General features: G+C 38.6%; 7 protein-coding genes and 1 non-coding gene across 36 annotated transcripts; 4 read left to right on the forward strand and 4 right to left on the reverse strand.

Moving 5' to 3' along the window:
- The first annotated feature begins 30,248 nt into the window (after positions 1-30,248).
- Positions 30,249-30,896, forward strand: LOC103434698 (taxoid 2-alpha-hydroxylase-like). Its single transcript, XM_070819691.1, has 2 exons — positions 30,249-30,743; positions 30,852-30,896. Exons 1-2 carry the CDS (start codon positions 30,249-30,251, stop codon positions 30,894-30,896), a joined length of 540 nt encoding a protein of 179 aa, XP_070675792.1.
- An 834-nt stretch (positions 30,897-31,730) lies between these two features.
- Positions 31,731-39,116, reverse strand: LOC139194500 (uncharacterized). Of its 29 annotated transcripts, none has more exons than XR_011579417.1 (8): positions 38,784-39,114; positions 38,588-38,626; positions 37,742-37,830; positions 37,471-37,539; positions 36,891-36,965; positions 36,440-36,608; positions 35,221-35,304; positions 31,731-32,130 (listed from the first exon to the last, which is right to left on the reverse strand). XR_011579417.1 is itself a non-coding variant. In XM_070819228.1 (7 exons), exons 3-7 carry the CDS (start codon positions 37,745-37,747, stop codon positions 32,057-32,059), a joined length of 279 nt encoding a protein of 92 aa, XP_070675329.1. In that variant the 5' UTR covers positions 37,748-37,830; positions 38,588-38,626; positions 38,784-39,103; the 3' UTR covers positions 31,731-32,056. The 29 variants fall into 29 exon arrangements, 8 of the variants coding, with proteins under 8 accessions (XP_070675329.1, XP_070675328.1, XP_070675326.1 ...); XR_011579407.1 differs by having other exon boundaries at positions 35,221-35,245; positions 36,440-36,559; positions 38,784-39,103; XR_011579408.1 differs by having other exon boundaries at positions 35,184-35,245; positions 36,440-36,559; positions 38,784-39,103.
- An 862-nt stretch (positions 39,117-39,978) lies between these two features.
- LOC103408830 (cytochrome P450 716B1-like) lies at positions 39,979-42,415 on the forward strand. The gene is made up of 4 exons (XM_008347646.4): positions 39,979-40,706; positions 41,041-41,482; positions 41,598-41,782; positions 41,892-42,415. Exons 1-4 carry the CDS (start codon positions 40,212-40,214, stop codon positions 42,195-42,197), a joined length of 1,428 nt encoding a protein of 475 aa, XP_008345868.3. The 5' UTR covers positions 39,979-40,211; the 3' UTR covers positions 42,198-42,415.
- A 4,701-nt stretch (positions 42,416-47,116) lies between these two features.
- On the reverse strand, positions 47,117-51,701 carry LOC103434697 (uncharacterized). Its single transcript, XM_008373044.4, has 7 exons — positions 50,692-51,701; positions 49,724-49,864; positions 49,260-49,625; positions 48,881-49,126; positions 48,283-48,375; positions 47,942-48,142; positions 47,117-47,632 (listed from the first exon to the last, which is right to left on the reverse strand). The coding sequence occupies exons 1-7, from the start codon at positions 50,995-50,997 to the stop codon at positions 47,417-47,419; spliced, it is 1,569 nt and encodes a 522-aa protein (XP_008371266.3). The 5' UTR covers positions 50,998-51,701; the 3' UTR covers positions 47,117-47,416.
- A 9,074-nt stretch (positions 51,702-60,775) lies between these two features.
- Positions 60,776-62,267, forward strand: LOC103434694 (fatty acid desaturase 4, chloroplastic-like). The gene has a single exon (XM_008373042.4). It carries the CDS (start codon positions 60,915-60,917, stop codon positions 61,878-61,880), a length of 966 nt encoding a protein of 321 aa, XP_008371264.1. The 5' UTR covers positions 60,776-60,914; the 3' UTR covers positions 61,881-62,267.
- On the reverse strand, positions 62,234-64,552 carry LOC103434696 (vacuolar protein sorting-associated protein 22 homolog 1-like). Its single transcript, XM_008373043.4, has 7 exons — positions 64,330-64,552; positions 64,134-64,244; positions 63,788-63,923; positions 63,514-63,668; positions 62,798-62,905; positions 62,613-62,702; positions 62,234-62,497 (listed from the first exon to the last, which is right to left on the reverse strand). Exons 1-7 carry the CDS (start codon positions 64,378-64,380, stop codon positions 62,396-62,398), a joined length of 753 nt encoding a protein of 250 aa, XP_008371265.3. The 5' UTR covers positions 64,381-64,552; the 3' UTR covers positions 62,234-62,395.
- TRNAM-CAU (transfer RNA methionine (anticodon CAU)) lies at positions 64,515-64,586 on the forward strand. The gene has a single exon. It is a non-coding gene; the product is annotated as a tRNA-Met (tRNA).
- A 1,511-nt stretch (positions 64,587-66,097) lies between these two features.
- LOC103434693 (probable folate-biopterin transporter 4) lies at positions 66,098-69,990 on the reverse strand. The gene is made up of 7 exons (XM_008373041.4): positions 69,747-69,990; positions 69,208-69,335; positions 68,392-68,613; positions 67,601-68,056; positions 66,885-67,082; positions 66,662-66,799; positions 66,098-66,580 (listed from the first exon to the last, which is right to left on the reverse strand). The coding sequence occupies exons 1-7, from the start codon at positions 69,825-69,827 to the stop codon at positions 66,319-66,321; spliced, it is 1,485 nt and encodes a 494-aa protein (XP_008371263.1). The 5' UTR covers positions 69,828-69,990; the 3' UTR covers positions 66,098-66,318.
- Positions 69,991-70,072: the final 82 nt, after the last annotated feature.

Below are 70,072 nucleotides of genomic sequence, written 5' to 3' on the forward strand. Positions count from 1 at the left end.
AACTAACTAAGAAAAGACAAGTGAATTTTATGTAAAATATATATAAATATGAGCTTATCAATCTCTCGAACCTCAGAATCAGAAATCACTCTACTTGGGAGACTTTCACGAATCAGACCGTCATCTGCAACAGTTCCGTCATCTCCGTCGTCTCTATCTTCTCCGTCTGCAACTGCTCCGTCGTCTCCTTTGTCTCTGTCTGCAACTCCTGGTGAGTGAGTGGTGAGCTTTCGTTTTCAGTTTCACTTTGTTTATAGTTAACTGTGAAACCGAAACCCATCTCTGAAACTGAAACTAAAAGTCTAAAACCCATCTCTGATTCCCCAAGGACATTACAAAACCCATCTCTGAAACAGTGAAACCGAAAGTCTAAAACTGAAAGCCAGGGCCAGCCTATGCCCAGTGCAGGCAGAGCGACCGTCCAGGGCCCAAAAAATTAGGGGCACCAAAATTATTAGGACGGTATATTTATATATATTTTTATAAGAGTATAAATTTATAAATTTTGGTTCAAAGACATAGAAATTTAACCAAAAGTGGTGGTTTGTCATTTGAAAATAATGAGGAGGTCTTGAGTTCAAAACACCATGTGTGCTTATTTACTTTTCCATTTTTTACAAATTTCTTTTTATAAGAGTATAAATTTATAAAATTTGGTTAAAGGATCAAGAAGTTTAATTAGAAACAATGATTTTTGTTGTTTAAAATTAACAAGAGGTCCTAAGTTCGAAATGCTATGTGCATGTTTATTTTTTTCAATTTTTTCAATTTTTTGTTTGGTTGTTAATTTATTTTTAGTTACTATCTAGTAGCTATGTGGGTTGTTATTTTTAAATATTTGTTTTAATTCAAGTCTAATCTTCAACAAAGAATAATATGTAAACCAAATTTGCAAATTATATGACGTGTCATCAAAATGTTTAATTTAGTGCCCATTCATTAATAATACATATCAATTAAAGACTCTAAAACATCATTATTTTTTAGTCCCATATTGACAAGGTTGGTAAATAAGAAAAAAACATCTCACGATTTATTCAAAAACACATTCAAAGTTCAAATGGAAAACAAAACTCATCATCTATCTACTTGTAAGCCCGAAGTTTTTTTGTTTCCCTCTCTCAATATTAAATAAATTAATCTTTCTGTGTTTTTAAATTATTGAGTTTGAAATATTTTTCTAAGTATAAATTTTTCGATGTCTTATGTGTGAAAATAAATAATTTTCTTCCATGAAGTTAGGGCACTTTTTTTTACGTCGCCCCGAGCCTTAAAAATCTCTGGACCGGCCCTGCTGAAAGCTTAATATGATATAAAGCCTTTTGCAGTTTTGCTTTTCGAAAGTTGAAAAACTAATATAATATGTATACCACTACCCATACCCACAATAATATATTATAATACTCATACCACTATCCATCCCATAGTCCATTCGAATCTGATGAATCCTTCGAATCTGATGAAGCCTGTTGCTTTTCTCTTTTTAACTTTTTGTATTATTATAATATTATTGTATTTTACATATTATAATATATTATTGTGTAGTGGTATCAATGTTTAGTTTATAATAATTTTATGTATATGCTTTCATGGTGTGTTTTTTATCTCTTAACATAAATGTCTCATGTATATTTGAATGCTTATTTTATAATGTTTTAGATATATTTATTTATTTATTTATTTATATTTTTTAATTGCCGTATCCCTGACGTATCGTGTCCTCGATTGTAGAAATTTGACGTATTTCCGTATCGTATCCTCGTATCCGTGTCCATGTCCATGCATACGAACCTATTATGGCGCTAAGAGGACGGTCGCCCCTCTTCTAGCCGAAAAAGAAGCCCAGGAGTCTGATTTTCTGTGCTGCCACACCTCTGGTTCTATCGGAAATGAGGTCTGGTTTGCTGAAGGAAGAGGAGCCTCCTTGTCCCAATGAAGAAGATGATGCAGAGAGGCTCATTTTCTCTCTCCCTCGTGACAAAGTAACATTTTTGTCTTCTTTAGTTGTCATCCTATGAGCTTCTGCCACCTTCAATACTATTCACTAAAGGGCTCCTTATGAATTGGGAGGTGATATATATATATATATATATATATATATATATGCCGACAAAAAAATCGGGAGGTGTGGTGCCAGAAATATTACATCAGTTACCACTAGCATGTCTACATCACTCAGCCTATACGATGATACGACACGATACGACACGGGAATACGTCAAATTTCTAAAATCGAGGACACGATACGTCATGGATGCGGCAATTAAAATATATAAATATATAAATATATAAATAAATATATCTAAAACATTATAAAATAAGCATTCAAATTTATTGCTCAATATATCTAAAACATTATAAAATAAGCATTCAAATATACATGAGACATTTATGTTAAGAGATAAAAAACACATCATGAAAGCATATACATAAAATTATTATAAACTAGACATTTATACCACTACACAATAATATATTATAATATGTAAAATACAATAATATTATAATAATACAAAAAGTTAAAAAGAGAAAAGCAACAGGCTTCATCAGATTCGAAGGATTCATCAGATTCGAATGGACTATGGGATGGGAGTATTATAATATATTATTGTGGGTATGGATAGTGGTATACATATTATATTAGTTTTTCAACTTTCGAAAAGCAAAACTGCAAAAGGCTTTATATTAGATTAAGCTTTCAGTTTCAGACTTTCGGTTTCACTGTTTCAGAGATGGGTTTTGTGATGTCCTCGGGGAATCAGAGATGGGTTTTAGACTTTTAGTTTCAGTTTCAGAGATGGGTTTCGGTTTCACAATTTAACTATAAACAAAGTGAAACTGAAAAATGAAAGTTCACCACTCACTCACCAGGAGTTGCAGACAGAGACGAAGGAGACGACGAAGTAGTTGCAGACGGAGAAGATAGAGACGACGGAGATGACGGAACTGTTGCAGATGACGCTCTGATTCGTGAAAGTCTCCCAAGTAGAGTGATTTCTGATTCTGAGGTTCGAGAGATAAATCCAAATTTTTTTTTTCTAATTATCCTCTGATTTTAGAGTGATAGTTACCTAACTTCGATCAATCACAATTCTGCGAATTTATTGTGATTATTTTTTAATTTTCTTCTGATTATCTTCCTATTTTAGTATCAAACGTATCCGAAATGTAGGATACTTGTATCTGGACAATACGATACGTGTATCTTATCAGTCCGATACGTATCGGGCGCGTATCCACACGTATCCTTCGCGTATCCGTATCCTTGTCCGATACAGGATACGGAGGTTTTCTACCGTGTCCATGCATCGTACCCTTGATAACAGGACGCTTTCAATATTAAAACTCTAACAAGAAGAAAAAGATCAGGATTTAATTCAAAAATAAAATTCTTCAACCTTATCGGTTATGTACTTACGTAAAGAATTCGGGTCATAAATTTCTATGGGTCAAATAATTTTCTACTGTTTGAACAAGTCTCTGTAGCTGGAGCCTGGCGCATACGAAAAATCTCATCACTGATCGTCCATATTGACCTTCAGAAGTTATGGCTTCAACAGTTCGCAGACATGATATAAAAATCCAGATAAATGAACGCAGATAATATTTTTCTCTTGTTGGAAAACGCAGATAAACGTGCTTTCTTTTAAACTGCAGACCATGACCTGGTCTTTAAACTAGGACTTCAAAATTCAATTTGTTTACGAATTTTAACCCTTTACTATTCTCATGAGCAAGTACGTGGACACCATATCCCTTCCTCCCTTCCTCTATATAAACCCCATGCAATATTCCAGGAAGAGACAACTTAATTATCTCGATCGATATCAAAATTCCCAAGTTATGGCAATGAAATATTCAAGATCTTTGCTCTTTGGTGTGCTGCTACTCATTGGCTTTGCATTGACAAATAGCAAAGCTGCTAATACGGATCCACCTGTTCATTGCGAATCTCTCAATCGCAACAGTTTTGAACTAGGGTTCATATTTGGCACAGGTTCTGCATCTTACCAGGTCAATATATATATGTATTATATATATATCTTCTGGGATTATTTACCATTTTATTGGTATATTTTATACATGCAGTTAGCATTCATGCATGAATTATAATGTTGACATCTTCCTTGCGTGTGTGGTAGTACACATACGAATATGCATGTATGTATATTTCAGTATGAAGGTGCAGTAAAAGAAGATGGAAGAGGACCAAGCATATGGGATACCTACACCCACAAACATCCAGGTCTGTGATTTAATCAATTGGTGGCCATACTCACTAGGGAATCAACCATCTCGGTTAATCCTATATTCTAAAAACTGTCATTTTACATTAAACTAAACTCGTCCTTCGCCTCGTGCTTGTCAATTGACTTTCTCAGTTACCGTCCGATGCAGATTGTTTTGTAGCCTTAATAGTTGGAATCTCCTAAGTTTCATCTGACGTAGCCCTTTGCCCTCATGTGCTAACTTCCAATCACATCCGGACCTTGTCAATAACAACAACAAAGCCTTATTCCACTAAATAGAATCGGTTATATGAATTCTAGAACGCAACTGCACTTGTTTTTGCACCAAGTCTTCTTTTAGTTCCAAGTACTACTTCATCTCGTTTCTTGGCTCTGGACTTTATACCTTAAAAAAGTGAAATCATTAAGGGCGTCAATGTGATGGTGGCCAAGTTACCCAATGGTCAAGTCAATCTAATATGTCTCGTACATTTGTTGTTCAGTATGATGGCAAAGGTTGGGTCTTCATGCATTTGGGGTTTATAATTCATCAAACCAATCTCTTGACAAGCCGGACGGACATTGCCATGGACTGATGTTTTTGCCGTCTTGCATTTGTTATAGATCATCAAATCAATGTCTAGAGAACTTAGGCAAACTTACTGTTCAAAAAATTCAAATCCTTCGAAATTAAAATGTGCTCCAGTGTATGACATGCACCAGATGAATGAAAGGATGGATCTACGACCAAAGGTGGATCCATAGAGGGACCACGATGGTCCCAGAACTCTTCGGAGGTTGAAGGTCCTCAGAGGACCCTCCAAATGTTTCGACAAGGGAACCGACCCACGCCTAGGGTTATATACGGACTACGTCCAGGCAATTTGTTTATTTTGTTAAACGATATATAGTTGTCTAATCAGACTTCTAGTGCATGATGCGTCCATGGAGGAGACGTGAAGATACATAAGCTTTCCCACCAGGAAGAAGACCTATGCTAAAACTCTTTTTCTTTTCTTGATTCTACGTCATCTCTTGCCCAGGGTTTGCTGTCCCTGAATTTCATGTCTCTTATGTGCCACTTTTATCATATTTTGACATGTGTTTTTCAACTTAACTCTAAATTAACACTATTAAATTTTTCATAAAATTAATTATATTACCCAAAATTAAATGTTTAAAAAACCAACAGTGAAATAATTTAGACTCTCGAGCACACACGACACACAACCCCATCACCGCTGTCGCTCCGCCTTACCCTCGGCAAAAGACATGCCAAAATTACAAATAAACGTACCAATTAATTATTTTTGTAAATTCAAACGTGTCCGCAGATAATATATACGTAATGTATTGTACCTAATAATAATTCGTCAACAACTATACTTAAAAAAAATAGCAAAAAAAATATAATTTCACAAAAAATTGAAAAAATTACACGTAGCTTTTATGTTGATCACCATCTATTTGAAAAAGAAAAAACCATTTGGAAAAAGAAATAATATTAAATGTTTGCATAACAAAAATAAAAATAAAAAACTGTGATCGAAAAAATATAGTTTAATTACTAATATCTCCATGAAATAAGGAAAAGTGCATCTGCAGATAAAAGGATAACAACAACAACAACAACAAAGCCTTTTCCCACTAAGTGGGGTCGGCTATATGAATCCTAAAACGCCATTGCGCTCGGTTTTGTGTCATGTCCTCCGTTAGATCCAAGTACTCTAAGTGTTTTCTTAGGGTCTCTTCCAAAGTTTTCCTAGATCTTCCTCTACCCCTTCGGCCCTGAACCTCTGTCCCGTAGTCACATCTTCGAACCGGAGCGTCAGTAGGCCTTCTTTGCACATGTCCAAACCACCGTAACCAATTTCCCCTCATCTTTCCTTCAATTTCGGCTACTCCTACTTTACCTCGAATATCCTCATTCCCAATCTTATCCTTTCTCGTGTGCCCACACATCCCACAAAGCATCCTCATCTCCGCTACACCCATTTTGTGTACGTGTTGATGCTTCACCGCCCAACATTCTGTGTCATACAACATCGCTGGCCTTATTGTCGTCCTATAAAATTTTCCCTTGAGCTTCATCCATCCAGCTTGTATTTTATGGTTGAGATCTCCATCTAATTCTCCGTTCTCTTGCAAGATAGATCCTAGGTAGCGAAAACGGTCGCTTTTTGTGATCTTCGCTAGATTGCTCCGATCATTAGTGTGGATAAGTATATAAATGGATAGAGATAGGAAAGCAAACACAAGATGTACATGGTTCACCCAGATTGGCTACGTCCACGGAATAGAGGAGTTCTCATTAATTGTGAAGGGTTTACACAAGTACATAGGTTCAAGCTCTCCTGTAGTGAGTACAAGTGAATGATTTAGTACAAATGACATTAGGAAATATTGTGGGAGAATGATCTCGTAATCACGAAACTTCTAAGTACTGGAGTGTGGTATCGTCTTGATTTGCCTTATCTGTCTCATGGATAGATGTGGCATCTTCTCTGGAAGTACTCTTCCTCCATCCAGGGGTGGTATCTTTAACTGGTGGAGATGCACAAGGTAATGTATCAATTTCACTTGAAGCTTACTTGTAGTTTCAGGCTTGGTCAAGCGCGATACAAACCATGTAGTAGGAGTCCCCCAAGTCGCCGAGCTAGGGGATCTGCTGAAAGAGGTGACAGACAAGGTAAGCAATCAGAGCTCCAAGCAATCAGTCCCAGATCAGAACTTTGATTTCGAGTTCCGGCTGATTGTTCACATTCTCCCTATCTTGCAGGCAGCATGAAGGATAAATAGAAGAAAAATGAGAAGAAATGATATGGGATACTTTTGCTTTTGAAGAAGTAACTTTCCACAGGCTTATTCTTGAACTGGGCTGGAGGGTTTTCTGGTTTCCTCCAGAGTATAAGGCCGACTGAAGAATTTGAGGGTCAAAACAAGTCCATCAAATCTAGAGTACGTTCGACCTTGCTGATATGGGATACTTTTGCTTTTGACAGAGTAGTGGATGTATCGGCACTTGTGCTGTTACGCTTGTCTCCACATGCTTCCTTGTATCCTTCTCACTTGCCCTATCTGTTCCTCAGGCAGATGCAGTATCTTCCCTGGAAGCATAAGATGTTGAAGATGAGTACTCGAGAGCAATGCCAGGTAAGTAATCAGGTAAGGGGTTCCAGGCAGTCAGTTCCTGACTGGAAGCTTGATTCCAAGTGCTGACTGATTGCTCTCTTTCTCCTTGTCTTGCAGGTAAGAACAATGCCAAAGGAAAAGACAGGGAAAAAGCATGATATGGGATACTCTTGCTTTTAACCCTGATGATATGAGATATTCTTGCTCTAGTATAGCTTGTTTGCAGAGGTATTATCGGGGGGAAAGAAAGCTGAATATTTCGAAAGGCTTCCTTGGGAGTGCCCTCTCAGATATGAGGAAGGGTTGAGCATTTTTGCAGGTCTGCTTGTCGGTTGGGGATGGAAGTCGACATATATATGAGTCTCCCTAACAACAAGTAGTAATGTTATTCCTTTACCCTGCTTGGTCATAGCACGGTAGTGGGAGCTGCCAGCTTCACATGTTTTAACTCTGTCAGAGCACTTTGAAAAAGTGGTCTGTGGTATCTGGAAAGCTGATGTTGCGTGTGAAGATTACAGACAAGCTTTATCCAAGGAGATCTGGCTCTTGAAGTTGGGAAAGTGGTGCCTTTTCGGTTTTCGAACAAGCAATCCTGTCGGGGATCTGGCTCTCGAGATTCGGAGAACGATGCCTCTTCGATTTTTTAGAAAGCAATCCTGCTGGGGATTTGGCTCTCGAGATGCAGAGAGCGGTGTCTCTTCGATTTTTGAGAAAGTAATCATGTTGGGAGTCTGACTCTCGAGATTCGGAGGGCGGTGCCTCTTCGATTTTGGAGCAAGCAATCTTGTTGGGAGTGTTTTCTCGAATGTGAGTAAAGGTTGGGCATGTTTGCTAGTCTACCTTGCCATGAAGCACAGAGGTTGACACACAAGAACTTTCCAATTATTCAGCAGTGGTACTGTTCCTTTACCCTTGTAGGTAATAATATGGTAGCTAGACCTTCAAAATTTATGTGTCTAAACTTTGTTAGTGCTGTTTCTTTGCTATTCTTTTACCCTTCTTGGTTAGAGCGATGTAGTGGGAGTTGCAAGCTTCACGTGTCTCAACTTTGTCGGAGAACTTTGGCAAAGTTATCTGTGGTACCCATGAGCTAATGTTGCGTGTGGGAAGTGGGTGATTGAACAGTAAGATTCATGTGTTTTCTATTTCACCAGAAATCTTCGACAGAATGCCCATAATTTCCGTAAAGCTGAGTGTGCGTGTGACAAGTGCTGACAAGGCTGGAAAAGTAGGTGCCTTTTCGATTTCTGAGATCGGCCCTCGTGGTCTCTGAGCAGCCCAGCTTTTGAGAAAGCAAGCGCCTCTTCGATTTCTAAGATCGGCCTTCGTGGTCTTTGAGCAGCCCAGCTTTTGAGAAAGCAAACGCCTCTTCGATTTCTGAGATCGACCCTCGTGGTCTCTGAGCAGCCCAGCTTTTGAGAAAGCAAACGCCTCTTCGATTTCTGAAGCTCCGTCGAGTGCATATTTTTATAGAGGCTGGCATTAAGTTCCAAAGAACACTTGAAATCTCTACCAGTAGAAGCTCCATTCTTGCACTTCTAAGATATTGATTTGTCCGACCTCTTCTCTCTTCAACACCTTTGAAAAATGTCTGGCCCCTCCGACCGTCGTTTTGACTTAAACCTTGTTGAAGAGGTAGCCACGCCTTCTCCAGACAACATATGGCGCCCATCTTTCGTCTCCCCTACTGGTCCTTTTACCGTTGGGGATTCCGTGATGAAGAATGATATGACCGCTGCGGTGGTGGCTAGGAACCTTCTCACTCTCAAAGATAACAGACTACTTTCCAAACGGTTTGATGAGTTGGCTGTTAAGGATTTTCTGGCTCTCAGTGTTCAGTGTGCAGGTTCTGTGTCTAATATGGCCCAACGCCTATTTGCTCGAACCCGCCAAGTTGAATCATTGGCGACTGAAGTGATGAGTCTCAAACAGGAGATTAGAGGGCTCAAGCATGAGAATAAATAGTTGCATCGGCTCGCACATGACTATGCTACAAACATGAAATTGAAGCTTGACCAGATGAAGCAATCTGATGGTCAGGTTTTACTTGATCATCAGAGATTTATGGGTTTGTTCCAAAGGCATTTATTGCCTTCGTCTTCTGGGGCTGTACCGCGTAATGAAGTTCCAAATGATCAACCTCTAATACCTCCTCCTTCTAGGGTTCTGTCCAGTACTGAGGCTCCGAATGATCCCCCTCCTCCGGTGCCTTCTCTTTTTTGGGCTCTACCGACTGCTGAGACTTCTCCTAAGCAACCTTTGTTAAGGCTCCCTCATGTTTATTTATTTTGACTCATGTATATGTACATATTTGTAACTTATCGGGGATATCAATAAATAAGCTTTCCTTCATTTCAACGTATTGTGTTAAATACACCAAAGCCTTATTCACTAAGTTCTTTGAATTTTCTTTTGTTGAAGCTTGTATGTTGAAGCTTTGTGAGTGGAGTATGTAGGTTGAGGTAGTGTTCCCTTAATTTCCCGAGTGAGGAATACTTCTCGGTTTGAGACTTGGAAAATCCAAGTCACTGAGTGGGATCGGCTATATGAATCTTAGAACGCCATTGTGCTCGGTCCTGTGTCATGTCCTCCGTTAGATCCAAGTACTCTAAGTCTTTTCTTAGAGTCTCTTCCAAAGTTTTCCTAGGTCTTCCTCTACCCATTCGGCCTTGAACCTCTGTCCCATAGTCGCATCTTCTAATTGGAGCGTCAGTAGGCCTTTTTTGCACATGTCCAAACCACCGTAACCGATTTTCTCTCATCTTTCCTTCAATTTCGGCTACTCCTACTTTACCCCGGATATCTTCATTCCTAATCTTATCCTTTCTCGTGTGCCCACACATCCAACGAAGCATCCTCATCTCTGCTACACCCATTTTGTGTACGTGTTGATGCTTCACCGCCCAACATTCTGTGCCATACAGCATCACCGGCCTTATTGCCGTCCTATAAAATTTTCCCTTGAGCTTCAGTGGCATACGGCAGTCACACAACACGCCAGATGCACTCTTCCACTTCATCCATCCAGCTTGTATTCTATGGTTGAGATCTCCATCTAATTCTCCGTTCTTTTGCAAGATAGATCCTAGGTAACGAAAACGGTCGCTCTTTGGTATTTCTTGATCTCCGATCCTCACCCCTAACTCGTTTTGGCCTCCATTTGCACTGAACTTGCACTCCATATATTCTGTCTTTGATCAGCTTAGGCGAAGACCTTTAGATTCCAACACTTCTCTCCAAAGGTTAAGCTTTGCATTTACCCCTTCCTGAGTTTCATCTATCAACACTATATCGTCTGCGAAAAGCATACACCAAGGAATATCATCTTGAATATGTCCTGTTAACTCATCCATTACCAACACAAAAAGGTAAGGACTTAAGGATGAGCCTTGATGTAATCCTATAGTTATGGGAAAGCTTTCGGTTTGTCCTTCATGAGTTCTTACGGCAGTCTTTGCTCCTTCATACATATCCTTTATAGCTTGGATATATGCTACTCGTACTCCTTTCTTCTCTAAAATCCTCCAAAGAATGTCTCTTGGGACCCTATCATACGCTTTTTCCAAATCTATAAAGACCATGTGTAAATCCTTTTTCCCATCTCTATATCTTTCCATCAATCTTCGTAAGAGATAGATTGCCTCCATGGTTGAGCGCCCTGGCATGAACCCGAATTGGTTGTCCGAAACTCGTGTCTCTTGCCTCAATCTATGCTCAATGACTCTCTCCCAGAGCTTCATTATATGACTCATTAGCTTAATACCCCTATAGTTCATGCAATTTTGTACGTCACCCTTATTCTTGTAGATAGGCACCAAAGTGCTCCTTCGCCACTCATTTGGCATCTTCTTCGTTTTCAAAATCCTATTGAAAAGGTCAGTGAGCCATGTTATACCTGTCTCTCCCAAAACTTTCCACACTTCGATTGGTATATCGTCTGGGCCTACTGCTTTTCTATGCTTCATCTTCTTCAAAGCTACAACCACTTCTTCCTTCCGGATTCGACGATAAGAAAAGTAGTTTCTACACTCTTCTGAGTTACTCAACTCCCCTAAAGAAGCACTAATTTCATGTCCTTCATTGAAAAGATTATGAAAATAACCTCTCCATCTGTCTTTAACTGCGTTCTCTGTAGCAAGAACATTTCCATCATCATCCTTAATGCACCTCACTTGGTTTAGGTCCCTTGTCTTCTTTTCCCTTGCTCTAGCTAGTTTATAGATATCCAACTCTCCTTCTTTGGTATCTAGTCGCTTATGCATATCGTCATAAGCCGCTAACTTAGCTTCTCTCACAGCTTTGGAGAGGCTATGACTGAAAAGGAGATCTTGCACAATATCATGTTTGTGATGGTCGCAGGTCATGAAACTCTTATATGTTGTGCTTACTTTTCTATTGCGACTTCTCGCTACTCAGTGGCGAAGCCAAGATTTGCTAAGGGAAGGGGCAAAATTCAAAATGGTGCAAGGTTCAATCGAAGCGGTTACTTTCACATTTGAGAGTGCAAAGTTTTGAGTCTATTCATAGCATGAAATACTCTCTCCACCAAAGCGGTTGTAAGCAATAATGTCAAAGTCAATGTAAAAAGCTTAAATTGGCTAGGATTAGATCCTAAAAAATGTTAAGCGCTAGTCAAACAGCGGACTAGAACCGAGCAGCTAGGTGCCTAGGCAAGAGCCTAGATGGATTTAAATTAGGGAGTCTTAACAAAACACTTCTGGTATTGTTTACTTTTAACGTTAAAGATATTTTTACTATAAAAAGGTCACTCCTGGTACTATTCACTTACAACACATTTTTGTCCTTTTGATTAAAACTCAAAAGTTTTCAAATTATTTTCATTAGTTTTCCTATTATTTGAAACATGAAACAAGTCCTCAAAGTCACATTGGAAATTCATTGAAGCACTTGTGTCTTTAAAGTCTAATTAGGGACCAATCAGAAGATCAAACCAAAAGAAAGAGAGACTAAGCCAAACCATTTAACCAAAAACAAAGGAACCAAGTCAAACGGAAAAAGATAGAAAGAAAAAAATGGGAAATAAAAAATGGAGAAAAGCAACAAAGGAAGTATCAGTGGCGAAGCCACAGCAGGGCAAGGAGGGGCGGACGCCCCTCCGGTTGTCGGAAATTCACATGTAGAGCAAGGAATCCACCGATTTGGTCATCGAAAAGCCACATAAAGAGCTATGGTATCGGTGGGCTCCCTGTTGCAGAGGAGGGCAACTCCTGCGCGAGGAAGAAGAACATAAAAGAAAAGTTGTTTTTGTGAACACGAAATTTTCCTGATACGAAAGAGACAAGAACAACGTGCATAAAATAATATTTTGTGATTTTTTATTTATGGGGTTACGATCTCCAATTTGATCATTTGATTCGATCTCCGTAAGGTGTTGATTTATGGATGTTGTTGATCCAAGAGCCGTTGAGGCTTGATTTTGGATGAACGGTTGGGAGCTTCTTCAATGGCCGTCGGAGCTTGATCTTGAAGAAATGTTGTGTAGATTTGTTGATATTGTTGATCCAAAGGGCCGTCGGGACTTGATCTTAGGATAAACAGTTGTGTGGATTTGTTGATGTTGTTGATCCAAAGGGCCGTTCGGGCTTGATCTTATGATGAACAGTTGTGTGGATTTGTTGATGTTGTTGATCCAAAGGGCCGTTGGGGCTTGATCTTAGGATGAACGGATGTGTTGATTTGTTGATGTTGTTGATCCAAAAGGCCGTTGGGGCTTGATCTTAGGATGAACGGATGATGAACGATGAACACTTTCTTCAAAGGCCGTCGAGACTTGATCTTCAATTGGTGGAAGTTCTTCAAGGGTCGTTGGGGCTTGATCTTGAAGGAGGATTTGATGAAGAACAAAGAGGGCTTTCTTGATCCTTCGGGATTTGCTTGAGAGCTTTAAAGTTTCAAAGCTTCAAAGATTTGGGGGATTGTTGATTTATGGATATTTTGTTGATCCAAGGGCCGTCAAGGCTTGATCTTGGATGAACAGTTGAAAGTTTCTTCAAGGGCATTTGGGCTTGATCTTGAACGTTGACGGATGAACAGATCTTCAAGGGCTTTTGGGCTTGATCTTGAAGAACGGTTGGATGTGTGGATTTGTTGATCTTGAAGGTTGAGGGAAGTTCCTTCAAGGGCTTTGGGCTTGATCTTGAAGGTTTGAGGATGAACAGATCTTCAAGGGCCATTGGGGCTTGATCTTGAAGGAGGATTTGACGAAGAACGAAGAGGGTTTTCTTGATCCTTCAAGATTTGCTTGAGAGCTTTAGAGTTTCAAAGCTTCAAGGATTTTGGATGTGTGGGGAGTATTCTCTTCCATTTTGGGAGTAGAGAAATGTATTTGTGAATTGGTTGATGATACCTTGATGTAGAAGCCTATTTATAGGCTTTGAGAATGAATCACCACCACAAAATATTTTTTTCTTTTCCAAGCACCATTGCCTAATTTCCCACTTAATACAATTTTAAACTTGAAGTGGTAATTTTATGGTCTAATTTTCCACTTAATACAATTTTAAACTTGAAGTGGTAATTTTATGGCCTAATTTTACCACTTAATATCATTTTAAACTTGATATGTGCATGCTTTGTCATTGCCCAAAATGAGAAGAAAACCTTGTTTTGATCTTCAATGGATTGAAATGTGCTTGCCTTGTCATTGCCCAAAATGAGAAGAAAAACTTGTGTAATCCTCCAAGGGTATTTCTTCTTATTTTGTTGAGTCACACACCATGTGTACAATTTGTATGACACGTGGCATATGCCATGTATGCCCTGACACGTCAAAATTTTAATGCGTTGGTGAACATTTATTTCACCGCAATTTCGATGTCTACAAATGCCCCCACTTCAAGGTGCGTCGTATACATGTGCTTGTCACGTGTAGGAGATGCGTTTTGAAGTCCCCTACTGTAGATGTCGATCCAAGGGCCATCGAGGCTTGATCTTGAATTGGGCTGGAGATTTCTTCAAGGGTCGTTGAGGCTTGATCTTGAATTGGGCTTGAGATTTCTTCAAGAGCCGTCGAGGCTTGATCTTGAAGGTTGAAATTGGACCAGAAGGAGCTTCATGTGGTAAATGATCTTTGGCTTTGGTAGTGGATGAATTGGCACGAATTTGTTTTTGCGCTTGTTGACTTTCCACAGCTTATTCTTGAACTAGATTTGATTCAAGGGTGGTGGACACTTGATCTTGAATCGGACTTGTGATTTCTTCCAAGGTCGTCGAGGCTTATTTTTGAATTTGGCTGGAAGCTTCTTCAAGGGTCGTTGAGGCTTGATTCTTGAAGGTTGACTCGAACACATGGCAAGCAGGCACGAGGGGAAGGTGATGACTTGTTGCTTTGTTCAATCTTTCTAATTCACACCTGAGCAGTTTGGTCAACGGTATGATCTTCAAGATTGATGGGCTCTTCTTCCAGTTGGTGACTTGATCTTTAAGGATTTGATTCAAGGATGGTAAATCGGCACGTGAGCCCACAACGCCTAGTGAGTCGACCCAAGAATTTGAGGGTCAAAACGAGTCATCCACCCATAGTGATTGCAACCCTGATGATATGAGCTACTTTTGATTTTGAAGAAGTAGCGGATGAATCGGCACGTGCTTTGTTGTGCTTGTCTCCACATGCTTCAATGTATCATTTTCCCTTGCCTTATCTATTCTTCTGGCAGAATGTGGCATCTTCTTGAGATCCTCAGTTCAGACTCCTTCTGCTGAGTTGACTGTGCAGGCTGCATTCTTCTCTGCTTATTTCTTCAGGCAGATGTGGCAGCTTCTTGAGTTCCTCAACTCGGACTCCTTCTGCTGAGTTGACTGTGCAGACCACATTCTTCTCTGCTTGTTCCTTCTCCACGTTGTCTCCACATGTTGCAATGTATCATTTTCACTTGCCTTATCTGTTCTCCAGGCAGATGTGGTAGCTTTTTTGGAAGTACAACAGTAGTAAAAGACGAGTATTCGAGAATAATACCATGTAAGCAACCAGGCAAACGTTCCAGGTAGTCGATTCCTTACCCGAGTTTGAGTGGAAGTTCCGACATATTGCTTTCTTTATCCTTGTCTTTGCATGTAAGAACAAAGACAAAGGAAAGGACAGGGAGAAAGCATAATATGAGATACTCTTGCTTTCTGCCCTGGTGATATGAGATACTTTTGCTTTTGTGTCATTTGTTTGCAAAGGTACCCCAAGGAATAAGGAACACTGAGTGACTCGAGAGGTTCTGTTGGGAAGGCATTCTCGGAGATGAAGAAGGGTTCTGTATCTCTGCCTTGCTATGGAGGGTGAAGGTGGACAATTATAGGAAGTTGTTTAATATCTGTAGAGGTACTATTCTTTCACTCGTGTCGGCAACCAATGCGTGATTGATCAGTATGGCTTCACGTGCTTTCTTCTTTATCAGAAATCTTCGACAAATTGTCCGTAATTTCTGCCAAGCTGAGTGTGCATGTGACAGGTGTTGACGAGGCTGAAAAAGACTGGCGCCTCTTCGATATCTGGGATCGGCGCTTCGACAAATTGCCCGTGATTTTCGCAAAGCTGAGTTTGCGTGTGACGGGTGCTGACGCGTCTGGAAAAGCAAGATGCCTCTCTGATTTCTGAGCTTGCCTCTTTGATTTTTGAATTGGCCTTTTTGAATTCTGAGCTCGCCTCTTCGATCTCTGAAATCCCGTCGAGTGCTGATTTTTATAGAGGCACGTAGTTCGTTTCAAAGCACACTTGAATTTTCGCTTGTAGAAACTCCCTTCTTGCACTTCTAAGATCTTGATTTGTCCGATCTCTTCTTTCTTCAACACCTTTGAAAATGTATGGACCCTCCGACCGTCGTTTTGACTTGAACCTTGGTGAAGAGGCAGTCCCGCCTTCTCCAGACAACATATGGTGCCCATCCTTCATATCCCTTACTGGTCCTCTTACCGTTGGGGATTCGATGATGAAGAATGATATGATCGCTGCGGTGGTGGCCCGGAACCTTGTCACTCTCAAAGATAACAGACTACTTTCCAAACGGTTTGATGAGTTGGCTGTTAAGGATTCTCTGGCTCTCAGTGTTCAGTGTGCAGGTTCTGTGTCTAATATGGCCCAACGCCTATTTGCTCGAACCCGTCAAGTTGAATCATTGGCGGCTGAAGTGATGAGTCTCAAACAGGAGATTAGAGGGCTCAAGCATGAGAATAAACAGTTGCACAGGCTCGCACATAACTATGCCACAAACATGAAGAGGAAGATTGACCAGATGCAGAAATCTGATGGTTAGATTTTACTTGATCATCAAAGGTTCGTGGGTTTGTTCCAACAGCATTTGCCTTCTTCTTTTGGGGCTATACCGCGTAATGAAGCTCCAAATGATCAACCTTCGGTGCCTCCTCCTCCTGGGGTTTCGCCGAGTGATGAGGTGCTAAACAGTCAAACTTCAGCGCCTCTGGCTTCACACGAGCAACCTTCGTGAAGGCTCCCTCCTGTTTGTTCTTTTTTTTTTTTTTTTTTTTTTTTTACTGATGTAAAATGTACATTTCTATAAATTTTCAAAGAAATCAATAAATGAGCCTTATTTCATTCTTTGTGTGTGTGTGTGTGTGTATATATATATTTTTTTTTGTGCCAAAAGCATAAAGAATTTTTTTTTTTTTTTTTTTTTTGCAGATGGTGCCTGATGCAGTTTCAGCTCATTCAGGCAATGAGCTTTGGTGTCGCCTTTTATGCTCGTGCAGACCAGGAGCGTTGGTATCGCCTTTTATGCTCATGCGGATCAGTAGCGTTGATGTCGCCTTTTATGCTCATGCGGACCAGGAGCGTTGTGCCATGCAGTTTAGGCTCATGTAGGCGAGGAGCCTCATGTCCTACAGTTTAGGCTCATGCGGACAAGGAGCTTTGGTTCGTGCAGTTTAGGCTCGTGCGAACAAGAAGTATTTGTGGTTCGTCAAGCGATCCGGGAGAATTGTTCCTCACAATCTTCATAGCAAGGAGCCTGGACTAAGTAGTTGAATAAGTCTTCTGGGAAGATGTCACACATCGTGATGGGGATGGATGATCTTCGTGTCAAAGTTTCATTATCTCCAACACTTTCACATTGTTCTGGAGGTTGACAAGAGCTTCTTTGCCCCCTTTCCCATTGGTGAACTTGTGGAAGAGATGATTACTGCGTGGAGAGGCGTTCCTCGCAATCTTTATAGCAAGGAGCCTTGACCGAGTAGTTGAATAATTTTCTGAGGAAGAAAAGATCGCGCATAGTCGATCTTTATGTAGAAATTTCCTCATCTTCAACACTTTCACATTGCTTTGGAGGTTGGCGAAATGACATGAGTTTCTTGTGCAGTTTCTTCGGAATGACATGAGTCCATCATTCCACTTCACTCGGCTTGACTGGCATGGTTTTGGAGCATGTCCCCAGCGATTGAGGTGAAGATTTTGAGTTGATATAGCCAGAAGTGATGTCTTCTTCCGGGATTTTGTCTTCTTTGTCTTTTTGGGCCTCCTCTTCAGTACGGTCCACTTGGGTTTGTTACCGTGAAGATTGGCCGGTGTAGATGATGGTGCGCCTCCTTACCTTCAGTGGTCCTTTTGTGTTGACCTCCAAAGTTGCTTGGCGCTTCATCCTTGAAGGAATCAAGCTTTGAACATCGTCTTTTCCTGCTAGACTGTCGAGCTTTTCTTCCTTTGGCATTGTCTTCCCATTTCTAGAAGGCTTCTTGGTTTCTTCAAGTTTTTCCAAAGCCGATCGTCGCAAGCTGATCGTCGCAGAAGAAAGCTAGGCTTGCTGCTTTGTTTCTTAGGTTTTGACAACCTTTCAAAACAGAGCTTTGGGGTGTTGGCGTGTTAAGCCGTTTGAAGACGGAAGTTCGGTCTTGCCCACCAATGCGATCAAGTGCCGACCTTCTGGATTTTGAACGATTCAGCCTATCAAAGACTGACACTCGAAGGGGAGGTTGAGGCTCCTCTTGATCTTGTTCAATCCTCAAACTGATGTGTTGAGCGCTAGCATTTTTGGCTTTGCTTGAAATCTTCACGAGTGCATTTGGTGTGAAGCCAAGTCTAGCTCTGTTGTTGTCAACTCCGTAATCATGCTCCTCCAACTTCTTCTGAGTCTCAGAGATGTCATGATCTTTGTCGTTGATGGTGTCTAAAACCTTCTTCCTAAGATTTGAAGAGGAAACAAAGTCGTGCCCAGCTTTTGACATGAGTTCGTAGGCCTTTGTGTTGAGACCTTCTTCGGTCCTCTTAGTTGGAAGGGAGCTTAGTTTCGCTTTGACGCCATGCTGCGCCTCCAGATGGTTAATGAGTCTGGCAGTTTGCAAGGTTTTTTCCTTCACAGTCTTTATCAGCCTTGCAATTGTTTCCTTCATCTGAACCAACTGTTCTTCAATTGAGGTAGCGCAGATGGTCATGACTTGTTCTTTGTTTGAAGCCATGGAGTGTTCTTGAATTTCTTGAACGGAGAAAGAGATGAAAGGTAGAGATGGTCCCACTGGGCGTGCCAAATTTGTGAACACGAAATTTTCCTGAAACGAAAAAGACAAGAACAACGTGCACAAAATAATATTTTGTGATTTTTTTATTTATAGGGTTACGATATCTAACTTGATCCTCTGATTCGATCTTCGTAAGGTGTTGATTTATGGATGTTGTTGATCCAATGGCCGTTGAGGCTTGATTTTGGATGAACGGTTGGGAGCTTCTTCAAGGGCCGTCGGGGCTTGATCTTGAAGAAATGTTGTGTAGATTTGTTGATATTGTTAATCCAAATGGCCGTCGGGGCTTGATCTTAGGATAAACAGTTGTGTGGATTTGTTGATGTTGTTGATCCAAAGGGCCGTTGGGGCTTAATCTTAGGATGAACGGATGTGTGGATTTGTTGATCTTGAAGGTTGAGGGAAGTTCCTTCAAGGCTTTGGGCTTGATCTTGAAAGTTTGAGGATGAACAGATCTTCAAGGGCCATTGGGGCTTGATCTTGAAGGAGGATTTGACGAAGAACGAAGAGGGCTTTCTTGATCCTTCGGGATTTGCTTAAGAGCTTTAGAGTTTCAAAGCTTCAAGGATTTTGGATGTGTGGGGAGTATTCTCTTCCATTTTGGGAGTAGAGAAATGTATTTGTGAATTGGTTGATGATACCTTGATGTAGAAGCCTATTTATAGGCTTTGAGAATGAATCACCACCACAAAATATTTTTTTCTTTTCCAAACACCATTGCCTAATTTCCCACTTAATACAATTTTAAACTTGAAGTGGTAATTTTATGGTCTAATTTTCCACTTAATACAATTTTAAACTTGAAGTGGTAATTTTATGGCCTAATTTTCCACTTAATATCATTTTAAACTTGATATGTGCATGCTTTGTCATTGCCCAAAATGAGAAGAAAACCTTGTTTTGATCTTCAATGGATTGAAATGTGCTTGCCTTGTCATTGCCCAAAATGACAAGAAAAACTTGTGTAATCCTCCAAGGGTATTTCTTCTTATTTTGTTGAGTCACACACCATGTGTACAATTTGTATGACACGTGGCATATGCCATGTATGCCTTGACACGTTAAAATTTTAATGCGTTGGTGAACATTTATTTCACCGCAATTTCGATGTCTACAGTTTTAAAAAAAATCTTGGACCCCACGACGTCGTTTCAGCATTCCTTTTAAATGAAACGTTGCGTTTTGTTACTTTTTCTTCCATTCTTCCTTTGTTGCTTTTCTCCGTTTTTTATTTCCCATTTTTTTCCTTCTATCTTTTTTCCGTTTGAGTTGGTTCCTTTATTTTTGGTTAAATGGTTTGGCTTGGTCTCTCTTTCTTTTGATTTGATCTTCTGATTAGTCCCTAATTAAACTTTAAAGACATAAGTGCTTCAATGAATTTCCGATGTGACTTTGAGGACTTGTTTCATGTTTCAAATAATAGGAAAACTAATGAAAATAATTTGAAAACTTTTGAGTTTTAATCAAAAGGATAAAAATGTGTTATAAGTGAATAGTACCAGGAGTGACCTTTTACAGTAAAAATGTCTTTAACGTTAAAAGTGATAATACCAAAAGTGTTTCGTTAAGACTCCCTAATTTAAATCCATCTAGGCTCCTGCCTAGGCACCTAGCTGCTAGGTTCTAGTCCGCTATTTGACTAGCGCTTAACATTTTTTAGGATCTTATCCTAGCCAATTTAAGCTTTTTACATTGACTTTGACATTATTGCTTACAACCGCTTTGGTGGAGAGAGTATTTTATGCTATGAATAGACTCAAAACTTTGCACTCTCCAATGTGAAAGTAACCGCTTCAATTGAACCTTGCACCATTTTGAATTTTGCCCCTTCCCTCAGCAAATCATGGCTTCGCCACTGGGAAGGATAGAAGAAAAAGTAACAAAACGCAACGTTTCATTTAAAAGGAAACGACGTCGTGGGGTCCAAGATTTTTTTAAAACAACTTTTCTTTTATGTTATTCTTCCTCACGCAGGAGTTGCCCTCCTCTGCAACAGGGAGCCCACCGATACCATAGCTCTTTATGTGGCTTTTCGATGACCAAAGCAGCGGATTCCTTGCTCTACATGTGAATTTCCGACGACCAGAGGGGCGTTCGCCCCTCCTTGCCCTGCTGTGGCTTCGCCAATGTCGCTACTGACCTCGTTGTACATGCAGCCTTCTTCAAGGTTTGCATAGTGCCAAACATTTGAGGGTTTTTATTTACTGCTAGGCCGCTATCATTAATTATTCGAGAGATGATATTAAATTCTTCTTGAATTTGTGAGTAATAGAGCAAGAATAAATAACTAGAAGCAAATCCTCTGAAGAGTTCCTGACATGGGAAGACCTTGCCAAGATGAAGTACACATGGAGAGTTGTAATGGAAATGATGAGGATCCTCCAGTCTTTGGTGGGAAAGACATCGAGTTTGATGGGTTCCTCATCCCCAAAGGGTGGTCTTCGTTCCTTAAATTTGTCATGGGCTTTGCGGGCATACCGGGAATTTACTCAAACATGAGATTGGTGGGTGCGGGCGTGCCACTACTAGATGTCGCTAGTAAACGGGTTTTGAATGATTGAGGTTGCACCTGAGATTGACTTCAAACCAAGAGATTGTGTCATTGAGTGGGAGTGGCTCAAATTAAGGTTCTTTGTTTGCCTGAAAGATAAGGACTTTACTTATATGGAGAGATGGAACAATATGTAAATGGCAAGGTTGCTGGAAATGTATATGACAGAGGAAAGTGAATGACTAATATTGCAAATTGCTTGTAAATTAAATGACTGGAAATGAGTTGTACATAAAGACTACAAAGGAGATCGATACTACCGAATGAGAAGCAGAGCTATTAACCTAGACAAAAGATGGCTTTTGTGAAGGCTGATCTTGAAAAGGATTGAGGTTGAGGGCTGACTACAACTTCGTATGCAAATCTGGCTTAAGCAGAGTTTGTGTATTTGTTTGTTTGATTGGTTGAGTGTCCATAATCCTTGTGCTTTTGCTCCTTTATATAGAGATCTAAAAAGAGCCCTTTGCTGAGAACATTGCACTTGCTCCAAAGAAGCTTGGCCAGATTGCATGTGAAATAATATTTAAAAAGGGAAGTTTGTATCTCCATCACATGCTTTCACGACATGTCTCCACCACTTTCAATAAACTAACATTTAAAAGAAGCAAGGTGGCTTCTTTCACATGTTTTCTGCAAGAATGTATGTATGCTGCCTTCCAATCCACTTGAAAGCATGCATTTGTCTTGATTAAACAAATCTCTTGGCAAACCTCCACCACCCAAATAATAAGGAAAAACAATATTATAATATCAAACTCTTCCACTTGCAACCAAACATCTCTCCAAGTTTAATGTTTTGTCTCATTATCCTCCAAATGTCATATTTTACCCAAATGGCTTAAATAAGTAAAATGGTGCACATTTTAGGTGCAAACAGGTGGCAAGTAAGTTAAATTTACCTTCCCAAGTGAATTAGTTATTGCTTTCGTTCTCTCATTGTCTTCCAAAAATATAGACTAGATGAAAATCCTAACATACAATACTTTCAGATATTTTGGGCTATTCCTATGACTCATATGGAGGCTAACATATTTCCAGAGCCATCCAAGATTGATCCGAATAGGTTTGGGAACCAAGCATCAACTCCACCTTACAGCTTTGCTCCATTTGGAAGAGGACCTCAGAAAATGTCCGGGATATGAGCGCAATCCATTATATGGTGACTCAGTTCACATGGAAGCTATGTGCAGATAACAACTTCAGTAGAGATCCCACGCTAGTACCTACTCAAGGACTACCTATAAAAATCATCCCAAGGAGAGCTTGTTAACTATTAAGATGTTTTTGTAAGTTTGATATACGTTGTCGGCCCATTCTCTTACAGATTAAGATTTTGGACCATGTGGTTATCCGATGGTGTTATCAAACTTAAATATTTATAATGCTTGTTTAGAATATTGCTTGTTTTGAAAGCAGGAATTAGATGGATGGATTCAAATGAAAACTCATAAACCATCCTCACGCGTGCAACAAGTGTAGCCAGTTTTTACTCCGATTTAAATCGTTGAGTTGTAGGAAACAGAGAGAAAACCTCTTCACTTCGAAACTGAGACAAATCTGAACTGCATAAAAAATTCTTTGTTACTTTCTGCATAACGCTGTTAAATCTTCCTACAATCTTCTTCAAATCACTTTTAACTTACTGGTATTAGTCCGTTTGTGCACCGGAGGCATGTGGAACTTGTGTCGATGTGGTCAGTTGTTTAGGGATACCAGCTTCATAATCTCACGGACATTTAAATGTAGAAACTGGCTCTGTCAAAGATTAGCAGATGTGATATATTCTCCTTTGAGCAATTTCTCATGAATTCAAGTAATACCTTGCTTGTTTATTTAACCCAGTTGCACTCTGCTTGTTTGGAAACAGGAATATGTAGATGGATGTGAGGCTTTATTTCAGTGGGGAACTCATTTGGTGGTTAGGATTGAATTGGAGTGTATAATTCACCGTATGCAGTGTATGGATTAGCCGTGAAGGAAACTTCTTTTCCACCTCAGTAGGACTGGAAGCAGTCATTTTGGCCATACTCTCTAGGGAATCAACCATCTCGGTTAAACCTAGATTGTAAAAACTATCATTTTACATTAGACTAAACTCGCCCTTCGACTTGTGCTTGCCAATTGACTTTCTCACTTACTGTCCGTTGTAGGTTGTTCTGTAGCATTAATATTTGGAATCTTGAAAGTTTCACCAAATGTAGCCCTTTGCCACCACGTGCTAACTTCTGTCACGTCCAGTCTTTGTCAATAACAACAAAGCCTTGTTCCATTAAGTGGAGTCGGCTGTATGAGTCATAGAATGCAATTGTACTCGTTTTTGCACCAAGTCTTCGGTTAGTTCCAAGTACTTCATGTCTTTTTTTATCTCCAAGGATTCCATCTCAATTCTTAACTCCGGGCCTTATACCTAAAAAAACATGAAATCATTAAGGGCATCAATATGATGGTGACCAAATATCCAATAATCAAGAAAATCTAATTTGTCTCATACATCTGTTTTTTAGTGTGATGGCAAAGATTGTGTCTTCATGCATTTGGGGTTGAATCATCAAACCAATCTCTTGACTAGCCGGACGGACATTGCCATGAACTGACGTTTTTGCCGTCTTGCATATGTTATGGATCATCAAATCAATGTCTAGAGAACTTAGGCAAACTCACGGTTCAAAAAATCCAAATCTTTCAAAAATTAAAATGTTCTCCAATGTATGACATACACCAGATGAATGAAAAGATGGATCTGTGGCTAGAGACGGATCCACAGAAAGACCACGGTGGTCCCATGACTCTTCGAAGGCCAGAAAAATACCTATGAAGGTCCTCCGGGAACTCTCCAAATGTTTCAACAGGGAAACCGACCTACACCTACGTTATATATGAGCTACGTCCAGGCAGTTTGTTTATTTTGTTAAATGATATATAGTTGTCCAATCAAACTTCTAGTGTATGAAGCATCCATGGAGGAGACGTGAAGTTACATAAGCTTTCCCGCAAAGAAGAAGACCCATGCTAAAACTCATTTTTTCTTGATTCTAAGACGCAGTTTCTTGCTTCATCTTACTAACTTAAAATGAAATGAACCGTCTCACATGTCATATGACCCTCAATAAATATGGGCTAGCATTCCAAATAGACTTAAAGAGTGGTGAAGCCCTATAAGTTGGTCTTTTATTCAGACAAGCTAGAGAGTTATGAAACTGGTATCCCTAAAGACTGGTGAAGTCCTATAAGTTTGTTTACTTGTTTTGTCTATCCAACACTTGTGTTAGAGTTGTGTACTCTAATTTTCCCCAACAATTGGAATCCAAGCGGTAAGATCAAGGACCGTCTCTAGTGAAGCTTCCAAGAATCGTGAGAAGTTTAGTACTTCGCAAGATTGTTGGTTAATCTTGTTCGGCTTATCGAAGTTCTGCCGACATGATGTCTGACCTTCAAGTTATTGGAGCAATTAAGAAGCTGAACAACAAAAATTACAACACGTGTATGGAGTCTTACCCACAAGGCCAAGATCTTTAGGAGATCGTCAGCTGTAATGAAGTTACACATCCAAAAGAAGACGCTAGTAGCGCTCTGCTAAAGTGGAAGATCAAGGCAGGGAATGCCATGTTCGCCCTAAAAACCACAGTCAAAGAGGACATGTTTGAGCACATAACGAAAGCCAAAACACCAAAAGAAGCGTGGACATCTTTGCCACACTCTTTTCAAAGAGGAACGATACAAAACTGCAGCTTCTCAAGAATGAGCTGTTATCTGTGGCCCAAATGGACATGACAATTGCCCAATAATTCCACAAGGTAAAGTCTATTTGCCATGAAATTTTTGAGTTAGATCCTAGTGCTGCCATTGTAGAATCCAGGATAAAAAGAATAATTATCCATGGGTTGAGGTCCAAATATCGAGGTTTCATTACGGATGTACAAGGATGGCCGACCCAACCATTACTTGTTGAGATTAATAATTTGCTTGTCGATCAAGAAGCTTTGGCAAAGCAAATGGGAGGGGTCTCGTTAAGAGGTGAGGAGGAAGCGCTCTACACTAATAAAAGTAAAGGCAGCTTTAAGCAGCATGCTGGTGAAGTATCTAAAAGAAATGGTGACAAGGCGAAAGGTCATCAAGGAGGAAGGAGTTCTCAGCAATGAGGAGCTCCAAAATATCACAGCAACCGTGGTGAGTCCCAACACAATAAAAGGTTTGAAGGCAAATGTTACAATTGTGGAAAGAAAGGCCACATGGCAAAGAACTACTGGTTCAAAAAGCCTGTAGAGAGTAACATCCCTAGCTCAAAAGAGAAAAATGAAGATGATTGGGACGTCTTTGCGTCTCTAGCCCTGGAGGAAGAGTGGGACGCTGAAGCATCCGTTGCTATGGAGAAGCAAGAGTCAATTCTCACAGCAACAAGTCCGGAGTCGATTGACTACCAAAATGATTGGATCATGGATTCAGGCTGCTCAAACCACATGACAGGTGATGAGAAAAAGTTACAAAGTATGACTGAGACAAGGGAAGCCACTTGGTGGTGACGACCAATCACTCGAGGCTACTGATTGCTCACATCGGTAAGACAAAAATTATGCCCTGATACAACACGAACCATGTGCTGCTTCAAGAGGCCTACCGTGTTCTAGGTATGAAGAAAAATCTGCTTTCAGTGCCACAACTGACGTCATTAGGAAATTATGCCTTGTTTGGTCCACGAGATGTGAAGGTGTATTTACACCTCAAGATCTTAGGGACGCCAACAATGAAGGGACGGCGACTGCAGTCAGTCTATGTAATGTCAGGAGAAACTGCATACGTAGACAAGACAAAGAAGAACGAGATAACTGATTTATGGCACATGAGATTGGGTCACGTTAGTTATCACAAGCTAAATGTGATGATGATGAAGGCAATGCTTAAGAGGCTACCTCAACTTGACGTGAGAACATACGCAGTTTGTGCATGATGCCAATATGGTAAAGCACATCAACTACCATATGAAGAGTCAAAGTTTAAAGCAAAAGAATTGTTAGAGTTGGTTCATTCCGATGTGTTCGAGCTCGTCAAGCAACCACGTCGATAAGTGGGATGCGGTACATGGTGATGTTTATTGATGACTTCTCCAGGTATGTATGGGTTTTCTTTATGAAAGAGAAATCTGAAACATTTTCAAAATTTAAAGAGTTTAAAGAAACAGTCGAAGGAGAAGTGGGAAAGAATATATGTTGCCTACGCACAGATAATGAAGGAGAATATACCTCGAATGAGTTTTCCTAGTATCTATGATAATGTAGAATACGTCACCAGTTCACATGTGCTAACACATCACAACAGAATGGCTTAACAGAAAGAAAGAGCCGACATCTTGCATAGATATGTCGAAGTATGCTCCATGCTAAGAATGTAACAGAAAGGTTTTGGGGCGAAGCTATGAGAACTGCAACTCATGTGATCAATAGGCTTCCTCAACCAAGGTTAGAATTTGTCTCACCTTTGGAGCAACTGTGGGATATGAAACCTACAGTTAGTTACTTTCGAGTATTTGGCTGTGTGCTACGTTTTTGTTCCAAGTCATTTATGCAGTAAGTTTGACAAGAAGGCAATAAGATGTATCTTTGTGGGATACGACGGCTAAAGAAAATGGTGGAAATATTATGATCCTACAACTGGAAGATGTTACACATCGCGAGATGTGGTGTTTGATGACGTATCTTCTTGGTGGTCCTCAGAAAAGGAGGCGTTACCTTATTCAAGAGAAATTGAAGATAAGTTGCAGCAAAAGATAGGGGAGCAGACAGTTCGAATCCAATCGAGACTAGATGAGTCTGAGGATTCACTTAATGGTGATGATGTTGAGCAACCAGTACCTCAAAACCCTTGGCAAACTGGCGTGTATCAACAACCAGGAGAAGATGGACCTAGTGAAGTAGAAGTATCAACTCCACAATCACAACTCAAGAGGTCAACAAGAATATGGAAGCCAAATCCCAAATACGTCAACACAACAATAGAAAAAGAAGTAGTTGAACCCGAGTGGCTCAAAGCTGGGAGAAAAGATCACTATGCTATAGAAAAATCAAACTTAGAATCTAGTGTCAAAGCCAAGAGAGATGAAGCATCGACACAACGTGGAGAAAGAATGAGCTAGTGTTGAGAGAAAATGTTAGAAATACAACACCAGCCCAAAGAATACAGTCTAGCCCACGATGAAAAACCAAAGGAAAAGGCATGCATATGCTAGAAATTCTAGCATGAGTATGTCGGTGGGATGCATGCATATTAGCAAGCTAGAAAGGACTAGCTATTGTAACAAATGTGTGGTCATAAGCAAAAGCCCATGTCGGTGGGCTGTTTCTATAAATAACTAGACGATTAGTATTTATATAAAGCCCATGTCGGTGGGGCAATAGGATAGTCGGCAAGCCCACAAATGAAGTAAGAAAGAGTAAGAATCTAGAGAGAGCTAAGTAAGAAAGTGTGAATCTTTGTAAGTGAGAGTGGTCTTGTAAAGAGTCTGAGTGATCTAGCGTTTGTCTCTAGTAGTGAAACAGTGTCATAACTTCTAAAGTGTGTCTTTGAGAGTGTGTGTTGTAATATTAATTTTGTGTGTGTAATACAAGTAATTTGTTTATTTGTTTTGTTTCTCCAACACTGGTGTTAAAGTTGTGTACTCTAATTTTCCTCAACATACGAAACAGAGAGAAAACCTCTTCACTTCAGACCTGAGACAAATCTGAACTGCATCGAAAATTCTATGTAACTTTCTGCTAAACGCTGTTAAATCTTCCTACGATCTTCTTCAAATCACTTTAACTTACTGGTATGAGTCAGTTTGTGCACCGGAGGAATGTGGAACTTGTGTCGATGTGGTCAGTGGTTTAGGGATACCAGCTTCATAATCTCACAGACATCTAAATGTTAGAAATTGGCTCTGTCAAAGATTAGCAGATGTGATATATTCTCTCTTGAGCAGTTTCTCATGAGTTCAAGTAATACTCTGCTTGTTTATTTAGCCCAGTTGCACTCCGCTTGTTTGGAAACAGGAATATGTAGATGGATGTAAGGCTTTATTTCAGTGGGGAACTCGTTTGGTGGTTAGGATTGAATTGGAGTGTATAATTCACCGTATGCAGTGTATGGATTAGCCGTGAAGGAAACTTCTTGTCCACCTCAGTAGGATTGGAAGCAGTCCTTTTGGCCATACTCTCTAGGGAATCAACCATCTCGGTTAAACCTAAATTCTAAAAACTATTGTTTTACATTAAACTAAACTCGCCCTTCGCCTTGTGTTTGCCAATTGACTTTCTCACTTACTGTCCGTTGTAGGTTGTTCTGTAGCATTAATATTTGGAATCTCAAAAGTTTCACCAAATGTAGCCCTTTGCCACCACGTGCTAACTTCTGTCACGTCCAGTCTTTGTCAATAACAACAAAGCCTTGTTCCATTAAGTGGAGTCGGCTGTATGAGTCATAGAATGCAACTGTACTCGTTTTTGCACCAAGTCTTCGGTTAGTTCCAAGTACTTCATGTCTTTTTTTATCTCCAAGGATTCCATCTCAATTCTTAACTCCGGGCCTTATACCTAAAAAAACATGAAATCATTAAGGGCATCAATGTGATGGTGACCAAATATCCAATGACCAAGAAAATCTAATTTGTCTCATACTCTGTTTTTTACTGTGATGGCAAAGATTGTGTCTTCATGCATTTGGGGTTTATGATTCATCAAACCAATCTCTTGACTAGCCGGACGGACATTGCCATGAACTGATGTTTTTGTCGTCTTGCATTTGTTATAGATCATCAAATCAATGTCTAGAGAACTTAGACAAACTTACAGTTCGAAAACTCCAAATCCTTAGAAAATTAAAATGTTCTCCAATGTATGACATACACCAGATGAATGAAAGGTTGGATCTGAGGCTAGAGGCGTATCCATGGAGAGACCATGATGATCCCAGGACTCTTCGGAGGCCGGAAAAACACCTATGAAGGTCCTCCGGGAACTCTCCAAATGTTTCAACAAGGAAACCGACCTACACCTAGGGTTATATACGAGCTACATCCAGGCAGTTTGTTTATTTTGTTAAACGATATATAGTTGTCCAATCGAGCTTCTAGTGCATGAAGTATCCATGGAGGAGACGTGAAGTTACATAAGCTATCCCGCAAAGAAGAAGACCCATGCTAAAACTCTTTTTTTCTTGATTCTAGGATGCTGTTTCTTTTTTCATCTTACTAACTTTAAATGAAATGAACCGTCTCACATGTCATGACCCACAATAAATATGGGCTAGCATTCCAAATAGACTTAAAGACTGATGAAGCCCTATAAGTTGGTCTTTTATTTAGATAAGCTAGAGAGTTCTTAAAGTATTGTAAGAAAAACCTGTTTTATTTTCTTTCTCAATAAAGAATAGTAAAGTTATATTTTATGACCTAGCTAAAAATGACGTTTAGGTAGACTTTGTAATTTATAATGCTTTAATTATGAATGAAGAGTGTTATGTTTTAATTTCTCAATGTTATTTTATCCAATATTTTTTTAGAACCTTTTACATTAGGACCCTCGAGATCAAAATCTAAATCTGCCACTGTTTGCCGCCAAGACTCCAAAAACCAAGGGCGGCTAAAGATCCCCGATGAATACTAGAAACCAGTGCGTACTAATCAAATGTGTACCAACAGATACAAAACAACAAAGCATTATGCTTTTATATCACTGCACTACGAACAGCTAAAACTTATCTTCCAAGCCAAACCAACCATCTTGATTTTTGCATTGTTATCTCCAGACCTCCCTTTACTGGACTCCTATTTATATCGAATTCAATTGCCTTTGATCCGTCACTCACTCTCTTGCACAACAAAAGCCACCCGAATCATGGATGCCCTTGTCCTCACAGTTTTCCTCTTCCTCATCCCCGTCTTCTTTCTCCTTACAAGAAGAAAAAAATCATCAGAACGGCTTCCTCCCGGCTCATTGGGACTACCCATTATAGGTCAAAGCCTTGGTTTTCTTGGAGCCCTGCGTGCCAACACTGCCGAAAAGTGGCTTGAACAAAGAATCGCAAAGTACGGTCCAGTTTCAAAGATGAGTCTCTTTGGCAAGCCAACAGTCTTCATTCATGGACAGGCTGCCAACAAGTTTGTATTCAACAATGATGGCACATCATTTACCAGTCAACAACCTGAGTCTACTCGTATGATTTTGGGCGACCGGAATATACTGGAACTGAGCGGCGAGGATCACAAGCGTGTCAGAAGTGCTCTTATGCTTTTCTTGAAGCCCGAGTCACTGAAGCGATATGTTGGAAAAATGGATGAAGAAATCAGGAATCATCTTGAGATGCACTGGCATGGCAAGCAAAAAATAACAGTAAGTTAGCGTCCTCGGCAACTTTTGGGAAAAATATACCATGACCTTGTATAGTTTGGCAACAGGTCATGTTTTTGCAGATTTCTGTCGTGTTCGTGTTTTTTGCAGATTTCTGTCATGCGGTTCAAATTTACTAGGTTTTTAAATTTTTGATAGGTTTTGCCCCTCATGAAGAACCTCACATTCAACATAATATGCTCTCTACTTTTTGGGGTTGAACGAGGACCTCGCAGAGACGAACTCATTGAGTGTTTCCGACATATGATAGAAGGAATCTGGTCGGTCCCTGTTAATTTGCCCTTCACGCGTTACAACCAAAGCCTCAAGGCGAGCAAGAAGGTTCAAAAAATGCTCAAGGAACTCGTATGTGAAAAGAGGGTACAACTTGAGCAAAAAACTACTTCTCCACTCCAAGACCTTATAACCTGCTTGCTTAACATTCGAAACATTGACAACGAAGAAGAATTAACGGAAAATGAGATCCTACACAATATCATGGTAGTTATGATCGCAGGATATGACACTTCATCTGTTGTGATTACTTTTCTTTTGCGGCTTCTAGCGAATGAACCTGCTATCCATGCAGCCGTTCTTCAAGGTATGCATAACGCATCCCGTGCCTACAACCTCCCACATAACTATTTAACGCAAATCTAGTATCGAAATTGAAGTGTTCGATTTACCTTATTCGGTCTGATCACTAACAAGTTGGCATATTCGTGATAGGGCATATTAATAGAGTTGTCAACAATATCCAAAAAAAAACAAAAAGACTGATGCAATGTTTTAATTTTTGCTTTTGCAGAACAAGAGGAAATAGCTAGGAGCAAGTCCTCAGGAGAATTTCTAACATGGGAAGACCTTTCCAAGATGAAATACACATGGAGAGTGACAATGGAAATTCTGAGGACGACTCCGCCCGTCTTCGGCGGCATGAGGACGGCTATCAAAGATACCGAGTATGGAGGATTCCTCATCCCGAAAGGGTGGCAAGTAAGTTAAGATTTAATATATCATGCAGTATGCACATCTACAGATTTCACATTCCCATTTCTTTCTTTTTTTAAATTACAGAACTAGTCATGAAATTTCTAACTATATATCCAATATTGTTAGGTATTCTGGGCCATTCCTATGACACACAATGACGGTAGTATAATCCCGGAGCCATCAAATTTTGATCCAAGTAGGTTCGAGAACCAAGCATCAGTTCCGCCTTACAGCTTCGTTGCATTTGGAGGAGGATCTCGAATATGTCCAGGATACGAGTTTGCCAGGATTGAAATCCTTGTTGCAATCCATTATATGGTAACTCAGTTCACGTGGAAGCTTTGCGCAGACAACAAATTCAGCAGGGTTCCCATGCCGGTGCCTACACAAGGACTGCCTATTGAAATCATGCCAAGGAAACCAATGAATTAAGTAGAGGTCGATTTGATATTATGATTGCGATTTGAGATAAATGTGCACTGGAGTAAGAGCTCGCAGTTTGTTAAATAAATAAAGAAACCCACAATAATTCACGATTTTCATTTATTAAAATATAAAAAAAATAATTGTAACATATACATAAACCACTCGCCTCGATCGGTAACTGAAACCTCAGCATGACAAGCTATCTACCGAATCCCACCAAGACAGCCAACTACTTTCTGTTCTTTCTTTTCCACTCTCTTTATTTCTTTTCCCTCCCCTCACTCTCTGCGTAAGCACTCTTACATTTCATGCATTGCATACTGGTTCACTCTTACTTGGTAACAGTAGGAACTACACATAGGGAAATGATGGCGGCAATACTAGATAAGTCTGCTAGTTTGAATGGATAAGATTCAGCTAGAAAATCATTAATTGGTGTTGATGTAGAGCTTGTTTAAAAGTACGTTTAAAATGACTAAAAATGCTTCAGAAAAAATATTCACGTGTTTCCTTTAAGAAGCACTTTTTAGTGTTTTTTTTTTTTTATGATTTACTTGCATTTTTACTAAGGATTGGTTCTAAAAATATTTTCATCAAAAATATTTCAGCCATTTTAAAAGCACTTCCAAACGAGCTCATAGTTGTTGCTTAACTTGTAGATGGCTCGTTTGGATGTGCTTTTAAAATGACTAAAAGCGTTTTTAGAGAAAATGTTTTTAGATTCCAAAAGCACCTAAAGTGCTTTCTACAAGAAGCACCAGTTATGTGCTTCCTCCAGGAAGCACCTTAAGTGCTTTTCTAGGGTTTACTATCTTTATTAAAGATTGGTTCTAAAAAAAATTCACCAAAAGTGCTTTCAGTCATTTTAAAAGCACATCCAAACAAGCTTTATGTAGTTTGGTTGGTCCAACATAAAGTAATAATGTATATGTCCTGATAAAGTTTACAACTCCATGCAATGTAGGGTTGACATATCAAACTCTATAGATGAATTGCTCCAAACAAACCACGACTAAATACTAGCATCCAATACTCAACCTTGCTCACAAGGCATATATATTGAAGACATTTTGGAGGTGATAAGAGGTGAAAGAAGTCATTAGCAATTGACAAGGGATATGAGTTGTAGATTATTTAATCATATTTGGTCGGCCATGCAAGTAATAAAATGGGCTACAAATTGGCTGGGCTTAAGATTGTAGTTAGGGGTGGTTTGGGAGTGAGGTGCTTAAAAAAAAGCACCCATGAAAAAAAGCTGTGAGGGTTTTAGGTGTTTGGTAAACTGAAAAAAAAAAGGCTTATTTTGGAAGCTACTGTGAGAATAAGCTGAAATCAAAGGAAAAAGCTGAAGTTGCTATTTGCAGCTTTGGAAAACTGGCTTATTTTCAAAGCACACGGAACTACAGTGCTGCTTTAATGAAAAGACTCACTATCAGACTGCTTTTTTTTCCAAAAGTAATTTTACAAAAAAGTTTACCAAACACTCTGCCGATTTATTTCACAGCCGCTTATTCTCACAGCACAGCAATACCAAACCAGCCCTTAGTGTCCAACTTAATTAAAAGGTTAAACAATCTAAAATAAGTTCTATGTGACTCCCTGCAAAAATAACTAATAAATAATTCTAAAAGTATAGATTCTCACGACACACCCGCTGCCCTATCTTTTGAATGTGGATTGCGAGGATCTCAGGAATTTTCGTCAGGTACTTTTTGTGTTCAATTTTAAATAAAACAATTTAAATGATTTTTGACCACACGATGTACGAACACAATTAAAGAATCCTCGGGATCCTTTAATCATGTTCATTCATCGTACATTGTGCGGTCAATTTTCGTCAAGTACTTTTCGTGTTCAATTTTAAATAAAAAAATTAAAATGATTTCTAACCACACGATGTACAATGAACGGACATGATTAAAAAATTGTCGGGATCCTCACAAAGAGAATCCGGACAGGATCCTCATTCCTATCTTTTATTTTACAAATAACTAGAAGATGAGCACACACTCTGTGTGTGTGAACAATTTTATTTTATTTTTTGTTTTTGATTAAGGAGTGTGATTAGTGTGTGTGGACAATTTTATTTTATTTTTTGTTTTTGATTAAGGAGTGATTAGTTTTTAAAATTTTAAAAAAAAAAAGTATGAGACAATGATGATGAGACAGTTTCTCTTAATAAGGGCATTTTTTTAATGGAAAGGGGTCCTCTCTAGATCCCTTCCTCCTAATCCACCAAAGTCCGGGGATCCGGGCTGTTAAAATTTGATTCAACTGCTACAAACAGGAGCTTAATTTAAAAGTTATAATAACTTAAGGGGAATGGATCCGGAGAGGATCCCTTTTCTTTTTTAATATTGGGTAAAATATGACAAATAGGGATATAATTATCATTTTCTCAAAAGGTACATAATTACTGTATTATCCTTCTTATGTAAACATTGTGTATCAAAAATGAGGGTAAAATAGAAAAAATAAGGATATAATTATCATTTTCTCAAAAAAATGATATGGAGGGTTTTCTGAATAATAGTATAGACTAGCAACGGTGCCCCCGCGCGATGTTGCGGGTTTAAAATTGTAGATGTTCAAATCTATTACAATTGTTACCAATTTGAATGAGATGTACAAAGAATTTGTGCAAGCTGGACACATGGAATATCAATAGTGACATAATTTTTTCTTAAGACATTGGAAAAACTAAGTTAAAACTTGTAATCACACGACTCTTCAATCACATGACACAAAACACAACTACTGTTCACAAACATGTATTAGCCAAGAATGGAAAATCACCAACGATGAAATGTGGTAACAAATCAATAACCTCACTTATATAGCTTTAGGATTAACTATGCTAATTTGTTTATGTAAGTGATCTGTCTGCCCACATTTTTCCTTTTTTTTAGCAGACAATAGACATATTTTGTTTTTTTTAAATGTGCGATGACATATAATACTGTAACAGAATGATGAAACAAAACAGGTTAATTTTTTAGCACAACATGGGTTAAAATTACCTACATTTTACATATGCAGATTAAGGGAAGTGGTGGCAAACCTTGTAATTTGTGCAAGTTGATCATCTGCAATATCAACAGTGACATAATTTGTTGTTAAGGCACTGGAAAAATTATATTAGAACCTGTAATTACATGACACTCGAATCACGTGATAGAAAACCACAGAGAATAGAAATTGAAAAAAAAGAAGTTGATAGAAATTGAAAAAAAAAAGAAGTTGAACACATTAAGTCTTCACAAAACTCCCAAGAATGAAAAATAAGCAAAAATACAGATTACCAATGAAGAAATGAGGAAACCTATCAGCAACCTAAATTGTACGCTCATTTTAAATAAGTATGATAGAGAGTTAACATTATAATCAAATTTGATGAGCCCAACTGGAGCAAATTGAATACTAACATTCAAAGTGGATTAAAAAGATGAGAATATGCTTTAAATAAGTATTAAGTCTGTATTTATGTGTAGTACAATTGTGTGGGATTAGAAATTGAATATACTATCTTATAACTGAATGATCATGCAAGGAAAATTACCGTGAGATTGTAAGGAGCATGGAAAAGTAATCTAAACAATTAACATTACTGATTAGTAGTTAACTTCTTAGCATTTTCATTGTAAAAATTAAATATAAGGGTGTAAAAAGATGGATCAGATTTAGTTGGTTTGGTAATTTTCCAAGTTATTTCAGTCTTCATCATTTGGAGGAATAACATCACTTCCATCTTTCAACTGTTACTAATTTATACACAGACTTTCTTCTTTTGACCTATTCTAAATGCATGATTAATCACTTGACTATACACTGAGTGGTTTAAGATGGACATCCAAAAGTATAAACAGAGATGCTACCACCAAAGATGCACCCTCTCCACATGCTTTAGCCAAATAACACGTTAGGAGTGGGGGTACTATTAAATCTAATTAATGAGTGATGGGAATGGTTTATGGATAGATTTAACAATTCCACCATTACTAAGGTGTTCTTTGGCTTAATTAAAGCTTGTGGAGAGGGTATATCTCTGGTGGGGACATCTATAGTCATACTTTTGGATGTCCAACTTAACCCCTTAGTGAGCAGGCAAGCAATTAGCCATGTATTGAGACCAGGTGAAAATAGGATAGTATGTATGTGTGTGTGTGTGTACATATATTGGTAGTGGTTAACTCCCCCAAAGAGAAACAATAGCAAACATTGAATTTAAACGCAAAATGCCAACGAAAGAAAACCAAGAAAATCTAAAAAATTTCCCATACCATTGGATCCTTGCGAAACCTATTTGTTGAAGCTGCAGCTTGGTTGTTGACTTTGTGATTTCTTCTCTCTTTTTTTAGTGTGTAATTGTTAGACAAAGCTTGTAACATCTTATTCCATACCTAGACACTAATCATACAAACTTCATTCATTAGAATATGACTGATCTTTCTGAAATTCCATGAATTGTAATTTTTAACCAAAAAATTTGACAGAGGTCAATATCACACTCTCAACCAAACATTAAAAAAGTGGAGGGACAAAACAAACAGGTTTTAGTCCTCACTATAGTTAAAATAGTTATGTTATTTGACAATTAAATAGCAGTGATAAGTATCATCTGGATTAAGAAAATTAGTCATTGAAGAATCTCCAAGAAATTATCAAAGTGGATTGAAATTTATAAAATTTTTATTAAAATAAACTAAAAAAAGTAATAGAAATCAAGCTAACCTGTGTTTGGTATATGGAAGATACTGGATCTCCTTTTGGCCTTTGTAAATGACATGTTGTTCATTGTGTACAAAGCTAAAAAAACACAGTAAAAATGTTAATCTAGGCCAGAAAAAGTATATATAGAGTGTATTATGTAAACATTTTCATATAAAGTAAGAATATTTAAAACAATTAATTGCAAAAAAATAAAATTTCAAAGATAAGTCAGAGAAATCTTTGAAGCAGAGAAATATAACAAAAGTTTTTCCAATTGTAGCCATGCATAAACCACTAAAAAAAGCCAAGTATATTGACATAGCTGGAATGCTAACCATAAGACATTAGGTTACGTGGATAAAAATGGATTCAAATAGAATTGAAAAAGGGTAGAAACAAATTTTTCGGATTGAAATTGACACATGTATAGCAAAGAACATTAAGTTTTAACTTTTAAGCATATCAACTCATGAAGCATCCCAACATATATATGGAAAAAGAATGATACAAATACCAGCATACACATGGAAAAGCAATTATTAACACAACTAACAAACATTTGTAAATTAAAAATTTTGCACTATTTAACAGCCCGACTTACCTTTCCCCTTTTTTTTCTCAATTTGACCAAGAACACTTTGCAGCTCATACAAAGTGCTTCCATACCAATCTGCAGCAAAAAGTGAAATTACAAATTAAACACACACAAAACAGTAAAAGTAAAGTATTTTTCTTTCCATTCAAAGCAATGCATAACTGAAAAAAGCATAATTGTAAAAAAGATTAAACTTTTTTTTTTCAAAGCATATACAGTCTAAAACCCAACGTTTATAAACAGTCGCATTTTTTTGTCAAAATTGTATTTGCTTTACCTCCATAAGTTTGATTTCTTTTCAGTGTTTTTTAGAGCTTGACGAAACCATGAAGAGACAAACAACAGCACTCAACTGTTTTTGCAACCCTGTAACCAGTTACACAAATAAGAATGCAGCATTTCTATTAAAGCATGTAATTCTCCTCTTCCTATATTCTTCCCCTTTCTCTAGCTAAATAAAAATTTCCAAAACTATGTACCAAAAGCTCAAAAGTGGGATTCAAAGAGTCAAAATGTTCAAATGCTATATTTTTATTAGGACTTCATAGTCTATTTAACACTTGGTTTCTCGAGTAGTAAGTTTCCCATTCTTTGTCTAGTTAATTTCACACGCCTACAACAAATAAAATAGTTGAATAATTTCAGTATAATTACCAAATTTTGACCATTCAACGCTGAATCTCCTTTTTTATGTACCTACTAAAGTACACATATGAATATCAAAACAAAAACCTCCAATTATCATAGCATTCCCTTTCTATCTTTATTTTTGAAAAAGAAAACACAAATGGAAGAAAAAATTCCACAATTTGAACTTGTAACTCATAACCACAGAGAGTCAAAAGCACTTCAATTATGTAAGAAGGGAAAGGGGGTGCAAATAAGTGATGCTCAATTGAAATCACTGCCTGGTTGTCAACTCTTTAGTGAGTTTATCCCAATCAGCAACACTTTAACACATCACCTTCCAAAAACTATGCATGTATACCACGGAATGAAAACACTTTATACTCCAACCAACTTAACCCAGATAACATATGAAGTCATCCAACAGTTGCAGGGGGGGGAATGAAAACTGTATCTAATGGCACAACAACATAAAGTTATTTGTGGCAAATCTTACCATCATATGCGTCTCGAACCATTTGATATCTGACGAATCCTGAAAAAAAAAGTCAGCCGAAATCATGAAACCAAAAAATCAGAATGTTTACAGAGTATTCCTTGAAGCAAAAGCATGCGCGGGACATTCACTTAAAAAAATGAAAAGCTTTTAGTACCCAAATAGCTAAAAGCCGAGAACAAAAAAAAAACAGTACCTTTGCGGGTTTGGAGCTCTTTTCTTATAAATATTATAGTATTGGTGTGGCGCCTCAATTCGTGGTGTTTCCGTCGATAACAATCGAAGGTGGGGCAGCTGGTTTGGGTGAAGAAGAAGAGGAGGATCCAAACCTACAAACAGAATCACAAAAAACAAACATAAACACAAAACCCATCTGCAAACGATCGGATCGGAATCGAAACGAAAGAGATAGAGAGATCTAAACAAAGGCAAACGCAGACGGAGAGAGAGGAGAAAAGAAGAGGAAAGGGAAATGCCCAGATCAGAAAACCACCACAAAGAAAAAAAAGGCGGAAGTTGAGTAGAATACTCTCGAAGCGAATAGATCAACGATGAAAGACACGTGGCCAACATGGGTAAAAGAGACTTTCCACTGCACAAAAAAGGAATCAATGCTTTGAGCCATGAAAAAACAGAGGGCATTTCCGACCAAACACTGTTCACGAACAGTGAAAAACAGTACCGGGTAAACTGAGTTTTAGTATAGATAAAATATTCGCAATCTTTCACAGAAATATTATTGCAATATAAGATTAAGTGACATTAATAATTGCATAATTTTTTAAACTAATGATTCTTTCAAGCAACAACATTTGTTAGGTAGGTTTTTGGTTCCCCAGATGTGGTTTCCGGCATATTTGACTTGCAGGCACATGAGATCCCCTCTCAGAAGCCAACAAAACTCCCACTCTTCAGTACTCTCTACTCTGTATACTCACCTACACGGACAAAGCCTGCATTGAAAAAAGTTGATATTTCACCGTACAAATAATTGACAATATGAGAAATAACTCAATTTATTTACAAGTTTATGCAAAGTCTTTCCTCCCATCAACGTGAGATTCATTCTCAACAGGCTCTTCACGTAAGGCGAATTTTCAAGCCTAATACGTAGACAATGGAATGGGATAACGTGGAGCGGGTGCATGTGACCGTTGACTTCACAGTTTACACGTGGGATAACTTGCTCTGATACCGCGAAGAAAGTTGTTTCACCATAAAAATTAATTGGTAATATGAAGAGTAGTCAATTACTTATAACACATACAAATTCCTCATTTCTCTAAAGTGGTATTCAACTCTCAACACACCCCCTCACATGTAGTGAATTTTCAAACCTAACATGTCCCCAACGATTTAACTACTACTCAATTGTATATCATATTACAACTACAAGTCGTACTTTGCAAGCAACAAAAATCCATGGAGATTTTGTTTACCAAGTTCTTAATGGAATAGTTTACTTAATTATAGGCATATATGAGATAATCCAGCTTAGGGGTCAACAGTTGGCACGCGACCGGAGGATCGATCCTACCTCCCAGATAAGGCAACAAAAACATGTTTTAGCTTCGATTAAACTCCTCCTCATCACTCACTCCACAAACAAAGCATTTCACAAATCATGAATACCCTTTTCCTCACAGTTTTCCTTTTCCTCATCCCCATCTTGCTTCTCTTTGCAAGGAGAAAAAGATCACCAAAAAGGGTTCCTCCAGGCTCATTAGGATTACCCATAATCGGCCAAAGCCTCGGTCTTCTCCGAGCCATGCGTGCCAACACCGCCGAAAAATGGCTTCAACAAAGAATCGAAAAGTACGGCCCAGTTTCAAAGCTTAGTCTCTTTGGCAAACCAACGGTCTTCATTCATGGACCTGCTGCAAACAAGTTCATATTCGCCAGTGATGACAGCACCATTTCCAGTCAACAAGTTGAGTCTATCCGTCTACTTTTGGGTGACCGGAATATACTGGAGCTGAGCGGCGACGATCACAAGCGCGTCAGAAGTGCTCTTATGTTGTTCTTGAAGCCCGAGTCACTCAAGCAGTATGTGGGAAAGATGGACCAAGAAATCAGGAGGCACCTTGAGATGCATTGGCATGGCAAGCAACAAATAACTGTAAGCCCAAGTGGTGTTTGCAACAAAACTATTTTAAAAGAGCAACTTTCGGTGAAGGAAAATGATTTCTGCACTCTACTTTTCACCTTCTGCATTCGTCTGTTTAATTGTGTCCCTTTATTCTCCAATAATTTCTTCAATCCAGTGACAAAGAAAAAAAGAGTTCAATACACACTTTATTGATCCATTTTCTCTGCCTCCTCTAGAACTTCTTCAGTATTATTGCATTAGGCACCGTTTTCTCTTGTCATATTATGAATAAAATAAAAAATGAACTCGAATTTAGTAACAAACGAAGATCAATGTTAACTAACAAAGTTCTTCTGTTTGATAGGTCTTGCCCCTGATGAAAAACCTCACATTCAACATAATATGCTCCCTACTTTTTAGGCTTGAACGGGGAACTCGCAGAGATGAACTCTTGGAGTGTTTCCAAAAAATGATAGAAGGAATGTGGTCAGTCCCGGTTAAATTGCCCTTCACGCGTTACAGCCAGAGCCTCAAGGGAAGCAAGAAGGTCCAAGACATAATCAAGGAACTCATATCGGAAAAGAGGGTAGAACTTGAGCGAAAAACTGCTTCTCCACTCCAAGACCTTATCACTTGCTTGCTTAGCAGTCGAAGTGATGACAATGGAGAGGTTATGACTGAAAAGGAGATCCTGCACAATGTTATGTTAGTGATGGTCGCAGGTCATGACACTTCATCTGTTGTGCTTACTTTTCTATTGCGGCTTCTCGCTAATGACCCTGTTGTACACGCAACCGTTCTTCAAGGTGTGCATAGTGCCAAACAGGTTTAGGGTTTTTATTTACTTCTAGGCTGCTAGCATTAATTAGATTAATTATTAGAGGCAAGATTTTAAACTTTCCTTGAATTTTTGAGTAATAGAGCAAGAAGAAATAGCTAGAAGCAAATCCTCGGAAGAGTTGACATGGAAAGACCTTGCCAAGATGAAGTACACATGGAGAGTTGTTATGGAAACGATGAGAATAACTCCTCCGATCTTTGGTGGCTTCCGGAGTGCATTGAAAGACATCGAGTTTGATGGATTTCTCATCCCCAAAGGGTGGCAAGTATGTTCAGTTCACCTGCATAAATTAATTAGTTATTGCATTTTCATTCTCTCATTGTCTTCCAAAAATATATAGACCAGATGAAAATCCTAACATACAATATTTTCAGATATTCTGGGCTATGCCTATGACTCATATGGACGATAACATATTTCCGGAGCCATCCAAGTTTGATCCGAATAGGTTTGAGAACCAAGCATCAACTCCACCTTACAGCTTTGTTCCATTTGGAGGAGGACCTCGAAAATGTCCGGGATATGAGTTCGCCCGGATCGAAATCCTTGTTGCAATCCATTATATTGTAACTCAGTTCACATGGAAGCTATGTGCAGACAACAACTTCAGTAGAGATCCGATGCCAGTACCCACTCAAGGACTACCCATAAAAATCATCCCAAGAAAGCTTGTTAACTAATAAGAGTTGTTGGCCCATTCTCTAACAGGTTAAGACTTTGGACCCTGTTGTTATCCAATGGTGTTATCCAACTTAAATATTTATAATGCTTGTCTAGAATATTGCAAAAATAAAGGACCCATATCATGTCTTAGTAGTACAACTCTATTAGCCGTGAATGAACATTTGAAATATGTAAAATTCTACCACTCAATATATTTTGAGAAATTGTATGTTAACTTAAGCGACTGCTGGAACAAAAATTATCGGTTATGCAGCAAATAATGTTCTTAGGTAAAAGAAGATCAAGAAAATCTTGATTCAGCATAAGCAAGGAGAGAGGCCTTTGCCACGCCTGATTCGACTCACGATTTATTAGGTCTTCTTTGTCTGCGCAAAGGATCTGGATTAGCTCATTCCCTCCTAAACTCATTCAGCATTTGGGGACCAAGAAAGTCCTCGGGATGCAATCGCCATGGAAATCAATCATCCAAGGACTGAAAGACTCAAAACTAGTCAAGAAGGCTTAACTAGAGCAATCACCCAAGAGAATAAAGGATTTTCGCTTTGGTTGAGAAGGGCAAACCATCTTTGCTATAGGGAGTAGGAAGTACATGTTAAAAACATTTGAGGTTAGTAGGAGTTTAAGATGCAGTGCAGTAAAAAAAAAGGTAGAATCAAGAGGGATAAGTCTTATTTCAAGAATAAATAAAATGGCAAGTGCACTCTATTAAGGGTAAAAATGTAATACAGTTAGTAATATAGTTAGGTAGTTAGTATTTGGTTAAAGTGGTTAGGATTTCTGTATAAACAGTATGTGTAATCTTCATTTTGTGATGTGAATACAAATCATATTTCTCTCTAAACTCTCTCTCTCAAACTCTGTGTTCATCCTTCTTTTCATCCATTGTTCTTGATTTTCCTTCCAATTCCCAAACACTACAATGTAGTTAACATGGTATCAGAGCAACTTAACAAATGCTACTCAATATACGTAACAAATTCACCAACTTTCTGACTTCGACCTTCTTCAATTATCAACTTCATAAAACTCATAAACGTCAACAATTTACAACTCCCTGAACAAGCAACTTCATAAATTTCTTCAATTCCCAACCACTGCAATCAGCCTTAATCATATACGCAAACCCCGAAACAGATCATATAAAATTCACACCAACACTGCATAAAATTTCATTGACCCAAAAAACACAAACACCTTCTGTGCAGAATTGAAAACCAAAGAAATGTAACGACCTGATTCCAACAGTGCCACCAGAAAAGATTACAGCAAGAGCACCCATCCAAGAACAGCAACTAGACTCCAAGAACTTCAAGAACCATACCCAAATCCAATGCAAATTCAGTGAACATTATGAAAGGAAAAAGCAAAGAACCATACCATAATCTGCAGAAAGAGCAGAGAGTGAGACCTTTCTGCTCAAACTAAAACTCTGAAAGCTGAATCGTTTCTTCCCCAAGACCCAGTGGAAGAAACGCGATAACACACAGAGCTGCAGCAGCGGCATCACCGATCAGCCATGGGTAAGGTTCACGGATCGCTCGCACGTGCCGGGAACGTTAGGGGTCAGACTCCAAAGGTGGCGAAGACGAAGAAGCCCAGAGGCCGCGGTTTGGAGCAGGGAGCGATTGATCTCGTTGATTCACCCAGTGATCTCGTTGATTCACACCTTCTCCTCGATTAGCGGAAGCACCGAAGAACTTGACGGAAATTTCATTCAGGCATTTTCACAAACACCTCGATGGCGGCGCAAGCACAATCTACAACTGCAGCGCAATCACCGACGCAAAAAAAAAAAAAAAAAAAAAAAAAAAAAAAAAAAGGCCGAAGCCAATGTTAAATGAAGTTGTTGACGGTAAATCCCACGAAGGGTAATCCCGTAAGAAATTGTTATAACCGGCCTGAGGGTGTGTTACAATTTTATAAGAGGCTGTTCTTTGATTGAAGCTCCTGCACAAGGCAGAGGAATATTAGACTTTTGGATGTGCTTCCTACTGGGCTTGCAGATTGAGTTTGGGGCAGTGAGTCAGTGCATATATTTGGGGCAGATTGATGTTCACTGCTGCTCTGCAGTTATAACAACCTCATTATTCAGAAAGGTTCGAGATAATTTCCATATTTGCAGAATCAAGTTGCAGTTGGTTCAAGTTGTTCTGTTTTTCTGGGTTTCATAAACAGTGACTGCAGTTGTTCTTCCAATCTCAAACTGGGTTACCCCAGTTGAGATTGAGGGGGAGTATTAAGGGTAAAAATGTAATACAGTTAGTAATATAGTTAGGTAGTTAGTATTTGGTTAAAGTGGTTAGGATTTCTATATAAACAGTATGTGTAATCTTCATTTTGTGATGTGAATACAAATCATATTTCTCTCTAAACTCTCTCTCTCAAACTCTGTGTTCATCCTTCTTTTCATCCATTGTTCTTGATTTTCCTTCCAATTCCCAAACACTACAATGTAGTTAACACACTCTTGCCATGACTTTGTATATGTACTAATTAACATCAATATAATTTTGTCTTCATACATTTTAGGTTCTAATTAAGTTTACATGGTGAAAAGATCAGTTGTCTTCATATATTTGACAGCACCGATGCGGATACCTGACATGAAGCTAATAATCTTAACAAACATAAGCTTTCATTAGTTTCTGATTAAACAAACAGAACAAACCCCACTTAGGATGAGGAATCGGTCAGACTTGTTTCCTTAGAATCCAGTGGGTTGGGGCCTGAACAAGCCCAACACATGTTTTCGGTCGAACACATTGTTCTGCATTGTAGTTTTGATTTTCTGATCCCTTTGCTCTGCAGTTTCTTGATTTGATTTCAATTTTATCGTCTCTCTTTTTAAGGCTACTGAAATCAAATTTTTAGTGCACTGTTTGATTCAAAATCATTTTTCACATGGTTGTTGCTTCTTGTATCAATTTTTTGTTTTTCAAAACTGTTGTTTTGCATTTCACTTTAGAAATCTCAGCGTGCGTTGAATCTGCATATTTCACATATCATATAAATCTGAGCATGTGTTGAATAGTGATGTATTTTATGTATAAATCCTAGTTAACTCTATGTATTTATTGATTATGAGCGTATCTCGAGATCATAGTGTAATAAATGCTTGATATAGGTCGATATTGTTTGATCTTGATATGGATGTTGATCAAATTTACTATATGTTTTTTGTTGAGAATTATTGATTAAATTTATTATATTTGAATTTAGTTTCAGTTTCTTCTCGGCAAACTCATGAAAAAAGTGTACTTTTCGATCGATTTAATAATTAATTAGGGAATTTATTTCAATTTTCTTGAAGTCTAGGTTCCTTATATTGGGGATCAAATTTATTTGATTTTTTTCCTAATTTTATATTTTTCTTCTCTTATAATTAAATTCCTCCAAAATGAAGAAGAGTAAGACATTTTAGCAACCCATAATGCACTTGAATTGTCTCAAGAACAAGACATAAGCCTTTCACAAATCATGGATACCCTTCTCACAGTTTTCCTCTTCCTCATTCCCATCTTGCTTCTCCTTGCAACAAGAAAAAAAAAACAACAAAAAAGGTTCCTCCGGGCTCATTTGGACTCCCGTAATCAGCCAAAGCCTCGCTCTCCTCCGAGCAATGCGTGCCAACACCGCAGAAACATGGCTTCAACAAAGAATCGCAAAGTATGGTCCAGTTTCGAAGATGAGTCTCTTTGGAAGGCCAACAGTTTTCATCCATGCACAGGCTGCAAACAAGTTTCTATTCACCACAGGTGGAGCACCTTTCCAATCAACAAAATGACGAGTCCATTCATACGATTTTGGGTGACCGGATATATTGGAGCTGAGTGGCAACGATCACAAGTGCATTAGAAACGCTCTTACATTGTTCTTGAAGCCTGATCAGTGAAGCAGTGTGTGGGAAAATGGACCAAGACATCAGGAAGCACCTTGAGATGCATGCGCATGGCAAGCAACAAATAACATTAAATTTAGTCCTATTAACAAATTTCTCAAGAGTCTTTCTCAATATACAATGAAAGTTTAAAAAAAAAAATAATTGATGAAGCTGAACTCAAATAAACAAACGAAAATCAATTCGAACTAAACAAGGTTTTCCGTCGTTTGATAGGTATTGCCCCTGATGAAGAACCTCACGTTCAACATAACGTGCTCTCTGCTTTTCGGGCTTGAACAAGGAACTCGCAGAGACAAACTCATGGAGTGTTTCGAAAAAATGATAGCAGGAAAGTGGTCAGTCCCCCCAGTTAACTTGCCCTTCACACCTTACAACCGTAGCATCAAGGAAAGCAAGAAGGTTCAACACATGATTAAGGAATTCATATCTGAAAAGAGGGCAGAACTCGAGCAAAAAAACGCTTCTCCTTTACAAGCCCTTGTCGCTTGCTGGCTTAACATCCGAAATGATGACAATGAAGAAGCTTTAGCAGAAATGAGAACTTGCACAATTTCATTCTAGTCATGTTCGCAGCGAATGACACTCCCATCTTTATGCAGCCCTTCCTCAAGGTATATTTACATTTGCTGAAGAATGTAAAAGTCCCACATCGAAAAAACCTGAATTTCCACTATTAATTACATCGAGGTTTTTTGTATAAGACCCCACACATTGATGTTGATTACTAGTGCGCCACTCAACGCTCTTCAAAACTTTGGCACGCATATCCCAAATAATCGTTTTTATAATTTTTTATCAAGCCAAGATTTTGAAATTTTCTTTCATAAAAGGCACTGATGCAATGCGACTGTTGAGATGCTTCATGCCGTACTGCCATGGCATGCAAGAAGTGACAGTAAACTTTTTAAATCCTAGATGGTGTGTATGTAGCACAGAAAGGCAAAGAAAAACAAAGAGCACCACCACTGTAACATGGATTCGGAGCATTGGGAAATTATATGCGAAACGAGGGCATAACTGCAAGACCATTGCATGCATAGCATCATCAACCCCTGTCGCAACGAATTAGCGACTGAGAGAGATCTTGCACAAAGTCATCTGTTCTCATCAATAATGTTGTGGCACCCAATTACAGAGCTGTTCGGAATGACAATACGAAGCAAAAGAAAAAACACGTTCCGGAAAATGATGAAATGCAATACCCCTTCGCATACAATTGGCAAACTAACACCGCCTCCATTTGTACCCGACAGATGAACATATTTACAAGAAACGATAGGCGTAACAAATTTGTAAACGCAACAAATTGAAGACTTAGCAATTCCGTGGCCGGGAGTACTTGGGGGGCAGCGATGGGCACCTTTCGTTCATATGGGGGTACGGTTCCATAGTGTTGTATAAAGGTAATTCCATTCGATACTTCCCTTTAATTTGACAGAAAGGAAGCTTCACAGTGTCCCCATCATTGCACCACTTTGGCAGGCGGCTTGAATTATTTTCAAAGATATTGAGCATGTAAGCATCTTTTATCTGCATTAATGACAGAAAAAAGTTGATTAATACGAACCAACATGTAGATCAACTTCATTACAAGGTACCACAATCGAATGACTTTCTCAATTGAGAGCTACATTAACCTATTAGCAAGTAAAAACATTACTATTATATCAATTCATGTTGAAGAGGGAACAAAAGATATTCGTCATTCATCTCGTCCCTCCCTAGAACTATTATCAATTCTCCTCCTTCCCAGTCAGTGGATTAATTTTGGAGATGATGCAAAAAGATGGCCTCGTTATTCAAGGCAAACAGATTAAATTTTGTTCACGATAAACTCACCGTAAATTCAGTGACCTGGATAGAACCTGCAATTGGATCAAACAGTCCTGCCTCCTTATACATTTCAAGAATGAAGGCCACACACGATGTTGACTTCCCATCACTGTATACCCAATCATCCTGTTCGGGAATTGTCAGCAGTTGATCAAAAGAAGATCCACTCTTTTCAACTTCAACTAGAATATCGGGAAAACTGAGGTTCTGCATGAAATGCAAGGGGTACATCAGAAACTCAAATGGATATTAGCCACTCCACAATATTGACTAATTGCTTAACTTCAAACCAAAAATAAAAATCTTAACCAATTGATATTGCAATGCCAGGAAAAAGTTTAAAACACCTGTGTTCCAAGTCTCTTGTTCAATGCTTCATTCCACATGTTTGCAGCATATGCAGGCTGTATTCGATTCCAAACAGTCATAACAGAAGCCACCTGCATAATTATAGAGCTAATGATCAGGAAAAATGTTTAAGAAAACATCTTGAAGCTCACAGAAGCATCCACAAGCAGAGAGATAGAGAGAGAGAGAGAACCTAACTATGAACCTAAAAAGGCATTTCTTTCTACCCTTATCCCCATCACAGACCCCTTTTAGTCAGCTACGAAACAATCGTATTATATCTGCATCAGCACTTTGATATAAATACATCCGTACCCATCATGTTTATGAAAGTGGTTGTGGGAAAGCCAGTAGTTATTAATCATAAGGAGAAAGATTGGGGTAAAGCATCTAACAGTTGCCTTTTCACTTCCTCTATGGAATCCCAGGACTCAACCTAGACGGGTAATGGAAACCACCAAGTTCAATATAATCACTAAATAAGAAATAAATAATCATGCCAAAAGAAATACTAGGAGATTAGTTTCGATTCTAGCATTTACTAATACCGTAACGTAGCTTGATAATGAAATCTTAAATGCAGTTAAAATATGGTACCAGGTGAGCATCCAAAGGGGGTGGATAGTTGTCTTCTATAGTATCTATCCAGCTGAATATCATGTTATGATAACCATAAGGCTGGCCTTCCATGCTCCTTGCATACTCCCAGGCAGCAGTCTCATTAAACTTTGCTCGTATATCAGGATGCAAGGGAAGCAATGCAATATGGGGATTGGAATCATCTTTATTTAGCTCAAATTCCCACCACTCATCCCATGGCAGCACAGCAATAATATCTTCTCCCTACAACATGAAAAGAAAAGGCGCCACTTCAACAATAACTTTACCAAAAGCAACCCGTTCAACATTAACAGATTGAATTATGGGTAAACATATGTATAACACGATATAATATTTTATAAACTTTGCAGCTCACCTTCTCATTTTCGTGTCCTGATTCTCCAACCCATAGCTTTCCTTCAGAATCCTTTAAACAAACAGCAGAATGACCAGCATAAGCTCCACTCACCCACTTCTCTAGAGTCTCAAATCCACCCCACCGCCCACGAATCTTGGATACTGCTAGGAAATCTCCAGAGTGAATATCATCAATGCTAATATTTGTTACCCAAGGTTGAGGACGCTGATCAAAGGAAGCACCCATGTGCTTCTCGAGAAACCCAATATTGGAATTCTCACCCCATCCAGTATTTGTAAACAATGGGAAGACATCCCACAACGCTTCAAGGGTACCTAACATCCCTGCTTGCATAAGGAAAATAGAAACTCCCCTGTTTTTCACCTGTAAAGGTAAGATTAAAGACCACATTAAACCCAACTTTTCCTTTCAAAGAAAATCGAAACATCAAATAATATCTGAATTAGAAAGTGACAACTCACATATTCAAACTCATCTTTTCCTTGCCACTCTTTAAACTCAAGTGTATGCTCCCGAGATAGGAAATAGTAATCCCACGTGACAGTATATGGAGTTGCAAAGACATAAATATCCATACATGTCCAACTGTGAGCCTTACTAACCTGCACACAAACACAAACACAGATTCAGTTTTTAATAGTTAAAATACAAGTATGGAAAACCCACTATCAAACTAAAACGTAAGATCATACATATCCTAAATTTGGTATTTTCTTTACTATAGAATCAAACAATCATATGAAGTTCAAATTCATAAAAACAGAATTAATGATACCTATATCCACACACCTGATACCTATTACCTGAATATTCCAAAACACTAAGCCAACATGACATGTTTTGGATCATAAAACCCGTAAAACAGTCTAAAGAAATACCAGAAGCTCAACTCGAAAGTAATTATCTTAGGTCGGTTTGATAACCATTTCAGTTTCGGTTTTCAATTTGTTATTTTTACTTTTATTTCTACTTTCAGTTTTCATTTATGGAGTGAATGAAAACCGAAAACTGAAATCAAAATGGTCATCAACGGCCCTTAGTATCCAACTTCCCCAACTTTGATGTGTCCAATAAATTTACCAATTGGTTCACTGAACCTGAGAAAAAACCAACAGCAGTAAACGCACAAGCCTAAGCTCCCACTATACAGTCAACAACTTCAATACCCACAAAACCGTCCAAATTTCTACTAATTCACCTGATAGCAAACTAAAATCCCTATAATTAAATCATAAATTACTTCTTATTCAGACTAGAAACCGCCTTAAATTTTTCAAATTTAGTGTCCTGACAACCAAAACTTCAAATTTCCACAAACCCAGCTAAACAATCTCAATACCCAACAATCCAAATACTCAAAAACTCCAAATTTCCAAAAATCCAAACTCGAAAACGAAATTTAAAAAATGCCCAGAGCTTGATTCGAGACCTTGAGATGAAGAGTTCCGCCGCCGAATTCGCTGCCAGTCTTGTTGTGGAACTCCATCCACGCTGTGTTTTGGTAAAAGCACGCGCCTTTCCACTCCACGATGTGGTTGGGGGACGACGCCGAGCCGACGAAAGTGGGCAGGAGGTCGACCGCGCTGTGCAGAGAGTTGAGGATTGGCCATGAAATCTGTCTGGGCAGGAGAGGGAGGACGTCGCGGGGGTGAAATGGTAGTTTGACTGAGTGTGCGGAGAGCAAAGTGAGGGCGGTTATGGCGGCTGCGAAGAGTAGGGAGGGAGAGGAAGCCATGGCTGTCTCTGCGTGCGAGTCTGTCAGAGCCAGAGGAGAGGGAGATCCCCCAGGTAGTTGAACTTCAACCCGTTTCGGTAGAGATAGAAACGTTTTCTACTAATTAATTTCGAATCTCCATTTCCAACGACGAGTTTGTATTTATTTTTATTTTCCCTTTTCCCTCGTTTTTCGAATGATTTCTACCATGTTTAATTTATTTTCTTCGAGAGCATAGAATTTTATTAAATGGAAAACGGCCCAATTTAAGCTATATGATAAAAAGCCGAATAAAAGCTCAGGATAGCTAAATAGTTCATTTAACGATAAGACAAAAACATAAAAGGAAAACAATTAACCCTAATCTCCATCAAGGAGTATACCGTCACCACTGTAACCACTTCGCCGACAGTTACAAGCGTAACACCCTAAGAAAATCAACTCCGCATTGAATTCAATGAAGGTATTGCAGCACAAAAGTTTTCAACCCGCAACAAGAAAGTATTTCCAAACAAACTTCATCATCAAAACGGACGCACCAAAGAACTTCATCATCAAGTGGAACAAAAAACTGAAACAAAAAGAAAAGGGATAGAGGCTAAGGGGGCATCTAAAACACCATCGCTTTAGTTTTCCGGTATACAAGTCCGATGCAGAGCCATGAAGGGATATAGATCTGAGGGCCAAAACAAGTCAGACACAATTGGCTTTGATGGATGGTGGTTGTAGGATAGAGATTCATTAAGTGATTTTATCACTTTACCTGTTATATGAACTGATATACCACATATCATATTACAATTGGAGAGAAACTGAGAATGTATGTAATCTCTTCACTCATATCATGTCATGACACATAATGCACTGAACCTCGTTTCAAATACACTGAAAAATCGTTATGATTTATTCACCAAGAAAACTAATGCTCTAATTTTATTTTGTTTTTCAAATTTGAGATGTTAAATACTTGCAGGAAAAAAATGAATTAGACTAGTTGGCTAGTCTACATTAGTGTGTTTATCGTCTTGCATTAAAGTTTCAGATCTTAGGTTTAATTCTTGTCAAATGCGAATTTGAACCACATTATTGTTAGCTCATTATGAGTCTTAGCTCACTCTCTACCCTTTAGTATATATAACATCATTTGTTCCAAAAAATAAAATAAAATAAAAAAGGCATTTCAAGTATTTTTCAAGTAAATACTTTATTTTTGTAATTCGAAATTAGTTTTTAAGTTATTTTAAAAGTATTTTTCAAACATGCACATAAAGTATGAAGATTATAAAACAGTATATAAGAGCTCAAGCAAGATAACAATAATAAAGCCAATCCGAGTCGGCTATATAAAGATATAAAACCAGAACAGTGAACAGTTAATAGGAATAAAGCCAATCCGACGACATACACACGCACAAAAGTTTCTACTTTTTTGTATTCAGCTTCAACGCAACTGATCGCTTTCACGTCATACTTTGGAACATCAAATTATATTGCTTTGCTGAGGAAAACTCCATTATTCTTATCCAAATTTAATTTAATTATCAAACTTAATAAAAACAATGGTTTCTAAACAAAAAATTCAAAATATTAGTCTATGAACTAATACAAGGTGTAGTATGTTGGAGAATATGATTCCATCATATGACGAAATAATATATAATTATTATATAAGGGTTTTTATTCTTAATAATAAGTGGTTAAGTTGAGACAATATCGATAATATTAATTGTAGACCTACATGGATCTACAAAGTTTATCATAGCAATGGTTATCAGGTAACTTTGTTAGAATTTGTGTTGCTCTACACTATGGCAAATTTAAGAATCAAGAATAATGAATTTTGAATTTTAGGATCAAAACTCCAACTGAGCCAAAATTTAGGACCAATAATGCTCTAATCTTTTATAATTTTAAAATTGATGAGCAATTATTGTAATATTGACAAGAAATTCATTTGAAGGATGCCGTATATGCTGTTCTTATTAGAGAATCTTGCTAGATGGTTTTGAGGACTTGAATGACATCATCAACTACTTGACGAGTGTGTCATTATCATTGCTTGAAATCCGTGTATTCTAATCTACTTTATCTTATAAGAAACATTTGAACTTAGATACAAGAATAAATATACATTACTCTGCCTAACGAACTTATATTTAAAAATAACGAAATTCAGAAAGGTAATATCATGTGTTAAAAAATATAAAAAAATAAAAACCGAAAACAGTCCCATTTTAGGGTCGGGCTTATGCCTATGGGCCCTATCCCCTTTAGTGACCCAATTGTTTTTTAGCACAATTGGTCATGAAGTGTTTTTGTGGAAAATTTCCTTCATATTTTTGTAGAATCAAGTATTGTTCTTTAGTTTGGAACAATGGAATACACAGTTCGATTTAGCCGGTTCACCTCTAAACTGGTTAGTAAGTTGGTATAGAAGAGAATGCTATTTTGGAATAATTGTATATTTTATTCATCTCTTAATGAGGGATTTATAAGATGTTACAATCCTATCAATAAGGGAAGAAATAATTTACATAAAAACATATTAAAGTAAGAATCCCTCGATTACAGGAATATACACAAAAAGTCAACATTCCCCTTCAAGTTGGTGCATGTATGTCACACATGCCCAACTTGTGTAGGAAACTTGAAAACTTATAACTTGAAACAACTTTTGTGAGGATATCTACCAACTGATCTTCCGTTCTTATTGATAGTACCTCAATTATCTTTCCTTCCAATTTTTCTTTGATGAAGAACCGGTCAACCTCAACATGCTTTATTCTATCGTGATGTACTAGATTATGTGCAATGTCACGAGCAGCTTTATTATCACAAAACAATTTCATAGGCTGATTATATTTTATACCCAAATCTCTTAGCAGAAGCTTAAGCCATAAAATTTCACAAATCCCTACGACTATACATTTGTATTCAGCTTCTGCACTAGATCGGGCAATCACATTTTGTTTCTTACTCCTCCATGTAACCAAGTTACCCCCAACGAATGTAAAGTAACTTGACGTTGAGCGCCTGTCATCTGTTGATCCTGCCCAATCTGCATCAGTATAACCTTCAACTGTAAGATGATTATTCCTTTTAAACAATATTCCTTTGCTTGGGCTTCCCTTCAAATATCTCAAAATCCTCATCACTGCATTCATATGGTATTCTCCAGGATCATGCATGTATTGACTCACTGCACTCAAAGCATATGCAAGGTCTGGTCTTATGTGTGCTAAGTACATTAAACGGCCTACTAACCTTTGGTATCTCCCTTTGTCAACTGGTACTTGATTAGGATCAACACTAAGTTTCAATCCTTCCTTTAATGATGTAGCTACTGGCTGACAAGCTGGCTGACATGCTGGTTTCGTGTAGTAAATCAATAATATACTTTCTCTGAAACAAGTAAATTTCAGAATTGCTTCTCGACACCTCAATCCCTAGAAAATATTTTAGGGATCCAAGATCTTTCATCTCAAATTTTGTAGACAAGTATCTTTGCAAGATTGCACGTTCTTTCGGATCATTCCCTGTTACAACCATATCATCTACATACACAATGCGTGCAGTAAGCTTCCCATTTCGTCTTTTCAAAAACAGAGTATGATCGGAATTACTTTGTGTAACCAAATGCTCTCATAGATTTTGTGAATCTTCCAAACCATGCTTGAGGAGATTGCTTCAAACCATACAAGGATTTCTTCAACCTGTATACCTTTCTTTTGTATTTATCCGGAGCACTACATCATAGTGGAAGATCCATATAAATTTCTTCTGGCAAATCTCCATGCAAAAAAGCATTCTTCATATCAAACTGCTGTAAAGGCCAATTAAGATTCGCAGCCAAGGACAACAAAACACGAACTGTGTTAATCTTGGCCACATGGGCAAATGTATCTGTATAATCGATTCCATATTTTTTTAGTGTACCCTTTTGCTACCAGTCTTGCCTTGAAATGATCCACTCTCCCATCAGCTTTGTAATTGACAGTATAGACCCATTTACATCCCACAGGCTTCTTGCCAGCTGGCAAGTCCGTGATTTCTCAGGTAGCATTCTTCTTCAACGACTTCAATTATTCATTCATTGCTGCTTGCTAACGTGGATCAGCTAAAGCCTCATGCACACTGTTAGGAATAGATATAGTAGATAATTGAAACACAAATGACTTATTTGATTCCGATAGGTGGCTGGTAGACACATAATTACCTAAAGGGTATAACACATTAGATTCTTCGTTAGGTCTATTCATCGGGTACCTAGTTTTTCATTTAGGGTTAACTTCATAAGTAAGTTTAGGAATACCTTCATTGACACAGTTAGGGAGACGATGTGGTGGTGGTGTATCCAGGATCAAAGACGATTGACTAGGTAATTGGGGCTCAAGGGTGGTGAGACCGACTATGAGGTAGTTGGTGACAATGAGTTGTCCAATGGTGAGGAGGTTGGCAGTGAATTTTCCGACGGTGTCGGCTCATCAACATTGTTTTCATGTGAATGATCACCTCTTAACTCCAAGGCATTACCACTTAATTCCAAGTCATTCACATCATTATTTTCTTGTGAATCATCACCACTCGTTTCCAATACATCACCACCTAAGTCCAAATGATTCACATCATTATGTTTTTGTGAATCATCACCACTTGTTTCCAATACATCACCACTTAAACCCAAATGATTCACATCAGGAATATTATAATCAAGAGTTTGAACTTCTGTCTGATTCTCCCCCTGAAATGCAGACTCAGAATGGGCAAAGTGCATATCGTTTTCATGAAATGCAACATCCACAGTGACAAACAACTTTTTTATCGGAGGATGATAGCAGCAATATCCTTTCTGATTAGAAGCATACCCCACAAACACGCACCGTAAGGCTCGAGGTTCAAGCTTACTCCTATACTGTTTATGGAGATGAACAAAAGCCACACAGCCAAACACGTGAGGTGGAAGATTTGGAACTGCAGGAGCATCAACATGGGAGGAGAGAGCCTGAAGAGGCGTCTGAAAATCAACGGATCGGGATGGAACACGATTAATGAGATACGCAGCCGAGATTAGAGTTTCTCCCCAATAGGATAACAGGAGACGCCCATCGAGTAAGGAAGCATGGACAACCTCCAAAAGTTGACGGTTTTTATGCTCTGCAGCTCCATTTTGTTGTGGAGTGTATGGACATGTCGTTTGATGAACAATACCATGATGATCCAGAAAGGCACGAAGGTCAGAGTTCGTATACTCGCCACCATTATCACTCCTGAGAACCTGTATTTGTGACTTATACTGTACTTGCACCATATTGTGAAATTGCTAGAACAAGGAAGGAACTTCACTTTTTGACTTCATCAAACAAACCCAAGTCTTACGTGTGCAATCATCAACAAAAGTAACGAACCAATAAGCACCACCAAATGTAGCAGTTTTAGATGGTCCCCAAACATCAGAATGAATTATCATAAACGGAACAGAACTTTTTGTCAAACTGGACAAAAATGAAGTACGATGACTTTTAGCTAGTTCACAAACACCACATTTAAAGCTAGAAACGTCATTCTTAATAAATAGGCTAAGAAACAACCTCTGTAAATAACGGAAAGAAGCATGTCCAAGTCGACAATGCCACAACCAAACGTCTGAAGCTTTATTCCGCTCCCCTGAGATCCTCTCACAGTAAGAGCGTGAGTCAACATCTAGGTACTGTTCGATGTCAGCTTCAAGTGGTAAGGCCTTCCTTTTCTGATACCATAACCAATCGTCTTGCGTGTCCGAATATCCTTAAAAACACAAAAAAAAGCCAAAAAATAACAAGACAATGTAAGGAAATAGTTATTTGAGCAACATATAATAAATTATAATCAAGTGAATGAACAACAAGCACGGTATCAAGATTAAGGGTATCTGAAAAGGAGACAGCACCTTCCCCAATAATAGGGGCAGGATTACCATTGGCAAGACTGACAACAGTTTTGGTGGATGGTTTTAGGGTTTGTACCTATCTAGAATCACAAGTCATATGTTCAGTAGCACCGGAATCAATTATCCATGTATTATTCGTAACAGATGCAAAAACCTTTAAAGCCTTACCATCGTTAACTGTATGTTCAGAATGTACCTTAGTTTAAGCAATTAATGAACGCGGCTTATTACACCAGGGATCACGAGTCTTATCCTAATTAACAGGATAGCCAATAAGTTCGAAACAACGATTTTTGGAATGTCCTCTCCAACCACAATAAGGACAATTGTTGGATGGATGATAGCAAGAAGCACCGAGCAGTAATGATTTCATCGCGAGCCATTTTAATTGTAGCATGTGGGCCACAAAAAAAAAACAAACTGCAATTCAGAAACAAAACAATGATTTTCCCTTTTTTTCCTTTTTCTTTTTTTTTCCTTTTTTTCCTGTTGTTTCCTTTTTTTTTTCTTTTTCTTTTCTTCTTTTTCTTTTTTCTTTTTCTTTTCTTCTTTTTCTTTTCTTCTTTTTCTTTTCTTCTTTTTCATTTTTCTTTTCCTTTTCTTTTTTTCCAACACAGCAATGCTTCTGCTTTTTCTCCCTTTTTAATTGTTTCCTTTCTTCAGTCCGCGCAAATACTAAGGGATTGCAGCGGATGGGATTTGTGCAAGCAAACGAAAACTTGCAGCAACTGGTTCGTGGACTAGTGCGATGGTGGGTGTGAGCAAGTTCAATGGCGGATCTGGTTGGTTCGTGCAAGGTTGGGTTCGGATTTTGGATTGCAGCATGCGACAGCCAACAGTGGCAGATATGGAGATCTGAGTTCTGGGCTTCAACACAATATGTATACTCTGGTGCAGCGAAGCAAACGAACAGAAGGGATCGATCCAACAACGACAGCGTCGCTCGTTAGTTATACGGTGCACAGCACAACTGGCGGTGCGGCTAATGATCGGACGACACGCTACATAATTTGGCGTGCGGCTTGGTGATCTGGATTCTGCACACAGCAGCGGGGTTTTTTTTTTCCCTTAACCTAGGCTCTGGTGTCAAGAAGAGAATGTTATTTTGGAATAATTGTATATTTTATTCATCTCTCAATGAGGGATTTATAAGATGTTACAATCCTATCAATAAGGGAAGAAATAATTTACATAAAAACATATTAAAGTAAGAATCCCAAGATTACAGGAATATACACAAAAAGTCAACAGGTATTTGGCTTTGAAAAATATTTAAGGCTTGTTTGGTGGGCTGGATAGGATTGGGTCTTGGTAAGATAAGAGTTGTAACCCATGTATAAGAGCATCCTCAATTGGGGCTTTATCCTCATGAGGTTACTACATTTAAAGTCTTAGTGAGAAATTTTATCCCCAATAAACCGGAAAATGAAACTAGATCCACCACATTGGCTAGCAACTTTCTTTATTGGGTAACATAAATTTGGGTTGCATCTAGCCCTAAAAAACAATGGATCCCACGAGAAAAGTAGCAACCCATGTGAGCCAAATTCTTTCACTCTCCTTTCACTTGCGAATACACTTATACTCTCCTTTTATTCTTTTTTTTATTCTTTTTTCTTACATATTTTTGTTCAAGAGATCCTCCTACATTTTGTTTGTATGTTTAATGTTTAAGACTTAAAATGATATAAGTTGTTTGTACCATACTTGACCAATCCTGAAACTACCGAACACCAGTCAACGTTATACCTTCAAGGACCCAGAAGAGTTTCCCTCCAACCAGGAGGCCAATCACATCGCGACACGTGTCGACATCAGAAGCCAATCATAGCACGACACATGTCAACATCGGAAGCCAATCACAACACGACACGTGTCAATGTCAGATCAAAGCTAGAAACTCTCTTCTATAAAAGGAGAACATTCTTCCACAATATTTCCTAATATCATTTGTACTAAATCATTCACTAATACTCAATAAATGAGAGCTTGAACCTATGTACTTGTGTAAACTCTTTACAATTAATGAGAACTCCTCTACTTCGTGGACGTAGCCAATCTGGGTGAACCACGTACATCTTGTGTTTGCTTCCCTGTCTCTATTCATTTGCATACTTACCCACACTAGTGACCGGAGCAATCTAGCAAAGGTCACAAACTTAACATTTTCTGTTGTACCAAAGTCCCCACTGATTTTTTGCATCAACATAAGCTATTATAGTAAAAAGGCTCACTTGCATAATACTAATTTACCAATTGGTGCTAGGTAAATGGTTGTGTTGTACGTGAAAATCAAATTATTACCGAGGATGAAGTGGGGGTCTATATCTTTCAACGGATGAGATTGAGATAAATGAATCTAATCCAATGAACGGTTCATAAGTGATGAAATCTAACTATGTCAGAATTTTGAACCTTTTTAGGTTGAAAATTTCATTAAAAAAATAGAAGATAATACGTCCAAATATCAACTTAAGAAAAGTTAACACAAAAAAAAATATCGCATAATCAAATTACCACATAAATAAATATATACAGCCTCATATAGAGCCCGAAAGAAATAGCGCCCCCCCCCCCGGCATTGAGAAAGGTTCTTTTATAAAACCCTAAAGATTTCTCAGAACTCTAAAATTGGCTATATCCACCACTTTTTCAGCCATATATATAGAGCCTTTCATTGGGAATGCTCTAAGAATATGTTAGATAACTCACTCTATTGTAGATTCATAACACATTATATCCAGTCATGTCCATCTCAAATTTTGAAACAACAAACAATGGATTAGACTTAAGTCTATTTTAATTGATCACAACCTATCGTATCTAGCTCATCAAACGGGACCTTGGGTTTTGAGTTGCGATAGAGGAATGGTCGGTTGAGCTTATAGAATGAAGCCTAATAATTTAAAAAAATAAAATTAATGAACACATTCACCCCTACTAGTACTACGGTTTAGTAGTATTCCTCTTTATTGGTAAGTGAGATGTCTTAGGTTCGATTCTAGCTAAAGACGGATTTTAACCACATTATTACTAGCTCATTATAAGGCTCAGCCCACTTCTCCACCCCTTATATAGATAATATAGTTTGTTAAAAAGAAAAAAAAGCACACATTCACTCCCAGTTTGGTTTGAACCGGATTTTTGAAAGCAAAAACTAGAAACTGAACTGTTTTAGGCCGCTTTGTTCCGGTTTTGGTTTTGGTCAACTAGGTTAATTTCGGCTAATTGACTCGGTTTGTTTCGGTTCTCAATTCACCGGTTTTTTCTTCTCGCCCATAATTTGAATGATGCTGGAGGACTAATATTCACAGCCGAGTACTTTTAGTCCTGTAATTTACAAGAAGCATTCTCAAGGAGAAACGAAGAATTCCACCACCCCATCTCAAACCTTGCTAATGACCACACGATTAAACAGCTGACATGTTTCCACGTTTGTAATTTGCCATATGAAAGGCCATTGACTGTTCAACTGAGTTTTTTGCGTGGTCTAGTTGAATACAAAAACATGTCCACTAGTATTGTCAAATCTCAAGCTGTCTGAGAAGCATGCCATGAATTTTCATTTTCATCACCATATAAAGAAAAAGATAATGTTCTCTTGTTAATGAGGCGTTGCCAAGCTGCTAATAGCTTGCGTTTTTAATTACTTAAGCTACAAATTATTTGAATTTGTATTCAAATACACAATTTAATATAATATATCTAACCCTGCGTAAAGCGGGAGTCTTGTACACTGGGTACGACCTTTTTAACTATTACACGACAAAGAAAAATCATCATAGCAATATTTGAGTATTTTATATGGGGGAGGGGAGGGTGACATTTTAAGTCCAAAAGAACATTATCTGTGACAAAGTAACAAGAAGGAGATTGAGGAGTTGATAACCCCACGCTACCCTATGCCTGCCACAATATTTTCTCCTTAGCTTCTCATCACCACAAACAAATGTTATATATATATATTGCCTCCAGTTAGCCTCTTATACTCTTTTTTCATTAGCACCCTCCAATGGCTATCTTAACCCAAACCAAGTTCCTCCCAAGTCCCAAAAACCAACTCCACACTTCCCACACTCCAATCCTCCGCACTCGAGTGCATTGCTCCGCCACCAACACCACTACCAAGGCGAACCCCAGCCCGGAAAAGCTAGTCATCAAACCGCCACTACAGTGGCTCGAGCCCTCACCCTCACCCTCACCCTCACCCTCACCCGCCCTACTCAGAGACACTCACACCACCATCCGTCCTCCACGACCCAATGACCCAAGTTTGCTATCCACATGGTCTCACCGTACATGGGTGGCAAGTGGGTGCACTACTGTCCTTGTTTCTCTAGCCAAGTCCATAACTTGTGCAGCTGATTCACACATATGGCTCGAGCCCATTTTGGCAGGCTTGGTTGGGTATGTGCTGGCAGACCTTGGGTCCGGAGTGTACCATTGGGGCATTGACAATTATGGCGATGCCTCGACTCCAATTTTTGGCGTCCAGATCGAAGCGTTCCAAGGCCATCATAAGTGGCCTTGGACAATCACTAAGCGCCAATTTGCCAACAATTTACATGCCTTAGCTCGCGTGGTGACTTTCATTGTGCTTCCTATAAACCTTGTGTGTGATGATCCGGTTGTTAATGGGTTTGTTGCAATGTGCTCCGGCTCCATTATGTTTAGCCAACAGTTTCATGCTTGGGCTCACGGCACTAAAAGCCGCCTGCCACCGCTCGTGGTGGCGTTGCAAGATTTAGGAGTCTTGGTATCCCGGTCGCAACATGCAGCACACCATCGGCAGCCTTATAACAACAATTACTGCATTGTAAGTGGGATTTGGAATGAGCTTTTGGATCAGCACAAGGTTTTCGAGGCATTGGAGATGATCTTGTATTTTAACCTAGGGTTAAGACCCAGGTCTTGGAGTGAGCCTACCTCTGAATGGACTGAAGAAATTGAGACTGCTTCACAACTTCCAGCCCAATGAACCTTTTTGTTCTTTTGGGGATTTTAATTAAAGCGGGTGATTTCCACACTCACATTTTCAATTCCAACAGTCCTCGATTCTATCTACCCAGTACATTGAATAATTCATAGGAGAATGAACGACGGAACTAAAGAGAGGAGTGTCGGAGGTGAATAGGGAAGGGCAGAAAGTGCGGAAATCACTTCCCGTAATTGATTACCCACCATTTCTTCAGTTCACAGAATTATTTACTCACTGCATATGTATAATGCAGTATTTCTTTCAAAAGATTAGTTGATGTCTATGTATGTGATCACCAGTTATTGTATCAGCTTCATCTAGTTCAAGATTCATGTATCAAGAAAACACGCAACTTTCAAATGCAAACGTCTTCTTTATACCATGAAATACATTATCCAGCAGCAGTCTGTTGAACCAACTAGTATTACAAAAGGAAAATACAAATAAATCACAAATGTTTGGGTATGCACCTATAACCCTTTTGAACTCCATTATGTTGAGAAATTTCGTGTTTGTTAACTGTCGGCTCCTAGTGGAGTGGAGATGGAAGATACACAGGGGAACCAATATCGGCGTACACCATCTTTGTGACCATCATCAATCATTGCAAGACCCTCCTGAGAAAATCAATGGTTTATTGAGCCCCAGGAGTCCTACTATACATATAAAATAGACTAAAGGGCAAGAGTGAGGATACTAATATGAGTAGATTAGTAAATGTCATCAACTTACATCTAATAAAGTGTCAAAGGCATCGATTGCACGGCCAGTGGTCCAAGATAGCCGTCTCTCCACCTCAGGGACAGTCACAAAGCCTTGAGCCTAATAGAACAGAAGCGGAGCATAACCATAAATAATCAATCTATGATAAAATTTCCATGTAAAGTTAGGAGGAAGATAAAACAAAAGATTGGAACCTGGGCTAGCTCTAAAATTTCATTATGGTCTTTGTTCAACTCAGTTGGAACAGAACGAACAAGCTTTCTCTTTCCAACAGAAATAACCTCATAACCATTACCTAATACCTGAAATCAAGTAATACATGTAAGTACAATGCATCACTTAGTAAAAAATCATGCTAGTATGGTACATCGTACTGCAGGGATACGATATGATGCATTGCTTAAGAGAGAGTATATGAAATGCTTAAGAGTCAATAACGTGATAACGCGATTCCAGATCATGAAACACAGAATTTGAGATGAGGTCAAAATAAGAAGGAATTGTAAGCTTTGACGTGTACTAAACGAATTGCGTAATGTGGCATGAAGTCAGTAGAGAAAGTTATACTATTTGCTATTCATACAGTTGCAGTGACAAACTCACTTAAAGTCAACTCTTCCTCAAGATGAGATTATACTCTAACAATTATTACCATCATCGACAATGATAACAAAACTTAATATCCCTTCCAGCAATCACCAGGCAGTGTTGTCAGTCCCATGACAAAAATGTGGCATGAATTCACCGTGAACCTCTTCTAGTAAAACCGTAGAAGCAAACAATCCACTACTCTTACTGTCAGTCTGGGTGGAAATCACTTGACTAAGGTCTTCCAAACAAAGTGCCTTGTTCGCATCAACTCTGAAGGAAACTTGTACATGTAATGTATGGAAAAGCTAAAACAAATTACCTTGAGCTTGCTTATAGCACGCAGGCAATCATCCTCGGAAACAGCTTCACGGTCACTCTTCCGCCTCTGACGAAGCAGACTGCAGAGTTCCTGCAGGTTGATCAAACCCCCATTGTGGGGTCTTGTTGCCAAGCAAATGTCAACAATTTGCACCCCTGTCTAACCAAATTCGCTCCCTTTTAGATCACACATATATATCCGAACAATCTTGGCAACAACCAAATCAATTCATACCCAATTAAAGGCATGCAATGATATTAAGATGGGTACCAACCAAGTTCATAGTAGAAATCACCAATCCCCAAAAGCTCTGCCCAGAAACCCTTATTGGATGCCAAGGGATCTACTCCGACCTTCGTGCACATGTTGTGAAATTGTGATCTGAAAGCTGGGTTCTTTCGAATGTCATTCTGCATCATCCATATCAAACAGTCGATATAAACTTTGTACCACGAAGCGATATTCCTAGTCTTACGGAAGGAAGGGGAGGGTTTGAACCCGAAACGCAATGGATTAAGAGGAACAATCTATCCGCCAGGACAATCTACCACTTGCCAAACAGTAAACTTTTTTGACATAATTTGGTACTGAAATTGATTGATTGAGAAGAAAAATGGGACCTTGTGCTTTCGAGCGAAATCTTCCAACTGCGTTCGGAAAGTGGTGAGCTGCTCCTTCATGAGATCGGTTCTGATCTTGGCAACATTCTCGCCCAGCAGACGATATTGGTCCTGCAAATAAAGGACAGATTTGGGTAATCGGATTCCAGGAATTGGCGGCCGAAATCAAGGGCGGAGAAGAAGAAAAATCACAAACCCTAGAGGCAGCGGCGTTCTGCAAGCCGCCGATTCCAGGTCTCCTCCTCATCGTTGTTCTTCTTCCGCGACCCGCTTCAGTGGAGTTGAGGACGATGAGGTAGCACGGGAAGCCAACTCCCAACCATTAACTTGGCAAAATCTCAATTTTCAATAAATAGTTTTGTGGGAGTTGAATTCTTAACAATCAGAGTGGCGCAGCGGAAGCGTGGTGGGCCCATAACCCACAGGTCCCAGGATCGAAACCTGGCTCTGATATATAAACCTTTTATTTTTCGGTTTTGCTGAGCGAAACCGCAAATTTAGAGAACTCTAAGTTCCAAAATGTTGACACTTTGAAGAAAGGGAAGTGGTTCGCAGAGACCCTTTATACACTGCACAATCTTGCAAATAAAATGAGAATCAAAGGACGTTAATACACGAGTTATTATAAAGGTGGATGACCCACTTGAAGAAAAGTCACAACAGCTAACAAATATTGAAGTTGTGCTGTCTACTTTTACATTTCTTAACTTTAAAAAAGAAGATATAGTTTCTCTATATAAAGACCTATCAACTTACAAATATGATAGAGAAGCATAAATACAATGTATTGTTTCCATTACTTTGTAATTTCAGTATGATAATTGAGAGAGACCACTTCTACTATCCTGAGGATGTAGGCACACTTTCCAAACCTCGTAAATATTGTGTCTCATTTACTTTATGTTCCACTGCACACATACCGTCGGTTTCACAACACGTTATCAGCATAAGAAGCTTTCGTGTCAGTGGAAAACACAACACCATTAATCCGGTGAAGTGCTACTTACCTTTCACCTCTGTCGGCTGAAATCTCATAGATAAGAAAATCCTTTTACTTTACCTTCATACCTTAGTACGACTAATTTTCTTAAAGCTAGTATGTAGCTTGTTGTATGAATGTATATTATTATTAGCATAAGCAAAGAAAGGTACGGACATGTGTCCAGAGCCTAGGGATCAAGAAAATTGGGCCTTTGATTGTGTGAAAAAATAGAAAGAAAAGAATCAGGGTTATTGGTTTGTGTGAGATGGGTCAGCGGAATGAGGTAATGAGAACTGTCGGGTTCAATTTGTGCGTGGTCCATATTTTTTTATCCCTAGGCTCTAGACACTAAGGTTCAGAGTGGATCCAATTCCCTATTTTAGGGATTTTTTTTCTTTACACTAGAAACATGCTTAGGGCACCATTCTAAGCACACCAGCTTAAATTGGTATCCATATAAAGATTGTTTGCACTATTGGGACTCATTTGGAAATGCTTTTAAATGATTAAAAGCACTTTTGGTGTAAATGTTTTTGAAACCAATCTCATACTAAAAATCCAAATAGATCATGAAAGTGCTTCATGCAAGAAAATATATTTAGTGCTTCTTCCAAAAAGTATTCAAATGCTATTACAACCCAAAATCGATTTTATCAAAAACAATTTCAATTTTTTTAAAAACATTTCCAAACAATAATATTGGTGGCCTTCGTATTTGTCATGCCGACAAACGGAGGCAATGTAACAGTCTGAAAAATCTAACCAATTATTTTGTTTTCCAACCAAAGAAAGAAACTAATTATTTTTGTTCTTATATCTATCTTAAAATTTTAACTATTGGAAACTAAGCCATTCTCATTGCGGCGCCCAACTCCTGGTAGAGGAAATCGAGCCTTGATTCTTAATTGTTCTTTGCTCGAGAGCAACCAAACCAAAAGCCCAATAAAAAATTCATGAGTGCTCTGGAGTACATTACTCTGAATGTTTTAACCGTCATATCTTGATTTTTTCATATATCACATATATATAAATTCCGCGTAGTAAATTGGAATTGTGTCATTCACAAGTTTCTACAACTTCAAAATCCAGTGTGCATCTGTAAAGAACTCTCAATTCGAGAAGATCTCGCAAAAGATATATATTCGATTCTTTTTCACTAACTATGAAATCCTCTACCGTATTAGACAAATGACAAATTTGAACCTACGCCGATAACCCTGTAGCTTCCTTTGGTATCAAAAACAGAAAGCCAATCGGGATGAAAGTGCAGAGAATTTGAATGGCAATTCCCAAAGGAAGGTTGTCAAAAGAACCTGAAGAGATGTTCAGAACTGATGCAACGCCAGCGCCGACAAATGACCCCAACGTAGATCCTAAGTTGTTTATTGACATAAAGAGGGCAAACAGAGTCCCTTCAATTCCCGGTGGGCATAGCTGCCCAGATAAGATCAGGAACGGCATAAACCTGCAGTTCACGGGATCTTTCTTGTTAGTAAGACGGATTAAGTGATGAATAAAGATTTACTATGAGAAAGTATGCACATACTTGAATTGATTGATCGCGTCACTGAGAGCTGAGCCAAAAAGAACCATAATTTTGTCCGATATTCCGTATGAAAGATTTACTCGAGTGACTAAAACCAGATCTAGGAGTGTCAAGATCGACAAACCAAGATGAGACAACCTGCATGGATCAAGACCAATACACCATCAACAAAATAATCTCAACAGAAGGGGATAGAATATTAACAGAAGATCATTGTACTTACATCAGTATTCTTCTTAATTTCATCGTCTTTAAGTAACGATTATAGACAAAGGTTCCAAGCATGAGGCCTAACCATCCCACAACACGTGCAGTGCCCAAAAAGGATGCATCCAAGCTCAAATACTCTGTCTGATAATAAAACATAACAGTCGAGAGGTTCGGAATGGAAACGTGTGCTAGGAAAAACCAAGCCATTGGTCTGATCAGACAAAGTAAAATCAAATGTAAGCAAGATTAAAATTCAAAATATATCCACATCCTGAGAAAAATAGCAAATTATATCTCCAGGAAAAAATAAACATTTAGATTGACATCAGGACCAAGTAGCAACGATGGAAAGAAACATTTAATTTAGACTCCCTAGATCTCTCTAGAGTTTCCCCATAAATTCTAGACTCTTGGAACTTTTTATTCACGGACCAGATCATTGTGTGTTACTGTAACAATGGCAACAGATCTAGAGAGGGAAAATCTCAACGTGTTCCTTCAACTGGCATGGAAAGAAACTCAAGTAAGGTCGTACCCAGTGCACAAGGCTCCCGCTTTACGCAGGGTCTGGGAGAGGTGAATGTCGGCTAGCCTTACCCCCATTTATGGAGAGGCTGCTCCCAAGTCTCGAACCCGAGACCTACCGCTCATGGGCGAAGGCACTTGCCATCGCACCAAGTGCGACCTCTATGGAAAGAAACTCAAGTAAATAAACAAAAATTGAATTACCTCAAAATTAGTGGTTGTTTAAATGCGTGGCACAAACTATAAGTGGCTGCTTTGAGAGAGTGAAACCACCGTGAAGCCAATGAGTCTTCTTTTCCAGCAAACTCGAGTTTACCAGAAACTGATTTCTTTTGCTTGCCCTTATTGCTCTTCTTCCTCCTTGACATGGTGGTATTGGATTTCTCTGAGAAATTATCATCATCCAGAAAACTACTATTCCCATTCGCTCCATCGGAGCTTCTTGAATCAGAAGATTCAAGCAAAACTTTACTATCTACAGATTTCTCCTCAACCAAGCCACATGACAACAACTGTATGGATGGTAGAACAGAAAAAAGCAGAAAAATTGTGTGTATCTGTAAGTTGGTCAGTGCATATCCTCCTAATAAACTCCCGCATATGCCACCAAAAGCCATTGCAAACCATGATATCGACTGGAGGTCTCCAGCAAATGAGGCCCTGATAAAGGTAATTTTAAGATATCAAGTTGTATCCTTTAACACATTAACAAGGGAACAAAGATCCATGATGAACTAGACAAAATTTCAGCAGAAATAAGGGGGAATGAAATATGCACATCTTCATTTGGGGCAATACAAGACATTTACAGGGGAGCCTACTGTAGGGCCAGTTACAATCATGCTAATTCCCGAAATTAAGGCATGAAACGTAAGCAGTTCATCTGATTGCATGCCAATAGATCTTTATGTTGGCAAAGTAAGTTTGCAGGGTACTTGATATGCAACTCAAACTGCATTGCAAATAAATTGAAAGAATCTCAGTTTTGTACGTACTTTTCATGTCTTACTGCCTCAGCAATCATTGCATCAACTACTACATCTGCCATCGCTGAGCCCAGGTTCTGGACTGTTAAGAAGGTCATGAGTTGCCAACTGGAATTCCTCAATGTCGCATTCAGGCCAAGAACAAGCCATGGCACAAGAGAGAGCACAGTTGCAATCACTAAGTAGGGAACCCTTTTTCTTCCTTTTATTGGAATACAATCAGACACAATTCTGCATAAAAGACACGCAAAATCAGGTTCGAAAGAACTAATAAGAAAATGCAAATACAAAAAAGGTAGCTTTAATGCTTGGACTGCAAACTCAGGAACTGCAAGCTAGCCCCTTTTTTTTCCTTTGGGCACTCAAAGATAATCGCCATTGAGATGTGTAACTCTATGTCTAACTAACTGTATTTGCTCATGCACTCGCATGAAATGTATTAATACGTGGGCACATTGCGAAAGACAAAAAAGCATGTCCCCCATTCCGACTCTCTGAGCTACAACATAAATTCAATGCTTAGGACGACAGTACCCTTATGATAATAAGCAAAAGAATCAAGCACATCTTTTGTCACATTACATGATGATTTCTTTTTCATTAAATTACTCCAGATTTGTTTCTAAATGACTTCACTACGAAGACTAATTTGTGCTTTGAATTCAAATAAAAAAGGATGCAAACAAGCAGCACATAAAGGTTATGGAAGCTGCTATACAGAAGAAAGCCTTTTAATGCTTACATACTTAAGAACACATCTAAATTATCTAAAACATCCAAAACGTGCACGTTCCTTGTGTGTACTGAGTAACAGAAGATCCATACCCGTATAGCGGTTTAACGCTCCATGGAAAGAAAGCTATCGAAAACGCGAACTGGGAAGACGATGGAGACAACTTAAGCCTATCTTTCAGCTGGTAAGACACTGCCGTCCATACAAAGGATCTGAAACCCTACCATACATCAAACAGGCACTTATCAATCACCATACAGATTCTTCTTAAAACCAACATCCAAGAAACAATTTCACATCAATCGTGTTTAATTTCGATAATTTGAAAGATCAAAAATTTCACATGCCTCCTAATATAATATCATTCCCAACTTCTACATAAGGACACTTTCAAATACAGATCTCTCTCAAAAATCACCCAAATCAATAAAAACACAAAACCCAGCAACCCAAAACCTTAGAATCGCAATCTCCACCTCCTAGAAATGCTAAAAACCTCATTCCGCAACGCCCCAGAAAATTAATTTCCTCAAAAATCAAGAAACTAATTAAACAGCGAGATTCAAAGTACACCAGGATCAACAAAAAAGATATAATTCTAGAGAGAGAGAGAGAGAGAGAGAGAGAGAACCTGGGTGAAGTAAATCAAGCAAACGAGCCAGATGAACGAGGCGCCAAATGCAGCTCTCAACCTCGTCAGCCATTGTATCATTTTTTCTCTGGGAGCTTTGAGTTCGAGCTTATTCTGCGTCTGTCTATCGAACGCAGACAACTCAATGTTTTTTCGGTTTCTTCTTTGGAGTCTTCCAACGGTTTTCCTTTCGGCGTTAATTTGTCCGATGGACAATTTTACCCCCTATTTCGTATCTCGCTTTGTAGACTTGTAGTGGAAAGTTGCCTTTCATGGGGGAGGGGGGGGGAGAGTTTCGACATTTTGGGTGCAAATAGTTAATGGAT

This window comes from Malus domestica, chromosome 03, assembly GCF_042453785.1.
Source record: "Malus domestica chromosome 03, GDT2T_hap1".
Lineage (NCBI taxonomy): Eukaryota > Viridiplantae > Streptophyta > Magnoliopsida > Rosales > Rosaceae > Malus > Malus domestica.

What these genes read in the sequence shown, in the direction of transcription:
- LOC103434698 (XM_070819691.1), top strand. Translation starts at nt 30,249, where the DNA reads ATGGATGCCCTTGTCCTCACAGTTTTCCTCTTCCTCATCCCCGTCTTC. An exon ending in ATGGCAAGCAAAAAATAACA is followed by an intron (nt 30,744 to 30,851) that starts GTAAGTTAGCGT and finishes TGTTTTTTGCAG; the next exon opens with ATTTCTGTCATGCGGTTCAA.
- LOC103434696 (XM_008373043.4), bottom strand. Translation starts at nt 64,380, where the DNA reads ATGAGGAGGAGACCTGGAATCGGCGGCTTGCAGAACGCCGCTGCCTCT. An exon ending in AAATTTTAGAGCTAGCCCAG is followed by an intron (nt 62,703 to 62,797) that starts GTTCCAATCTTT and finishes CTGTTCTATTAG; the next exon opens with GCTCAAGGCTTTGTGACTGT. An exon ending in CCTTTGACACTTTATTAGAT is followed by an intron (nt 62,498 to 62,612) that starts GTAAGTTGATGA and finishes TGATTTTCTCAG; the next exon opens with GAGGGTCTTGCAATGATTGA.
- LOC103408830 (XM_008347646.4), top strand. Translation starts at nt 40,212, where the DNA reads ATGAATACCCTTTTCCTCACAGTTTTCCTTTTCCTCATCCCCATCTTG. An exon ending in ATGGCAAGCAACAAATAACT is followed by an intron (nt 40,707 to 41,040) that starts GTAAGCCCAAGT and finishes TCTGTTTGATAG; the next exon opens with GTCTTGCCCCTGATGAAAAA. An exon ending in ACACGCAACCGTTCTTCAAG is followed by an intron (nt 41,483 to 41,597) that starts GTGTGCATAGTG and finishes TTTGAGTAATAG; the next exon opens with AGCAAGAAGAAATAGCTAGA.
- LOC103434697 (XM_008373044.4), bottom strand. Translation starts at nt 50,997, where the DNA reads ATGGCTTCCTCTCCCTCCCTACTCTTCGCAGCCGCCATAACCGCCCTC. An exon ending in GAAAAGATGAGTTTGAATAT is followed by an intron (nt 49,626 to 49,723) that starts GTGAGTTGTCAC and finishes TTACCTTTACAG; the next exon opens with GTGAAAAACAGGGGAGTTTC. An exon ending in TCCAGGTCACTGAATTTACG is followed by an intron (nt 47,633 to 47,941) that starts GTGAGTTTATCG and finishes TCATTAATGCAG; the next exon opens with ATAAAAGATGCTTACATGCT.
- LOC103434694 (XM_008373042.4), top strand. Translation starts at nt 60,915, where the DNA reads ATGGCTATCTTAACCCAAACCAAGTTCCTCCCAAGTCCCAAAAACCAA.
- LOC139194500 (XM_070819223.1), bottom strand. An exon ending in TGAGAAAAAAAAGGGGAAAG is followed by an intron (nt 36,560 to 37,470) that starts GTAAGTCGGGCT and finishes ATTAGTGTCTAG; the next exon opens with GTATGGAATAAGATGTTACA. An exon ending in GGTTTCGCAAGGATCCAATG is followed by an intron (nt 35,246 to 36,439) that starts GTATGGGAAATT and finishes TTGATATTGCAG; the next exon opens with ATGATCAACTTGCACAAATT.
- LOC103434693 (XM_008373041.4), bottom strand. Translation starts at nt 69,827, where the DNA reads ATGATACAATGGCTGACGAGGTTGAGAGCTGCATTTGGCGCCTCGTTC. An exon ending in GCTTGATTTACTTCACCCAG is followed by an intron (nt 69,336 to 69,746) that starts GTTCTCTCTCTC and finishes GATGTATGGTAG; the next exon opens with GGTTTCAGATCCTTTGTATG. An exon ending in AGCGTTAAACCGCTATACGG is followed by an intron (nt 68,614 to 69,207) that starts GTATGGATCTTC and finishes TCTTTTATGCAG; the next exon opens with AATTGTGTCTGATTGTATTC.